Source organism: Salvelinus namaycush, chromosome 41 (assembly GCF_016432855.1).
Source record: "Salvelinus namaycush isolate Seneca chromosome 41, SaNama_1.0, whole genome shotgun sequence".
Lineage (NCBI taxonomy): Eukaryota > Metazoa > Chordata > Actinopteri > Salmoniformes > Salmonidae > Salvelinus > Salvelinus namaycush.
In genome coordinates this window covers 833144-905232 of record NC_052347.1, presented here as the reverse complement: position 1 = coordinate 905232, position 72089 = coordinate 833144, and the positions used below count along the sequence as shown (strand labels likewise).

At 42.4% G+C, this 72089-nt stretch overlaps 3 protein-coding genes across 3 annotated transcripts; 1 reads left to right on the top strand and 2 right to left on the bottom strand.

Moving 5' to 3' along the window:
- The first annotated feature begins 38905 nt into the window (after positions 1–38905).
- LOC120034350 (parvalbumin-7-like) lies at positions 38906–41455 on the top strand. The gene is made up of 4 exons (XM_038980872.1): positions 38906–38966; positions 40310–40442; positions 40737–40846; positions 40970–41455. The coding sequence occupies exons 1-4, from the start codon at positions 38906–38908 to the stop codon at positions 40993–40995; spliced, it is 330 nt and encodes a 109-aa protein (XP_038836800.1). The 3' UTR covers positions 40996–41455.
- A 1372-nt stretch (positions 41456–42827) lies between these two features.
- LOC120033940 (brain-specific angiogenesis inhibitor 1-associated protein 2-like protein 2) lies at positions 42828–46891 on the bottom strand. Its single transcript, XM_038980343.1, has 4 exons — positions 46797–46891; positions 46454–46619; positions 46049–46092; positions 42828–44035 (listed from the first exon to the last, which is right to left on the bottom strand). Exons 1-4 carry the CDS (start codon positions 46889–46891, stop codon positions 43957–43959), a joined length of 384 nt encoding a protein of 127 aa, XP_038836271.1. The 3' UTR covers positions 42828–43956.
- Positions 46892–48708: 1817 nt separating this feature from the next.
- Positions 48709–63446, bottom strand: LOC120033939 (brain-specific angiogenesis inhibitor 1-associated protein 2-like protein 2). The gene is made up of 9 exons (XM_038980342.1): positions 63256–63446; positions 62831–62906; positions 61971–62057; positions 51451–51512; positions 51082–51153; positions 50487–50567; positions 49929–50054; positions 49264–49453; positions 48709–48932 (listed from the first exon to the last, which is right to left on the bottom strand). The coding sequence occupies exons 1-9, from the start codon at positions 63307–63309 to the stop codon at positions 48709–48711; spliced, it is 972 nt and encodes a 323-aa protein (XP_038836270.1). The 5' UTR covers positions 63310–63446.
- Positions 63447–72089: the final 8643 nt, after the last annotated feature.

Below are 72089 nucleotides of genomic sequence, written 5' to 3'. Positions count from 1 at the left end.
CCCTAAGCCCTAGCCTAGCTAACGTTAGCCACCGAGCTAATGTTAGCATTAGCCACCTCGCCACCTAGCTAACGTTAGCCACAATAAATTGGAATTCATAACATATGATATGTTTAGCAAATTCGGAAACAAATTCTACGTATTGCAATTCGTAACATATTGTTTGAGTTGCAATTTAGTGAAATATAATAAGAATTGTAATACGTAACATATCATATGAAATGGGGTGTACCAGATTTACATTTACTATGTTATGTCTACCCCCGAGTCCAGGTTGGAACAGCAGGTTGATATGGGGATATTTCTCATTCTGTAATGCACATGGTAAGGATAGAAGTTATCCTCAGGCACTGATCTAGAACCAGCTCACCCTCCCACAAAGCCTAACTTAAACCATGAGGGTGAAAACACACACCTGACCCAAGATCAGTTTCTACTGTCTAGAGGCATCTTGTTTAAAATAGCCTCAAAATAGCCTTCTAAATAACCATACGACAGATGACAGAGAAAGAAGGGGAATTTCAATTTAATCTTTCTCTCTATTTATTCATGTTCTTTTTTTCCCTCTGACCTCCTTCGCGTAACCTTTCACTCCTAAGTGCACTCACCCCCAGCCTCAGGCCAAACTGACATCAGCACTTCATCTATAGGAGGTTCATCCCTCGCTGCACTTTGTACTACTCCTCCACTCTTCCCTTTTCCATCACCTTTTCTGCATCACGTTCTTATCCTCTACTCCCCTCCCTCCTCTCTCAACTCTTCTCCATCTCCCTAGCCACCCTTCCTCTCCCCATCCCTTCTTCCACTATCTCCCTCCACTCTGCTGCAATCCCTCCCTCCTCTTACACATCACAAAATCCCCTCCTATCCCAATCCAGCCCTCTCTCCCTCTCCATTTATCTTTCCCTCCCTCTCTCTCTCCCCTTCATCTCACCTCCAGCCACTCAGCGCTCCCTCTTCCTCTTCAGCAGCACCGCCCGCTCTCTTTCTCTTTCTACCTTTCTTTATTTCTCTCTCTCACTCTCTCTTTTTTCCTCTCCTCCTTTCTTTGGCTCACAGAAGGTTCCCAGGCTCCTGGTCCGTCCCTCTGCCCGTCCGCCTGAGCGTCCGACGATCCCACTGAAGCTCCAGCACCAACCGGGACACAGACTCTCACAAAGGTAAGAAATAGGGGAAGATGAGAGGAGAGGAGAGAGGGGCTCTGCTTCCCTCAATTATCACTGATGCTGGAGGCAGACGGGACGAGGGAAAGAAAGAGAGAGGGAGTGGGGAGAACCAGAAATGAGAAGAGATGAAGTGGAAAAAGAAGAGGGAGAGAGGAGTGGAGAGGAGAGGCGGTAATGCAGTGCACTGTTACTTGTGAGAAGAGAGGAATATAGAAAGAGATTTAGATTGAAATGGTGTGTCTTGAAGAAACTGTCTGAGAATAGAGAAAGCGAGAACAGTTTGATGCATACAGCGGGCAGAATTGCAGAAAGGGAGAGAGGGATGGAGATGGATAGAGAGAATATCATGAAAATGTTGGTGTATCAGCTGTGCGGCTACAGAAAGCATAAAGCAGCGGCAGCTCTGCCTCTCCGTAAAATCCCATTCACAAATAAGACCTGAACTCTGGCAACTCCGATTGGTCCCCGAATGGTGTATGTTTCATTCAGTGTGTGTGTGCACTGTATTAGAGAAAGAGATTGAGAGAGGGAAGGAGGGAAATGGGAAGGGAGGAGGGGTATAGAACGTCTATTAGATAGCTCTTCTGTGGGTCTGGTGCTAATGCTGTGCTTGAGTGGCTGCTCCAGCAGCACACACCAAGCAGGCTAACAGAGAGAGAGAGAGAGCTGGGCTGAGTTGGAGTGTACGCTTTAATCCGAGACGTAATGTAGGGAGGGGGGTCCAAATGAAAATAATTAGTGATGTTGGCTGTGCGGGTGGGTATACTTGTCATAATGCAGGCTTTAGATACAGAGACGATCAGTGTGACTTTACGACAGACTTTGGGACACCCTGCCCTCCTCCCTACCCTTCCTTTCCCCTTCTCCCTGATTGCCTCATCTCTCACTCTAGATTGCTCCCCTTTGATAACATCTGTAGAAACAGAGCTGCACTCCTGGCATGCAAACAGCAGCCTGTAAGATTGACGTTATATTTCTGGGAAACTGTCGTTGGTGCGGCAAAGTACGGCCAGCCTGAAGTATATATGGGAGGGAGAGAGGGATGGAGAGAGAGGGATAGAGGGATGGGGAGAACTTCAGCAACCACAAGGGAGTTAATGGGACAGAGAGGAGAGAGAGAGACCGGGAGAGGGAGAAAGAGAAAAAGAGCACGTGAGAGAGAGGAGAGAAAGCATAAACTGACATATGGAGGGAATGAGGGGAATAATGAGTTGGCAGGAGAAAAAGAGGAGGAGGGTTGGGCAGCCAGAATAAAGGGAGTAGAGAGAGAGAGAGAGAAGGGATGGATAGCGATGAAGTGAGGGACAGAAGTAGAGAGAGAGGAGGGCGAGAGAAAGAGAAAGAGACGGAACGAGAAGGAGAGGCGGTAATGCAGTGCACTGTTACTTGTGAGAAGAGAGGAATATAGAAAGAGATGTGTAGATTGAAATGGTCTGTATTGAGGAAACTGTCTGAGAACATTGAGAGAGAACAGTTTGATGCATGCAGCGGGCAGAATTGCAGAAATGGAAAGAGAGAGATAGGGATTGAAAGAGAGAGGGATGAGGGGATAGAGAGAACGTCATGAAAATGTTGGTCTATCAGCTGTGCTGGCTGCAGAAAGCCATAAAATCCCATTCACAAAAAATACCTGGAATAGACTTTGAATTGACATCGGTGCCCATCTCCTTTTCACTACATATAGTATCTTACACCCCATCACTCCTCTTTCATTAGAAGTGAATGTGAGGGGTGTGATGCATAACTCTAGACTATATCACATCAGGATTTTCTAGGAATTCACTGATTTAGAGGCGAGCGGCTCTTCGGAGTGTGAAATACAGCCTTGTGAAATATATCGTCGTATTTGTGGCAGCTGGGATCGACTGGGATACCCAGTACAGCACAGGAGTTATGGGGATGTGCACGGGAGCGTGGTGGAAGGGTGGGACTGTGGGGAGATTTAAGGGATGTGTCAGTGCGGGTAACTGAGTTCTTGGTGGTAGCTATGTGTTCAAGGGTTCTGCCTCCGGTTTGGTTTCCTGCTGCAGTGTGTGTTAGAGTAACTTTCGTCCTCCTTCTTGAGGTGTCTCTCCACAAACCCTGTCTATAATAGTGGAGTAGTACAAGTATGTTATTGTGTGTGTGTGCCTGCAACCAAACCAGATCAGACCAGAGCAGGCGCGATGTAGCACCGCAGTTAATGAAGCATATGTCATCCCCGATCCCTGACTCAGGCACGGGCAGATTAATGACCATGGAACATGGATGGGATTAGAGTACCAATCCAACAGAGATGATCAATCTAGCCAGCTAGTACCAGTGTAGCAGCCCCACATACATCAAACTACAGTTATACTTATTATCTATATATTTTCTACAATTCCACATATGTGTGTGGGTGCCTTTCTGTGTGTGCAGTGCAAGTATGTTTGAGTGAGTAGGTAGCTAGCTGTGTGCCAGTGGGTGGAAGAATAGAAAAATGTCATGATTACTTGGAAGAAGAGTATTTGTTTGTGTGGGATTGTGTAGGTGAGAGGTTGTTAGATGTTAGATAGGACCAGCTAATTGTGTGCGGACGGATCCAGAGTGCATGTTTGAATTTTTACGTGGGCAGACTTTTAAACTGAGCTGTAGGAAACTAAAGCACAGCTGCACTCTACAGTCCGAAAGGCATCACTCACAATTCAAAAACTACCTCACACACACAACTACACTAGTAGAAAAAAGGATTCTAAAAGGGTTCTTTGGCTGTCCCCATAGGAGAACCCTTTTTGGTTCCAGGTAGAACCCTTTTAAGATCCATGTAGAATCCTCTGTGGAATGGGTTCTACATGGAACCAAAAAGGTTTCTTCAAAGGGTTCTCCTATGGGGACAGGTGAAAAACCCTTTTAGGTTCTAGATAGAACCTTTTTTTTCTAAGAGTGTAACAGAGATGTGACGAAAATATGTATCTTCCCCCACTTAAAAGGTTACTTGCAATTAGCCATCATTAGCCAACAGAAAGTGACACATTCAATACCACCTTGCACACTCTTGCCTGCATCTAGCTGATCTAGGGTGTAATCATTAGTCCAACATTTGCAAACGTTTGCTTCCGTTTATTTTTATTTTTAACAGAATCAGCTGAATGAATACACCCCTGATCAATCGGAAACACAGTTAACTTTCATAGCAGTCACATTGTATTCCTTCTCGCCTCTATACGCTCTCTTCTTCTCACCTTTTCCCTTAGTTTGTGGACTTCTGCTGTATGTGGCCAGACGAAAAAACCTTTCCAAGCCAAACCATATCATAACCGCTACACACAGCCTACATCGTTGTCAACATATTAGCAAAAGTAACGTCATAGTCAACATAGCTAATATAACTAATGTGTTAGTAAACCTGCTACAATCATGCAGTAATGTTATAGTGTACAGTCAGTAAGCAGTTTAGAACAATGAATTAGTAAAACCCAAAGCTCACCTTGACTTGGAAGAGTTCCAGTGTTGGAAATTCATAGCCAGCTAGCCTACATAGCATCCCTCTGTTTGAGCAGTAGGCTAAACTAGCTAGCTGCATTTATTAGCTAAGTAAGTGAAACTAAATGTAAAAAAAAAAAAAAAAAAGATGAAATCTCGATCTCTCAATCTCTCTCTTGCTTGTCCTACATTTTGGAAGAAATTAATTTGTTAAAAATTGTTCAACTATTGTCTTTCTCTCTCTTTTAGTCAACTACTCACCACATGTTATGCACTGCAGTGATAGCTAGCTGTAGCTTATGCTTTCAGTACTAGATTAATTCTCTGATCCTTTGATTGGGTGGACAACGTCAGTTCATGCTGCAAGAGCTCTGATAGGCTGGAGAACGTCCTCCGGAAGTTGTCATAATTACTGTGTAAGTCTATGGAAGGGCGTGGGAACCATGAGCCTCCTAGATTTTGTATTGAAGTCAATGTACCCAGAGGAGGACTGAAGCTAGCTGTCCTCCGGCTACACCATGGTGCTACCCTGCAGAGTACTGTTGAGGCAACTGTAGACATTCATTGCAAAACAGTGTGTTTTAATAAATTATTTGGTGACATGTGAATATATTTAGTAGAGTTTTATCTGAGAAGGAAAACTTTTAAAATGTTTTACTTAAAAAAAAAAAAAATCACTGAGGAGGATGGTCCACTGCTGTAAGGAGTGGGAAACTCAGAGGCTGCTGCCTGCCTGCCAGTCAGTATCGTGGGGATTGATCCCAATGTAGTTTGACACTCATGTCAACTCATTATTGTGCTGAGACACACTCTTGTATTAACCACCACTCGTGCGCGCTAGCGAGCACACACGCACGCACACACACACGAGCACTTACAAACCCCTTCACCTAGATGCACACATAGCGAGATGTTACACACCGTTCCGGAAGAGGCCATTTAGTTTTTCCATTGCTCAGCAGAACAGCACAAGACCATCTCCACCTACATAAAGTCCCACGGTCAGGTCACCAATGCAACGCATTCATCTCTTGAACGTTGGCCAACAAAATTCACTTAGACCTCCCATCATCCTCCAACTCATAATGCTTCGGGGTTAAAGGGGGATACCTAGTCAGTTGTACAACTGAATGCCTTCAACTGAAATGTGTCTTCCACATTTAACCCAACCCCTCTGAATCAGAGAGGTGCGGGGGGCTGTCTTAATCAACATCCACAGCGCCCGGGGAACAGTGGAATAACTGCGTTGCTGAGGGGCAGAACAACAGATTTTTACCTTGTCAGCTCGGGGAGTCGATCCAGCAACCTTTCGATTACTGGCCCAACTCTTTAACCACCAGGCTACCTGTTGCCCCTGTCGTTAGGGTTATGTTCATGGTTAGGGGTTCGAGAAAGGATGTTGAATGGGACTGAATTGTGTGTCCCCACAAGGTTAGTTATACAAGACCGTGTGTGTGTGTATGTGTGTGTTACTGATCAGATGAAAGCACATGTGGGACCAAGTGGCATTACAGGGCTGGAAGTTGGAAGCCAGGGGCCATAACTTTGAGCCACCTGCTAATAGAGAATTATGGCTGTGGTGTAATGTAGCCTGGTCCCAGATCTGTTTGTGCTTTTCCCTACTCCATTGGCATTCCATAAGGAGTTGGCAAGAGAGCAGAAACAGACTGGCACCCATGCTAGTGCCAATGGTGCTGGAACATCAGCTGTTGTTCCATCTACATTTGCCTCTAGATAATATGATTTCAGACATTCTACTTTTACAAACCGCCTGTTATCGTGCAGTAAGCATATTAACGTGTGGACGGGACAATTGTTGTATTGTTTTGATGGGTGATTGCTTTTTCTGTTGAATATCCAGGTGCTGATTTAATTGCCACCACACCTGCAATACACTCACTCACTTATTTTACGCTCTCTCTCTCTCTCTCTCTTCCTCACGTTTTCTTTTTTTCTCTCTATCACCAGCGATCTCCCTATCCAAATGAAGGTGTGAAAAGGGAACACTTCCCACTGTGTGCCAGAGTTCAGTCGATCTATTTTAGAGATTTGGCCATGTATTTTTTGAAGGCCAACGTATTTTTAAACCGCCCGAGCAACAGAGGTCGCTGAGAGCGAATCTAACTTTAGTAGTGACACAGAGGTCACCGCAGCGCTGCAAGGAGTCAGGCCTAGCAATTAAAACATCCACAAACTCCTAAATGAGATCATTAGTGTGCTGGGATGGATGGAAGTCATCTGGGAAGAGGCAGGGGAGACGAAAGAGGATTGAGATTTTCCTTTTTATGGGTCACGGAGGGAGGGAGTTTTTGGTTAAATGAATGGGATGATAAGGTAACATTGTGAGCTATTTTGATGCGGTGTGACTTAAAGTCCTTACTCTTTTGGGGGAGTCAGTGGATGTGGATGATATATAGACACAGATGTACACACACACACACACAGCACAACAAACAACTCTTCTTACCCAACATAGTTTGTAAAGGTGTACTCCTACTCTGTGACCTCAAAACAGCATCCCTCTGCACCACCGTTCATCTAAGTGAGGCAGGGGGCACTGTTTCACAGACAAGTGGATGAGTAGATGGAGATACTGCTGCATTCCCTATATGGGGGCTCAAACTTCTGCTCCATCTCCTGCTGAGGTTTCTCATGAACCTGCCACTTACCGGCTACATAATTAGCCCCTTACAGAAGACTGCTGCCTGGTCCCTGGCTGAACAGTTCAATCTTAGAACTACTGTTCTCTACTCCCTGCATAGAGAATATATGCCAAGAAAGGCCAATTTACTGGGCAAAGTGCAGAAGTTACCAAACTCTATTCTACTCCGTTCCAATGTATTCTATTATGTTGCTAGCGATGACTACGACGACCAGATATCATTGCATTATCAGTGATACAAGAGATAAGCATGACTTGGAATAGCGGTCGTTGTGACCAATACACATCATATTTCACATCAGCTGTGGAATATCAGCTGTCATATACACTGCTGAAAATGAGCGAAGAGGATGATAGAAGTTTCCTCCCCTCCTCTCCCATTTCTTTGCCACCCTGCTATTATATTGTAGATTAAGGTGACCAGATTTCTGAAATTTAAAATTGAAATATATCATTAAAATGTCCAATGTTATTATCTATGAAATAAAAAAGGGGGACCATTCTGGTTTCATGTATTAGGTCTAAACAGGCACACTGTGATAGAGAAAACAACTATATTACAGAAACACTACAGACAAGACTGAACTGTCCGATCTGAACAGCCATTCAGTGGTCCTGGTAGTCTGGGTAGAATACGAGCAGAATAGAACATGAGCAAAATTGAAGAAACAGACAATAGTATATGTGAAATACTTAACAACATAATAAAGAAATAAGACGCTGATGAGATTGGTAACTACATCGTATACTTATACCAACCTAACCTGTATATTTCTCAGAAGAATGCATCTTCTTCCAGATTGCTCTGTCTTTGGCCAGCTTCTCCATGAACTCCTGGCAGAGGAGGTTGAAGTTTGTCTTCACAATAAGCATGGCCTTGATGGTAGGAACAGTGAACCTATTTCTTGCTGCCGTCCATATATCATTCATTTGGGAAAACACTCTCTCGACTGGTGCATTACTTCCAGGTAAACACATGACAACAGACGCTAATCTAGCCAGGTTAGTGTGTAGGATGTCGTTCTCTTTGAAGTGGGTAACCACCGTGCTCCATCTCTGACTAAGCGGTGTCTCAGATGTTTTCCATTCTTCAAGCGATCCCCCCTTTAGGAACTCTTGCAGGCCAGTAACCTCGTCAAACAACGCATCCTCATTGATGGTCACATTGGGGAATTTTTCCTGCAGTGTGGCTGCTGCCTTCTAGATCTCTTCACGCTGAGGTTGCCTTTTTAAAAGGAGACAATGTAAATCTTTTAGATTATCTGTGTGCTTTCCCCATGCTTGCAAGTAGTTCACCGCCGTAGTGAAGAATGATTGTGATGTTTTGAGAAAGCTTCTCTTTAGACATGGCTCCATTTTCCTCTAGCTCTCTCAGAAGTCCTCTGACCAAAACTGGAATGAAGTTGTCATCACGTCTTGCAGTCAATTTTGCCTCAACGTTTCTCAGAATTGCAGCGGACTCCACAGCACAGCGGTCCTGGCCTTCAAGCATCTTGATCGTGTCACTGAATACGGTCACAGTTTCCATGGGCAAAGGCCAGCCAAAGTTCAGTCAGTGGATCTTCGAACATTGTTCGCAGGACAACAGGGCATTTGTCTTCAGAAAGAAAAAAGGATTTCAATGGAACATGCATTTTCATCACTCTTTCTAGAGCAGGGAGCCTGGACAGCCAGCGAACATGGCTGTGTCCTAAAATGTTATGGTACTCCTGATCAACAAACTCACAAAAGCTCTTCAGTATTTCTACTCTGACGGTGAAAATATGAAAATATCCAAATATCTTTGTGGGCAGGTACTCAATATCAAGGGGAATCATATCCAAAGCTGTTCTGGCCGTGTTATGAATGATGTGGGCAGGACAATCTAAGCCAATCACCTCCCGCTGCAGAGCATTTTTTACTTTCGTATGGACATTGACTCTCCCCAGCCTATTCAGTCCACCAAAGTTGGTATTTGTGTTGTCGGCAGAGAATGTTTTCCAGGTTACATTCTGGGATGACCACCAGGACCTCAGCTGTGATTTCCTCTGCTGTTTCTCCTTTCAATTCAACAAAATCAAGCAGTTTTGTTTCCACAGATGTGTTGCCATCATATATCTTACAATATCTGACTACTATTGGCAGCAGCTTTACATGTCCATGATTGGACGCATCAATGGACAGGGACACAAATTCAACCTGGTCTAGGTCCTGTGTTACCAAAGTAGTTACCCATGGTGCTAACACGTTATTCGCTATGGCGTCACATTTTGCCCTAGCACTTGTAAACTTCGGCTCATAAAGCTTCCGTGTGAGTTGTGCAGTCCATAGATCTGTAACTATGATTGTGTCGCATAGTGTGGTATGTAAAGATACCCTCCTGCACAGCTAAATCATATTCTTCTTGGGAAGGCTCTACCTTCTTGAAGAATGTGGTGACAGAGGGCATACCAACACGGGCAATCAGAGGCTTTATGCTTTTTCGTCTGTTGTTTTACCACTGCCGTTATTCCCCCGCTGCCAATTGAAAAAGAGGAATTACAAAGGGTGCAGTTAACCCTTCTATAGTCTTGACCTGAGCGTATAAATGGAAATTCTCTCATCATGTTGTCATTAAAATGGCATTTCCGTTTCTTGGAAAGAGTCATTGTACCTCCTCTGTCTGCTCTTCTTCACTCTCCTTGTGTCACTCTTCTTACTCTCTTAACTTTTTCTTCTCCTCCTCTTTTCTTCACTCATCTTTCTGCTCTTTCTTCCTTTCCTTCTCTTCATTTTTCCTTCTCCTTCGCCTCCAATCTTTAATAATAAATAGTATACTATTAGATAAAATACTTTGGTTAACAGATTCCCATTGCTTGCCTCATTTTTGTATTTTATCTGAAAAACATAGTTTGGAATAATAAATTGGCAGGCTCTGTAATCATATCATTATCTTTCCTCCTCTCTCTCCTTCACTCTTCTTCCTATCCAGTCTTCCTCCTCTCCTTCCTCCCCACTCTCTAACAGAAAACATTATGCTAATGTTATCCATGAAAATGTCAAAATATATTATATATTATTATTATAATGCCAAACCATTAAAATTGTAATCTACAAATAAATATTCTCAGAATGAATTGTGCATTAATTTAATATAATTATATTTTTAAAGTAGCCCGTCCACTGCATGTTGTGAACGTTTTTTAACCTAACGTAAACTCACGTAAACTCGTACATCGCCTTGGTCCGTACAATTGCCCTTATTTTAGCGCCCAAAAAACGTAATACTTGTAATGGCTTCTAGGAGTAGAGGGTGGAGGAGTCAGGCGCAGAGAGCAGGGTAGTTCAAAACGTGGATCTTTATTCCAAGAACAGAGTAACGGTCACGCCAAACACAAGGGCGCATAAATAACCAAGTCCAACAAATAGGACGAAACTGTCCAGAAAAACGGAATCCACAATAATCCACACACCATGAACAGAAAAACAAGCCCGCACAAAAGCCGGCGGGCATACCGGGTTTAAATAGCCCAAAATAAAACCCAAACAAGAAACAGGTGAAACTAATCAGACAAAACTAACTGAAACAGAAAAGGGGATCGGTGGCAGCTAGTAGGCCGGCGACGACGACCGCCGAGCGCCGCCCGAACAGGAAGAGGCACCATCTTCGGCGGGATTCGTGACAATACTTCCAGATCAACTGTAATGTCAATACCATTGTAAAGCACAATTTCTCCCCTTTCCAACAGAATAAATTACATGACCTAAACACTGCCCGTTTCTGCATAATTCAAGCAGGCAATGAGCCCCGTCGGGTCTTTTTAAAAATGGCGGGTGGGGAAGCGAAACTAATGCGTGATAGTGAGAAGGAGAGATGTCGTATGGGAAAATTGCTTTTTTTCACTCGATCTGTCCAACTTATCACCTTATCGCCTCTAAAATGTAAATAAAACACTATAAAGAGTTTATATAATGTGTCATTACATACCTGTTTGAAGGTTTGTGTCGAATTTGAATCGGGTTTTTAGGGCGGTGCTAAAGTGATCTTAGAAGTAAACAGCGGCTTTGAGAATGATGATCACATGCAATGATGCGCAAAAAATTACTAGGTATCCCCCCTTACCCCCGTCACTGTCCATTTCTTGTTTTTAAAGGATGAGAGAAGTGCTACACCTGGTGGAAAGAGATTGTAAGACAGAAATAGTTGCTTTATGCGTGCTGTATGTTACGACATGACACGTCCCGATGTAACGGAGGGTCAGTTTTTTCAACTTTTCTCCAATACTATAGAGCCATTACCATGTCGATCAACGCTTGAATAGAAAACTAGTTCACACCCCCGAATTTTGAAGTCAACACAGTCGCTACAGTCCCATTAGTTTTCTTTGTAGCCTCGTTTGAATGTCGCGGTTACGCACATTTGTACGGAATGGGGTGAGTTTACGTTAGCTACCATGAAAGTAGCTAGCTAGATAAATTAGTCGACCTAGCTAATGTTAGCTAGCATAACCTATTTAAAACCTTATAAAGCAGAGCATCTATCTATATAATAAATTGTGACATTATAACATCACCAGCTAGTATCTCAAACAATTGTAACTTACCTGGCTTGAAAAGACGTTTGTGGTGACGTTGTGGATTCACTTGACACTTGCTAGCTTCTGGCCGAGTTCTCCACAGCTGTTTTCTCTAAAACTAGCGCGAGCAAGTAGTTAGTAGAATAAGAAGAGTGAATGAAGCTGATATAGCGAGGAGCCCCCTCTGCTGGACAAAACAAGCACAATGCGATTGAGACGTCAACCGGTAGGCTCTGCTGCCCAGTCTTTCTTGCCACGTAAAATATTATTTCACTTTGCAGTCTGTTTTTAACGCACAGTTCAAAACGGGGACATTTCTGGGGACAGCTCCAGCCGGGGACAGGCCACCAAAAACAGGGAGTGTCCCCAGAAAACGGGGACGTCTGGTCACCCTATTTTAGATGGGAGCTGGGAGCATTTCGGACTGGCCCCTGATCATAGAGATCATCTGAATGCAGGAAACATGCAACCTCATCTGTGTCCGAAAATCCTCTATGTCATTCTCTGTTTGGAAGTGTTAGGTTGAAGCTTTATCAGTGAATGGGTTTTGGACATTATACTGTACAGTAGTACTGTAGATTCTCTCACACACACACACACACACACACACACACACACAACTACAGTATAATGTCCGAAGCCCGAGGAAGTAGTGCACTATCTCTATCTTTTCTATCTTTATGAATAACTGCACATGTTGTTCCTTTGTAGGACCATGAATGTTTTCATCCCCCTTCTCCCTCTTTCCTCTCCTTCTCTCTCCTCCTCCCCCTTCTTTCCTCTCCATCTCTCTCCTCTTCCTCCTCCCTCCCTCTTTTTCATGTGGAGCTGTGAGCGCTGGCTGGACACAGTCAACTCAGCTTGCCCCGGGGCTTGGCCCCGGCTCCCACCAGCAGAGTGTGAAGACTGTGTCAGAGTAAGAGAAGAGAGCAGTAGAGGAGGAGTGAAAGCCCAGTGCTGGACTGGCTTTTATAATGCAAGGTCAATGGAGAGTTTATGTAGCCGAGAGCACACACACATACACTTCTGCAAGACAAGAGGAGTTGTCAGGCGGCAGAGTTTCTGCTGCCAATACTGCTGACAAGGCAAGCCACTGCTAATGGGACAGGGGCTTTAGCCTCTCTCTCTGAATACACACGCTCCGACAATCTACATTGAAATACACACACGGACACACGCACACACACCCTGACTCACTCATACACTCAGTAACAACATGAGCAGAGAAATGTGCAGCTATGCGTGGATGGGTGTCACCCACCCAGTCACCCACACTGCACCAGAAAACACAACAAGAACTAATGCAAATACATGAACACACACTCAATATCTGGTTTATATTTAGTCTGATGCAAACAACCACACACAACAAAGCATAGTTAAGTAACGTGATGTCATGTCAAAGTTCTGACGGATAGGCCACTTATGTAATGTATTACTACTTTGCCGATAATCCCGTCATTACGATTTTGAGAGTCCTACAAGCGAAAGAATGAATTACGAGTCATTAACGATAACAGCATAATTATAATTATGTGTTTGCAGCCTGCAGGACCATGGGTTAAATCCCAGACAAACAGAGAATGTGCTGACAATGTAAAGCCCAAACTGTATGTTCAAGGATTTTAAGCCGCCTATGACTGTGATTTTAAACCTTGTCTCCCCCCTCCTTCATCACTCTTCTACACCCAACATGGAAACATGTTTGATACCTTTCCATCCATTCCATTGCAGCTATTACGATGAGCCCATTTGTTGGGAGTTGTTCCCATGTGGTGAATGGATGCTGAGTTCAGAGTTGTTCAGAGTACTCCTGCCCCGCTGCTGAGACGAGGCTTGTCTCATATATTGGGTGTTAGGCTCTGAGACTATAAGGCAGCAACAGGTCAGTCAGCAGTGTGCTGCGTTGCCTACCTACTCCTTCACCCACTAATACTACTACTCTGCATTGGCAAGCCCACAAGCTGTCAGTCAGTCATCCGGGAGGAGAAGGGGAAGGAAAAAAATGCCCAAGCAGCAAAGAGAGATGGAAGGATGAAGGGAGGGATGGAGGGAGATGGAGAGAGGATGTATGAGAGATGGAGGGATGAGAGAGGAAGAAAGACAGTGGGATGAAGGGAGGATGGAGGGATGGAGAGAGGAAGAGCACTACTGACTGTCATAAATCCTTCACTGCCAGTGGATTACCATAGACTGGAAAGACCTTATCCTTTAAACTTTTTACCCATAATCCCAGATTATGTATGTTTATAGGGGAGTTCACATGTCATGATGTCATTACCAATAAAGGCAAATCAAACATCCCATCTCAAGACCCACCAAATCAAATCAAGTAGCAGTGGAATAACATAACAGGAACACCTAAATTGAAACAATACCGGCACCCAAAATTAATGCCAGAACCTATTTAAATCCAAGTCAAGCACTGCATGACAGTGATGGAATGGTCTGAGTGTTATCGGAAATACTGGCTGTTAAAAACAAAATGGAGTAATTAACATAATACAAAATATCCCCACCAACACCCGTCTGTTTAAACTAGAGATATCTGTTTTTGTGTGCGTCTCAATCCACCACATCCACCGATGTCAGCCTTCCACACCTACGGTGGAAAGTGGCAGAGCTACGGCTCTGTTTGTCAGACCAGGAGACGTCCCGAAAATCGATCCTCACAAATGTCTGTAGCGTCAGAACTGTTTGGCCTACAAACTAATACACGATGGTGTTCTACGTTTTGTTCTATGACACCCACAAGCCCCATGGGACTCGTCTGAAGTCAGTGCCGCCAATGTGCCAATTTCTGTCTGTAGCGCCCGAACAGTTTGGGCTAATAACCAACTATGATCCACACAATTGTCACGGGACTCTTCTGAGGGTAGCCCGGTACTGGTTAAAAAAATGAATAGAAGTATGGAAGTCGTTTTGTGCAAATAACCTCTTGGCGCACAGATCCCTTTAGCGGGATAATTTTCGTAAACATCCGCTGAATTGCAGAGCGCCAAATAAAAAAAAAAATACTACAAATATTTAATTTCAGGAAATCACAAGTGCAATATAGCAAAACACAGCACAACACAGAAAATATGCTTTACAGGGAAAGCAATCCAAGCGTTTGTGTGAGTTTATCGATCACTAGACAAAACATTACATACAGCTAGCAGCAATGTAGATTGGTCACGAAAGTCAGAAAGCAATAAAATTAATCGCTTACCTTTGATGATCTTCGGATGTTTGCACTCACGAGACTCCCAGTTACACAATAAATGTTCCTTTTGTTCGATAAAGATTATTTTTATAACCAAAAACCTCCATTTGGTTGGCGCGTTATGTTCAGAAATCCACAGGCTCGAGCGGTCATGAAGGGCAGACGAAAATTCCAAATAGTATCCGTCAAGTTCGTAGAAACATGTCAAACATTTTTTATAATCAATCCTCAGGTTGTTTTTAACATAAATAATCAATAATATTTCAACCGGACGGTAAACTATTCAATACAATAGATAAAGACATTGTCGAGCTACAACTTTCGCGCGCATGAACTAATCGAAGGACATCTGGCTATCCACTGACGCGTTTTGATAAATCTCACTAATTTTTCAGAATTAAAGCTTGAAACTATGTCTAAAGACTGTTCACACCCTGTGGAAGCCACAGGAAAAGGAATCTGGTTGATATCCCTTTAAATGGAGGCAAGGCAGGCAATGGAACAGGGATTTTTCAAAATAAGAGGCACTTCCTGGTTGGATTTCCTCAGGTTTTCGCCTGCAAAATCAGTTATTTTATACTCACAGACAATATTTTTGACAGTTTTGGAAACATTAGAGTGGTTTCTATCCCAATCTGTCAATTATATGCATATTCTAGCATCTGGGCCATAGGCTGTAATAGGCTGTTTACTTTGAGAACTATATTTTTCCAAACATAAAAATAGTGCCCCCTAGCTTCAAGAGGTTTTAATCAATATATGTGTCAAAAAATAATAACGAATAATTCCTGAGCTTTCTTATATCACCTAGATATAGGACAGACACTTAAAAACCTTATGATTTATTTTTCGACTGTCTGTTTTGCCATTTATAAATTGGTTATTCAATGCATTTCTATGGGCTATAGCAGTAAAGGCCAATTTATATACAGTACCAGTCAAAGGTTTGGACAAACCTACTCAGTCCAGGGTTTTTATTTATTTTTACTATTTTCTGCATTGTAGAATAATTGTGTAGATATCAAAACTATGAAATAAAACATATGGAATCATGTAGTAACCAAAAAAGTGTTAAACAAATCAAAATCTGTGATATTTGAGATTCTTCAATGTCGCTTTTGACTGGTACTGTATATACTGATAGGGGTCCTACAATTCCAAATCAAATAGCTAAGTGAGCCATGGTATGACCATCTTAAAACAGGGGTTATTAATAGAAAAGATGAATTTATCCATTTAGAGAGAGAGGGAGAGAGAGAGAGAGAGAGAATATCTTAATCTCTGCTGTTTCAAGAGAAACTCCTGAGAAGACATTTGACAAATAGATAAAGAGCAATAAATAAAAAAAGCTAAAGAGAGAGAGGAAATATGTCACAGAAACCGGAGAGAGGGAGCCAAGGACAGGAGAGTTGCATACAACAAACCAATAGCTGTTTGGAGAAGGAGGTGCCTCCTGTCTGGAATGTATTGTGGAATACTACTCAGCTCCCCAGATTTCCATTCCAGTTGTACAATTGACAGAAATACAGGGGGCAGAGAGGGGAAGAGAGGAAAGAAGAGGAGGTGGCACTCTTGCATTTGATTTGGCGCTGGTTGTATGTGGAGGAGCAGAGCAATGAGGAGAACTCAGCCATGCCAGCAGCATGGCACCTCAATCACACTGTATCTATCTCTGCTCAGAGCAGCATTAACTGGGTCGTTACTGAAGCAGATTAGCTCATCAGCTCTTCTCCTCCGAGGCCTCCCTCACTTCCATTGTAAGGGGCGCTGCCACCTTACAAGCCTCACACGCCTCTCCTAATTATGCCCCCTGTCTGTCTCCAAGCCTCCACCCCCCTTCCTCCCCTCTCTCTACCCCCTCTCATCTTGTCACCTACAATTTTAGTTCAGGTGGTTTATTGGCAGGGCCACTTCAGGTTCAAAACCAATGCTGGCATTCTGAGCAGATTCCATTATGGTCACGACAACAGTAAATAGAGGTTGGTAGCAGAATGGTAACAACAGTGGCCAACTTCAAAATATTGTCATTGTTCGGATCCCTGGTCAGTTCCTTGGGATTACCTTGTTTAATTAGGGGCGTTTCGAAATGCAAATGGCCAAGGTCGTGCACGAGCACTGAGGCTGAGAACAATTGCCATTTATCAATGGTGATCGCCTACCGGTGTGTGTATGACACTCATTGGATTGTTTTATAATCACACTTTTTCTATGCGTATGAACATTCTAAATTCCATTCGTAAATAGTATTTGAGATAAATTGATAAATGAGGCCCCAGGTGTTCCTTGTCTATGTTTTGTCCACTTACCCACTGCCTATGCTCTATAAGAGGAAAGAGACAAAGAGAAAGTACTGGTTAAAAAGTTTGGCTGCATCAAATGTCCTTACAACCCAACACAATTATGCTTATTTTGCCCTCAGTCTGATTAGTCTTTATCATGTGTGTCTTTCACTAGTAGAAGAGCTTCTAGGGAAGCCTGGCTACAGATTAACTAGTCCCCTCTTTGTGTTCACATTCAAACCCCTCTGCCCATATGTGTGAGACTAAGATATATAGAGAGAAATAGTGGAAGACATGAGAAAAAAAAGAGAGGGAGAGCGAGCCAGTGGAAGGATATGAGAGAGAGAGACAGCTCGTGTGAAAGTGTGGGCATCTAAGTGCCTCGGGAGAAACAGGCAACATTAGTATGTTAGTAACTGAACAGAGCTCTCGTGGCACTCTGCTCTAGCGTGATGTCTTTAAAAAAGTAGGCTCCTTCAAATGCATTGTTGTCCTTGCACTGGCTTGCCTTTTGGCCAGTTAGTATAACCTCCTAGACAACTCTTCTCCTTTCACCAACCCGTAAGTGTGTGTAAAGAGTCACGGTAGAGTTTACGACTCAGTTAGTTATTATGCGTCTGTATTAACCAGGGTTGGGGTGAATTCCATTTAATTTCCAGTCAATTCAGGAAGTACAATCAAATTTAAATGATCTTCAATGCTTTTCAATTAGGAAACATTTGAATTTGAATTGGAGTTTGGTTCACTTTTTGGAATTGACTAATTGATATGGAATTGACCCCAACCCTGGAATTAACCCTCCGACCCTACACTACACTTTTGCTCTCCTCTCATCTAATCTCCTCTCCCCCCTCATCTCCTCTCCTCTCATCCCTAGGCGACGTGGACCCATCCTACATCTTAACACAACAGTGATCCTCATCCTACATCGACTCAGTGACTACTGACGCGAGGGGAACCAACAGGGTCATGAACCCTCATTATATAGGCAGGCCTATAATGTGAACAGAAATGTGTCTTCTCTATGCCTCCATCTCTCTGTGTAGGCAGAGAGAGAGCAGAAGAAAACACAATGGACAGGCACAGAGAGAGAGATACACGGCAGGCATAATAAATAGCCTACAGTGGCGCGATAATCTAAGAGTGAGCACTATTGGGTCCTTACTCTCTAGCTGCTGACAGTATGGGCGTAATATCAAACCCTAGTCCTTCCTATGACCGTCAGGCTCTGAAAAGCATGAGAGGGTGTGAGCGGGTTTAAAGCTTGATCAATAGCTCGACCTTTTGGCCGATATGGCTGAGTAGTATCCGTTACTCTCCTGGGACAATGTCAATGTTCGTGACTTCCAAAAAGAGTGTGTGTGTGTGTGTGTGTGTGTGTGTTGTGCATGTTTAATCTGTTATTTCCGAGAACAAAGTAAGAGTAATAGTACGCATAGTTTAAGGACATAAGAAGATGGCAGAGAGAAAGAAAAAAGAGAGAGAGATGGAGATTGAGAGAAAGGGAGAATGTGTGAGAGAGAAAGAGAAAGTTGGAGAGGTACCAAATATTTTAACCATATACAGCACGTTCGGAAATTATTCAGACCCCTTGACTTTTCCCCTAATTTTTTTTTACTTTACAGCCTTGTTCTAAAACTGATTAAATAAAAAACTGTCCTCATCAATCTACACACAATACCACATAATGACAAAGTGAAAACAGGTTTTTTGAAATTCTTGCAAATTAATACAAAATAAAAAACTGAAATACCTTAATTACATAAGTATTCAGACCCTTCGCTATGAGACTCGACATTGAGCTCAGGTGCATCCTGTTTCCATTGATCATCCTTGAGATGTTTCTACAACTTGATTGGAGTCCACCTGTGGTAAATTCAATTGATTGGACATGATTTGGAAAGGTACACACCTATCTATATAAGTTCCAACAGTTGACAGTGCACGTCAGAGCAAAAACCAAGACATGAGGTTGAAGGAATTGTCCGTAGAGCTCAGATCTGTGTTCTTGGGCACAGATCTGGGGAAGGGTACCAAAACATGTCTTCCGCATTGAAGGTCCCCAAGAACACAGTGGCCTCCATCATTCTTAAATGGAAGAAGTTTGAAACCACCAAGACTCTTCCTAGAGCTGACCACCAGGCCAAACTGAGCAATCGGGGGGAAGGGCCTTGATCAGGGAGGTGACCAAGAACCCGATGGTCACTCTGACAGAGCTCCAGAGTTCCTCTATAGAGATGGGAGAACCTTCCAGAAGGACAACCATCTCTGCAGCACTCTTTATGGTAGAGTGGCCAGGCGGAAGCCACTCCTAAGTAAAAGGCACATGACAGCCCGCTTGGAGTTTGCCAAAAGGTACCTAAAGACTCTCAGACCATGAGAAACAAGATGATCTGGTCTGATGAAACCAAGATTGAACTATTTGGCCTGAATGCCAAGCATCACGTCTGGAGGAAACCTGGCACCATCCCTACGGTGAAGCATGTGGTGGCAGCATCATGCTGTGGGGATGTTTTTTAGTGGCAGGGACTGGGAGACTAGTCAGGATCGAGGGAAAGATGAACGGAGCAAAGTACAGAGAGATTCTTGATGAAAACCTGCTCCGGAGCGCTCAGGACCTCAGACTGGGGCAAAGGTTCACCTTCCAAAAGGACAGTGACCCTAAGCACACAGCCAAGACAACACAGGAGTGGCTTCGGGACAAGTCCTTGAATGTCCTTGAGTGGTCCAGCCAGAACCCGGACTTGAACCCAATCGAACATCTCCGGAGAAACCTGAAAATAGCTGTGCAGCGACGATCCCCAACCAGCCTGACAGAGCTTGAGAGGATCTGCAGAGAAGAATGGGAGAAACTCCTCAAATAAAGGTGTGTCAAGCTTGTATCTTCATACCCACGAAGACTAGAGGCTGTAATTGCTGCCAAAGGTGCTTCAACAAAGTACTGAGTAAAGGGTCCGAACTTACTTATGTAGATGTGATATTTCAAAAAAAGAAAATTATACATTCCTAAAATGTTCTAAAAAACATTTTCTTCTTTGTAATTATGTGTGTAGATTTATGAGGTTAAAAAAACATTTTAATAAATGTTATAATAAGGCTGTAACTTAACAAAATGTGGAAAAAGTGAAAAGAATACTTTCCGAATGCACTGTATATGGTCAAAAGCACCCCATTAAAGCCTGCAAGGAATATACAACGCCATACCATGAAATACAATGGCACAACCTAAAAAAGCTATGAAAAACAACTGAAATCGAGGTGCTAGTGTCAGAGGTTGAGTACGACCAAAAGGTTTTATTTGGGTCGCTCAGTTGTGGCTTGACCAGTAAAAAATGTAAGTACTAAGAGAGGACCATTAGGACAATTCAAGTTGCTTTAGCTATGGCAAATATACTTAAAATGAGTAGGCAACACTCACCAATAGGCTATCCATCCTCAACAGTTCCCTCCTGTAGGCGTATAGGCCAACATTGCTGTTCTGCAGAATGAACGAGTCGTGCGCTCCACCTGGCCACCTTGCCACCACATTCAGCAGCGTCTTTTGCGCATCACATCACATACTGCAACCATAGTCGAACTCATTTTGGAATAGTGCTTTTATGGCAATGTGGGTGACGTCTATTGCTCCATTCGAATTTGGGACCCCATTGAAGGCGAAGAAACCCCTCTGACATCAACCTGTTGTGCGCTGGTGTATGGAAAGTGTACGTAACTGTTTGTTTAGCTGATTATTGCGTCTAAAACATTGTCTCATCGAAGGCTGTGAGATGCCGATCAGCAAACTCCAGCTGAAAAGTGCCCATTGCCATAACCCTCCGCTTGAAAGCACTTGGATGTGCACCGGAATGGCATGTGTTTACCTTTTTTAAAGTAGGTCTAAAACCTAGCTAAAATCCTATAAGATTGGTTTTGTGAAACAACATCTGATGACCAAATCTGTATTTTCTGCAAAAAAGTCTCACCTGTCTCTAAAAAGAGACCATTATCTCAGTCTTTTATAGTATTTCAACAATGGTTTCACCTTCACACATGCCTCTAATTTAACAAACTACTGTACATTATATGGATTATTATCTTAACAAATGTACTGATGTGGTCAAATTATATGATATAGCCTGTAAAGAAATGTTGCATGAATTCACAATGGAAATACAATGAAATAGAAAAATGATTTAATTATTACTCTCACAATTTCACTAATTGTTCAACATACAGTGCACATAGAAAGTCTACACCCCCTTGAATGTTTTCTCATTTTGCTGCCTTAATATTAAATCTAAAAAGGAGTTCAATTTGATTTTGTCCTACAAATCTACACAACCTACTCCACATTTTCAAAGTGAAAGAAAGTTTTAGATAATGTTTCACAAAAAAAAAATACAGTATCATAATTGAACAAGTCTCCACCCACCTGAGTTAAAACTTGCGGAAAGCACCAGCCATTACAGCTGTGAATTATTTTCATTAAGATTCTACCAACTTTGCACAACTTTTAGGGCAACATACAGTGCCTTCAGAAAGTATTAACACCCCTTGACTTTTTCCACATTTTGTTGTGTTACAGCCTGATTTTAAAATGGATTAAATATACAGATTTTTTTTATGCACAGTACCCCATAAAGTGGAATTATGTTTTTCAAAATGTTGACTAATTAATTAAAAACGAAAAGCTGGAATGTCTTGAGTATTCAACCCCTTTGTTGTGGCTAGCCTAAATAAGTTCAGGAGTAAACATTTGATTAACAAGTCACATAATAAGTTGCATGGACTCACTCTGTGTGCAATAATAGTAAAACATTTTTTTGACTACCTCATCTCTGTACCCCACACATACAATTATCTGTAAGATCCCTCAGCCCAGCAGTGAATTTCAAACACAGATTCAACCACAAAGACTGTTTTCCAATTGGTAGTTGGGTAAACTGGAAGGAAACTGCTCTGTGATTTCACCATGAGGCCAATCGCAGTTTCCTTCCTCTCCGGCAACTGAGTTAGGATCTTTGTAGTGACTGGGTGTAATAATACACCATCCAAAGTGAAATTAATAACTTCACCATGCTCAAAGGGATATTCAACATCTGCTTTTTTAAAACAGTTACAGAGTTTAATGGCTGTGATAGAAGAAAACTGAGGATGGATCAACAACATTGTAGTTACTCCACAATTCTAACCTTATTGACAGAGTGAAAAGAAGGAAGTCTGTACAGAATACAAATATTACAAGACATGCATCCTGTTTGCAACAAGACACTAAAGTAATACTGCAAAAAATATGGCAAAGCAATTCACCTTTTTGAAGGTTGTACTGTACTAGAATAAGCTAATGCTAAGCTATTTGCAAGCTATGTGTGGCGCCATGTTTGTTGACATTATATAATGCGTTCTATCAGACCAAAGATGTTAAAATGGGGTGAAGGAATGGTTCACTCATCTTTCGAATAAACTTCCGGAAGTGAATAAAGGGAAGTGAATGATCGTAGACGACACACCCCCTTCAACATGCATACTGTAAACAGATCAAACTCATCTTCTCTCCTCTTGTTATCTTTGGTTGACGTGAGAAAACAAACATGGCGGAGCGCTCAAACTGCCCATCGTCGGGAATACTTTCAATTTCTAGAAAGTGTTTTACTCAGTCATTACGATCAATGTTGAGTTCACCTGTGATGTGATGAATTATAAATAGTAATTGCTATTAGCTAATTCATGTTGTGGTTTCTGTCAGCAGAGAATTCTCTAAATATGACCGCTTGTGTTACTTTAGTCTTTCCTCAGTTAGCGCTAGACCTAATGTAGTCTACATTTTCCGGTTTGGGTTATTGTGTGTGGTAGCTACTTCTGTGAATGTCTGAACATTGCATCCAAAAATAAACTGGTCACATTCAGGACATAACTTTGTAAGGACTGTGTTTGTGCAAAATGTTTATTTGAAAAACCAGTGTGGCTAGCTCAAATGCTGATTTGCGTCAAATCGAAACTGGACGTTCTACTCGCACAGGGTTGAGCGTATGCTGCAGGGACCACTGTAGAATGATCACACTTATTTTTTTTGTAATTATTATTACATTTAAAAAAATGTTTTTTGGTACGTGTGAAAATGTTAAGGGAAGGGTAGGGATGTTTCATGGTCTGACAAACACAGCTCTAGCCTTGTCACCTTTCACCGCAGATGCAGAAGGATTTCTCTAGTTTAAATGTACCGATTTTTAGGGGATTTTTTTATTCTGCTAATTCGTTTCCTCGGGGGCGCGGAATGTAAATTTACGCACACTCTCAAACAAACGTTTATATTGATAAATCTCACACTTTGCGTGGAAATGATCTCACGCATGGTTTACGCACAGATTTGTGCTTATGCATGACTGATAAATTAGGTCACTGGAGCGATGTCAGCTACCATTATATTTTAAAAGATTAAATTGAAGCTGGGAGTATTAACTTTTATGTGAGTTTCAAAATTATTTTATCTTTTTTAACCAGCGATCCCTCTATGGCTTTTCTCAGATGTAACAGCAGGGGTTGGTTATTCTATCTTTTTGGTAAAAGATTCATTGTTTCTGTTTGTTCACACACATCACAAAAATGATTCTGAAGAGAGTTGTTCAAAGACTATGAGACAAATCCCCTGACACCCCAATTAGAATACAATGGCTTGTGTTTGTGTGTGTGTGGAATTGTGTCGACTGGAATCCCCCAAATATGTGTGAATAAAATTAGCCAACACTTTGGTTAGTCTCTCCGAAACTGAGATGTGATATTTTGTGAATGTTGCTATCTCTTCTGAGAGAGACAGCAACAATTACTGTCATTAAGCTCATTCTCTATATTGAGCGCATCTGAAAAAGACACTCATGAACCCCCACTTCAAAATCTGCTACACACTTTTAAACCTAACACCACCTATACACTACTAAATAAATGTCCCAAAACGATTAATGCTTCTTTAGGTAATTACACTGTGGTGTGGTTGGCTATTGGATCACCTGTAATAAATCTAATGGGTGCATCCCAAATGGCACCCAATTCCGTATATAATGCCATTTTGGACACACTCTAATGACTGGGACTGCTGAGGGATATTAGAGTATAGTGGATCGATGTACACTGGCGGCGGTGCATTAGCTTGTCTTAATTGAGCTATGGTGGCCACCCCCTGACTCCCACACGCTGCCTATACGCACGCATGCACGCACGCATACACACACACACACAGAGAGAGAGACGCGCACACACAAAGACACACACACCACCCTCATAGCCCATGTAACAGCTAATTGATTGTGTGATGTAATAATACAGGCCTTCCCAACCAAGCAACTTAAGGCATCCTTCACCTGTGAACAGACTTCCATTTTAACTGCAATGCGGCTGGGTCCCGGGGCAGGACAGGGAGCGTAGAGTTAACAGTAGTGGTTTGTTAATGGGCCCTTCAAGAACCTATTGTATTTGTTAATATGTGAATACACTCCACTCCCTCCTAAATGGACGCACCCCTGACTGAATGGATGTCCGGCCAGCCGTTCGGTGTTGATGTTTCAATTTCAGGGGTGTGTGTTCCGTCTTTGTGAGCGCTGCCGTCTCTTTAATGTTTTTATAATGTAGTACATTTGGCAACACAGACAGAGATAGCACATCCCCCTAAATCAGGGGTGTGCAATTCCAGTCCTTGGGGGCCTGATTGTTGTCACAGTTTTGCCCCAGCTAACACACTTGACTCCAATAATCACCTAATCGTGATCTTCAGTTTAGAATGCAATTTGATTAATCAGCTGTGTTTGCTAGGGATGGAGAAAAAGTGTGACACCAATCAGGCCCCCGAGGACTGGTTGCCCACCCCTACCCTAAATGGACACAAGCCAGAACCAGCGCCAGTCTTTTAAATCTGTTCAACAAATAGTACTGAACAAAAATATAAACACAACATGTAAAGACATTTCCGTACGCACCTAAAACATATTTCTCACAAATGTTGTGCACAAATTTGTTTACATCCCTGTTAGTGACCATTTCTCCTTTGCCAAGATAATCCATCCACCTGTCAGGTGTGGCATATCAAGAAGCTGATTAAACAGCATGATCATTACACAGGTGCACCTTGTGCTGGGGACAATAAAAATCCATTCTAAAATGTGCAGTTTTGTCACACCACACAATACCACAGATGTCTCAAGTTTTGAAAAAGCGTGGAATTGGCATGCTGACTGCAGGAATGTCCACCAGAGCTGTTGCCAGAGAATTGAATGTTAATTTCTCTACCATAAGCCACCTCCAACGTCATTTTAGAGAATTTGGCAGTACGTCCAACCGGCCGCACAAGCGCAGACCCCGTGTAACCACGCCAGATCTCCACATCCAGCTTCTTCACCTGCGGGTTCGTCTTAGACCAGCCACCCGGACAGCTGATGAAACTGAGAAGTATTTCCGCCTGTAATAAAGCCCTTTTGTGAGGAAGAACTTATTCTGATTGAAGCCTGGCTCCCAAGTGGGTGGGTCTATGCCCTCCCATGCCCACCAATGGCTGCGCCCCTGGCCAGTCAAGTGAAATCCATAGATTAGGGCCCAATAAACTGATTTCCTTATATGAACATTAACAGTAAATTTGTTTAAATTGTTGCATGTTGCATTTATATATTTGTTCAGTATACATTTAGGGGAATAATTATCATTGTAGTAGTTATTATAATGCTGTGATGTGGCCATTTGGAGCTGCAGTTTAAGCCTGACTGCTTCTTAAGTCGAATGAACATTAGTGCTCTCTCTGCCTCAGGCCTTGAGCTGGTGTAGTGCTCGCTATATATATAAGAGCTACTATTTAGAGCCTTATCCCAGTTCATTCACACTACATACTACACCCACACACGACGTCAAGGTCAAACCGATCTTGTGTGTGTGTGTGTGTGTGTGTGTGTGTGTGTTGACATGCATGCTTGCATTTTTGTGCTTGCTTGGTGGTGTGATTCTCAAGTGACACAGTTATAAATGTCATGTTGTTGGTTGGCCTAAAGAGGAAGAGAAGGTATCACTGACCCGCTGACATGCTTCCTAAAACAAACAGGAACACACTGACATTAGAACCCAAGGAGAGCTAGAAAATGTATGACAAAAATGCCTTTGATAGTCAACACACTAATAATAACTCAAAAAGAGAAAGGATGAATCTTTTAGAAAAATTGTTTTGTTTCCATCCATTACACATACTATGATTACATATTCACGCACATCGTTCCGCAAATGCAAACTTGCCAGCATCCAACATTAGTTATGACGACATTGCCAGGGATACAGCGTCTGTCTCCCATATTACATTTGTAGCATCGCCGGGTGCAACTCAACACCTATCTCTTGAGTTGTAAGTCGACAGATGCTCCTGAGGAATCTCCTCACCCCTCTACTCCCTCTCCCCCCCACCCCCCTCTCGCTCACTCGCTCTCCTTGCTCAAACTCATATTTCTTCAGTTTCCTTTCGCTTATACCTCCCTCCTCAAATCCCCACACCCTTCTACTCCTCCCTCCCTTCCCTCTTCTCGTATCGCTTTCCCCGTGTTCTCCCTCTTTCCTCATATCTCCCCTTCACAACCTCCTATTCTCCTAAAGCCTGTCTCTCTGGTCCCAAGGCACCTGTTGAAGGGATTACACACCTTCCTGTGCCAAGTTCAGTACAGACCAGCTCTGATACTCTGCCTGCGTCCCAAGTGGCACCTTATTCCCTATATAGTTCACTACTTTTGACAAGAGCCCATAGAACCCTGGTCAAAAGGAGTACATTGCATATAGGACTAGGGTACACTGTGTGAATAACCCACCCCATCGTCTCTGTTGAGGTTCAGCTTTTCTATTGCGGCCACTGTCATCTCAAGGGGCTTTCAAGATTTATTGAAATGATTTAGTTCAGATTTGTTGGCACAATTCACATTGGTTGTCCATACTGGTGTGACCAACTGAGTCTGATAGCATGCTAAGCTAAAGCCTAGGCATTAACTTGAGGAGCTAACACAAGTCTTCAGGTCTAAGAAAAGGTTAGGCTACTAATCGCACGAGCGCAGTTCACCAAATCACCTCCATTACACTGTCCATCGTTGATGATTGGGCTAGTTAACTTTCAGCCTGGCTGTATGGTCGTCCTTTGAGGTTGACGACAAGACTGGCGTCCATCTTATGTTTTTCCCTATAGATTGAGCAACCTTCACCACATCCGACCAAAACTATATTTGACCTCTTTCTCTCCCTGCCTCTCCTTTCTCTTTCTTACTGTCTCTTTCCTATGTTTCTTATAGACACTGCTTCTATCCTAGCCTCCTGACTGTCCCATCTTTCTTACTATCGCTGTGCATCTCTTGGTATTCTCTTTTGGGTGTGTCTTCCTCAGCCCTGTCTTTTCCTGCATCAGAAGATGCTCGCGGCACGAAACAGCGTTACATCATTACAACGGAATAGCTGATCATACGGAGAGAGAGAAGAGGCCCATCCGTCTTAATGTTTCAAATGCAGACTCCCATTTGTTAAGGCTAAGGGAGGATCCCTGCAGATGGACGACCCAGTAGCTCCTTTATTAAACAACTCATTCATTTCTGTCCCATGGCCGTCCAGCTCTCATTCTCCTATCATTCCCTCTGTCAGGACCCATGGATGTCCTTGTCCATCTTGTCCATCTTGTCCATCTTGTCCGCTCGCTCGCTCTCTCTCTCTCTCTCTCTCTCTCTCTCTCTCTCTCTCTCTCTCTCTCTCTCTCTCTCTCTCTCTCTCTCTCTCTCTCTCTCTCTCTCTCTCTCTCTCTCTCTCTCTCTCTCTCTCTCTCTCTCTCTCTCTCTCTCTACCTCCCCTTGGACAGTATCTCATTCCATTGCCTCTCCATTTCCTACCCTTGGTCTTTCTCTCTTTCTTTATGGCTTTCATGTTCCCTTCATCCCTTGTTGCCTTCATCACTCTGTGTCATTTTTCGCTCTGTGTCTCTGAATGCTGAAACAGAGAAATGTAATAGTTGAAGGGAGGACCATGATTCTCAGTAATGGGTCTATCATGTGATGTCCCACAGCAGGCCAGACAGACGGCAACAGTAATGCCCCTACATACCCACACCTACTGCCAGGTGGCAAGGCTCAGCGCAGCACAGCTAAACAAGTAAACAATGCATTGCTTTCAGTGGTTTGCTGAAACAGACTTCGCCACTGTTTCACTGGATACTGATGATACAGTAAATAAACCAGGCGACAAGAAAAGGCTGGCACTCCAAAATGTACATAAAAGAAGAAGTCACCTCGTTTGAAAGGAAAATGCTGACGTGTTTATTGAAACGGCGGTTGTTTCAAGCCTTCATATCGTCCAACTTTTCATCCAGACCCACACTGTTCTGCAAAGATGACATTTGGAGATCCCACTACCTCTCATCTCACCCTGGACCAGCCGCACAGCCCTGACATCTGCCTCTTCAAAAGCTGTCAGTTTCAAAGGGACTGAGATTTTGTCTGTTTTAGCGGAGCTTTTTTAGGACTTTTTCAAAGCTTCCCTCCATCCCCCACACCCCGTCCCCCCTCACTCTCTTTCTCTCCCTGGAATTCGGCTTCCTCTAAAACGTATTCAGTTTTATCCTCTCACTTTGTCTTCCTCAGAATAACTCTGTCTTTGTTATTCCAGGCAGGGAAACATGGAAATATGTAAACATATTTGTGCCTTCTTCAGCCACAGGAAGTGGCTCTCGCTAGGAAGTGTGTTATAAAGAGGAGGCCTTCGAACGACAGTCGCCCACCTGAAACGTAAATATGTGGTTTGGCAAGTTTTATTGCCATATTTGACATTTTGTTTCATATTATAACTTTGTTTCAGAGTAGGCCTAGTGTGAAAATGTCAGTGTGTTCAACTAACAGACCGAGACGAACTGAAATCAAACACTCAAAGACCTTTACTGGAAATGACTTACAACTGAACTCATTACAGTTTCAAATCAAATCAAATGTTATTTGTCAGATGCTTCGTAAACAAGAGGTGTAGACTAACAGTGAAATGCTTCCTTCCCAACAATACAGAGATAAAAAAAAAAGAGAAATAGTAGCAATAAAAAAATAAAAACAACAACACAAGGAATAAATACATATAAAAATAATAACACAAGGAATAAGTACACAATGAGTAACGATAACCTAGCTATATACACAGGGTACCAGTACCGAGTCGATGTGTAGGGGTACAAGGTAATTGAGGTAGATATGTACATATACAGTGCATTTGGAAAGTATTCAGACCCCTTTTTCCACATTTTGTTACGTTAAAGCCTTATTCTAAAATGAATTAAACATTTAAAAAATCCTCGTCAATCTACACAAAATACCCTATAATGAGAAAGCTTTTGCACATTTACTACAAATAAAAAACAGAAATACCAGCTCCTGACCTGTTCCACAACAGCCTCGTCGATGTGCTTTGTGTGCTTTGTCGGGGATAAACAACACAAACACGCACCCTGTCAACAAACCGACAAGGAACTTTTGATTTCCCTATTAACATGCTAGTCAGAACACAATTTATTGATACATCCATTTTCAAATAGTCAACCTCAACAAAAACCTTTCAAATGAACCAACAGAAATCGAAACAAAAAGTCCCTTTGAATCAAAGGAGCAGAGAATTCCATGAACTTCCATCAATTCCCTTACAGAACTACTCAAAATAATTTTAATGGTGTCAGGTGCCGTGCGTGTTAATGACAGCTAGGGCATTGGGGTAGAGGTTGAGATTTGGAAGAGAACCGATGTCATTTCACCCTCCACCCTCCACCCTCCAGGTCCTGACACCTTGGGGTGAAAACCCCCCCCATCAACACTGATTTTGATACAACCTGTTTATGCATCTCACCACCCTTCAGCTCGCCTTTTCGCTTTCCCCCTTGCACCACCCCTCCACCCAGGGAAAGTCAGTGACCGGAAACCGGCCCGGCATTTCCTTGAAACACCACACCAGTCCATTTTTTCTTTGCAGACCCTCAATATTAGCCCCTAAAAAATGTATCACCGACCCGCTGAGCTAAAGATGGACCAGCCCATCTGGTATTTTCCCGAACTGCCCTATGGCCAGTCCGTTTCTGCCACCACTCAGGCTCCACCACTGAGCACCACTGTCATCCCTCCTTGGGAGAGCCCCAGACAACAACCAAGCACTCTGTGGGGTTAAGTCAAGCCTCTTGGTGGCTTTTGGCTGCATGGCCCTGAAAGGCAGAAAGAGGAGGATGATACATTTAGTCTAAGGAAGGCTGGAGAACACAAAAGTTTAGTGGAAGAAAGGGGCCCCTTAAAAGGAGGGTGCTTTATATACCTCTTCATGCAGTGAACCGAAGGCGGAAGGGATGATGTGTTGAAAGGAAAGAGAGGAGAGAAAGAGTTAAAAAGATAAAGTGCTTGAGCGTATTAGAATTGGACGGGGGAATAACATTCCCATGAGTGGTACCAGAGGGAATAAGGGATAGGAGAAAAAGAGGGATAAATTATAGTGGCAAATTGCAGAGAAGTACAGATGGGGAGGTGTTCCATATCAAAGTCATTGATTGGAAATATGTCACGATGACTCAACGGCGAATCAAACTGCATGATTAACCTCATTTGAGAAATGCATGTCATTCCAGAAACAAAACTTTATCGGGTTTTTTAAAAAGTACCAAATCTGCTCCATAAACAGTCCCAATGAGATATGGTAATAGGGCTAAATAGCAGCAGTCACTGAGGTCCCCTACAGAGCAGCAAATCCCTCCTCATCACACCATGTCCCAGTACATTTCTACATGGGAACTCAGTGACCCACACCACCACCACAACCACCACCATTGCCTCCCCATCCTATCCTATAGTAAACCTGTTCATTGCTCTCTTTAAGTACAATACAGTAGCACCACAGCCCACATCACAGGCCGCATCTCTGCCTTCAAACGCACCTTTACGAAGGTCAACGAGTACACACACACACGCATGCATGCGCACACACACACACACTGTACACACACACAATAACCCCCAAACACACACACTTCATTAATACCTCAGACATGGAAACAGCTGATGTGTGCAGTCCACTGGTACAGCCATATTCAGTAAGACATATCTATATATGCCAGGCTTTGGCGATTCCTGGGGGGGGGGGGGGGGGGGGGGTGCTGCCTGCACCAGAGTGACCTAACCCACCAAGCCTCTATGTTTTATGGATAATTGATGCCGAGACCCTGTTCGGATTCTTTCCCCACAAAGTAATGTAGGCTGTGTCCCAAATGACACCCCGTCCCCTATATAGTGCACTACTTTTGACCACACCTACACTGTACATCTATGGGATCTTAATTTGATCACCCTTTTGTTGCTGAGAATTCACATTAAAACACGGGTTATATTAACAGTATTGTACTTTTCACATAGCCTAATTTTTGACCAGCTAATAGCCTAACCACCGATCACGCAACGTTCAAATCCTGTTGCCGCATAATTATTTTGCTTTGACAATAGTGGTCAAATGAAGATGCTACATCTGTATGTAGGACATAGGGTGTCATTTGGGACAAACGCATATGAACACAGAGCACAAGGTAGCCCACGGATATCAGATTTCACAGTTATGATCATGGACGTTCAGGGTCTCCCTTCAGCTTTGCTTTGACTTGTGTCTGCTATATATAGATTCGTTAGGGACAGACAAAGAAAGGAATAGGATAATGAAGGTGGATATAAAGGGATGGATTAAGGAAGTTGGCTGATTGTTTTAATACCCCATGAGAAGGAAAGGTAAATGAGAGAGACTTTGAGATAGGGATGGGCATAAATAAGAAGTTACAATTAGAAAATACAACTTTAAAATACCCTAAAGACCAATGTATCAAAATAAAATATGAGATACTTTTGTAAAGTTTTGTAGTTCTTTTAAATGCATGTCTTTTGTATTATAAAGTACAAAAATACATTGGTACTAAACGGTCGAATAGAAACAACATTCTCAGTATCGGTTACAGAAACGTCTTACTTGCTATGACTGTGATATGTTGTCGTTAATCTACCTTAGTTGAATGCGTTGACTCTCTGGACAAGAGCGTCTGCTAAATGACCAAGATGTACTGTAAATGTATACGTGAAAATGAACAACTGCAAAGCACACAGGGTATTGTCATTGGCCTTGTTTCGGGGCGGCGCTCATTAGAATAATACTCAGCATGCCTTGGAATTGTTCATTTTTACATATACTGTACATCTACAGTATACGTTAATTTAGCAGATAGTCTTATCACACCATAGTGCCATCATACTTCTTTATAACAATGTAGGGTGAAATGGGGCCACAAAATGTTTAACTTCTATAAGGAAACGGTATAGAAAAGTATTTGGTATTTTGAAAATTACAGCCTTTTGAAAATATCTTGTTACAAAATACATTGGACTGTAGTTCAGCCCAGTGTAATACAACATACAAAATACTCAGAAGTAATTCAAATACATGTAACAGAACTACTACCCATCTCTGCTTTGAGAATGGTTAAGTGTGAGAGACAGGGGAAGTTGGAGAGCTTAGGAGATGAATGAGAGAGTGTGTGAAAAAGAGAAATATCAAGAGGATCTAAGGACAGAGACCCCTGAGTGGGAGGTGTGAGAAAATTATTTAAGAAAACCAGATGCGTGGAGGGAAGGCGAGAAATTGAGAGAGTAAAGAAAAAGGTGTCAGGTGGAATGGGTGCTGGAGACTGAGCAGGTGATTATTAATAGCAAGGGGTTTGATTAGTTAAGTGTGGTTAAAGGAAGCGATAGGGTTTCCATCTTTCCCTCCTAAAATAGTCGGAGAGGAGGGGTATAAAAAAGAAAGGAGTGGACCCTCGTCCCTTTATCAGACCTCCATCCTATCTCTCTGGCCCCTTTCTCCATCTCCTCCGTACTACTCCTCACCTTAACTCAGGTAAGGCTGCGTGCTTTGGTCAACAACCAGGGTTGGGGTCAATTCCATTTTAATTCAGCCAATTCAGGAAGTAAACATTGGGATTTCAGTTTACTTCCTGAATTGATTGAATTTGAAATGGAATTGACCTGGTAATAACATGGAAAAGGGCTTCGTAAATTGGTCACCACAGTAGAGAATATCTATAATTCAATTTTAGGCAATTTTGCAGTACACTTACTAACAGCTACTTTGGAGAAAAAAATGACAAAAATGATATGCAAAGTTGTGAGGGTAAGATCAGGTTTAAGTATGTAGGTAGTTCTGTGTTGGAAAATAGCATGAGCTGGTGCAATTTGGGGTGTTAGTTAGTTGTATAATGGGAATGGCTACTGTATAGAGAATATGAACCAAACGACCAAACCTTTCAACAATGATATAGAGGACATTAATAACTAAGAATGGTGCAAATTGCTGACACTGTGAAATGGTATTAAGTGATTACATTTTTTAACAAAGATGCCTCTCGGGACCATAACCTTCCCTCATTAACATTCTGTATGTGATTACGTTGAGTATGATTAGTGCATTTGCATGATACTCATGTGCCCATATCTCCATGTTAATGCATATTCATGGAGTCAGTGAACTGTTTTAGTGGCTATAGCCTCTGTTAATTAAACAGAGACAAATAATGGGTGCATCCCAAATGGCACCCTATTCCCTATAGTGCACTACTTTTGGCCCAGGCCCAATAGGGCTCTGGTCAAAAGTAGCGCACTATATAAGGGATAGGGTGCCATTTGCTATGAATACAATGTGTTGTTTGTGTGTCATGATGAAATATGACCTCAAGACTTCAGACGTTGCTTTAAATGCTAACGGATAGCTTAAGCGATTGGCGTATTTTTATTTACTTAATAATATTATACTACTCTGTTTGTGTCTCATGTAAATGTCTCGTGACGTGGTTTCCTTATTGACATGTTTGTCATTTGCATGTAGATGATTGATTGTCCCATTGTTCCAGATGAAATTATGAGACGATGTGATGAGTTGATTAGATAAGATTACATTATTATTCTGCGAGTCATAGCGGTACCTTTGTGCGCCATCCAGGAGAGTCCCTACTACAACGCAATGCCTATTGTTGTGGCTGCTCAATCATTGAATTTGGGTCATTTGGAAGCTAGACCTGGGTTCAGATACTACTGTATATCTGATATTTTTTGCATTACCCTACCTGGATAGCCAGGTGGGCACGGTTGCACTGGGACCGCTCTATTGGTTCCATTGCTACAGTCACATTTAGTCAAGTACAGATAAAGTATTTTTTTTAAGTATTTGAACCCAGGTCTGATTGTTCAGTTGTACTGTGGCGGTACAGTAGGTAGGTAGCTCAGCAGTTCTTTTCAGTACCATGCTGTCAGATAACATAATGGACTTTGGTGTTATGTCCAAAGATGATCCCCCACAATCCATCTGGGTGTTGTTTTTATGGCCGTGCCGCTCTTTGTGTTTTGGTATTGTAACCATGACAAGAGAGGCTGACTCCACTTTTTATGATGAAATCAATAGCATTTGTTCTGATGAATAGCAAACATTAGATTGGATACATAGCACAAGATAGCGGCCATAACTAAAGACATCATCACCGTTGGAGCTACAACATTGTGTTGTAGCCAGCCAGTTGAGCTGTTCTGTACACAATTTCAACTATTCAGTTACAAGTTGGCTATCATTCTGAATCAAAATCCTCCAATAAAAGGTTTCTGCTGTACAGTAGGCTAAAACAAGCACAGTCCCCAATTTGTTGTGTTTAAATCATTCTGATTCACTTACATAGTGGTTATTTAAATGTAAAATCAATTGTAAGTAAGAGCCCTACAAGGTATATGAATCCAGATACACAATGTTGCAAATCATTATCTCACCAACAGCACACAGACGTACATACATGTATATGCATGTACATAAACACACACACAAACTCATCCCCGCCCCATGAGGGTGAGCATGCAAGCACACACACACAAACTCATAACCCTGACCATGTGCACACCTAACCTATACCAAGCACACAGATCAAATCTAAGTTCACACACGTCACAGACATATCAGCAAGCCACACATTCGTACATACAAACACATACTCTCACTCACACACTGACACTACAAACGACCGCATATGAACATACACATGCTGAGATCGAGGGGGCTTAACTTAAGGGGCTCGAGTTTCTTGAGACGCTAGTACATTCTCCCTTGATCCCTCGCTCTCCTCACCCACATCCGGCCTGCCTAGACCCAGAACCCCCAGACCCCCTCTTCCAAACACACACACACACACACACACACACACACACACACACACACACACACACACACACACACACCATGCAGCTGTTGTAATGAAGGCTAGGAGTCGGTCCGTTCTCCTGAGGCACGGTTGGGTTTCCCTCACCTCTGGGTGAGAAGAAGGGCACAGGTGGCTCTCACGCAGGAGAAAAGTATAAAGGTTTCATATTTATACTTTTCATTGGAGCCAAAGGGTAAGCCAAACTTAGGAGTGTTAGAAAGAGGTTGGGTGAAAGGAAGTGCTAGATCTCACTAAGATGAGGCTGACTGTTGAGGCATTCGCATAGGACAAACTGTGGAAAGAAAAACGACTAAATAGGATCTTGTAGGCTCCTATAGAGAGCAATAGTAATGGCATATTTTTGTAGGCACTAACTCCACCATTGCTCAATGGCCAAAGCCTATGGAGAAATTCATGTTTTTTTTGACGGGGTTTTGGATAAACTGCAAAAATAAGGTCTGTGGTAAACACAGGCTTAGGAGATTTTATACGTTTTGTTCTATGAGCTAATCTTCATCAGCTAACGTCACCTTTTGTGAATTTTGAAGCATTTATGTAATCAAAACAAGCACATTAACCACATAACCCTTACAGAAAAACCACATGAATTTCACGATCACATGTGAAAACGTGTTATCGTGTGATCACATAGTCACATGTGACCATGTAAACACATGCAAAATCATGATCTCATGTGAAATAAATGACAACATGGGAATGCCAAATTTCAACATGTGATATCATGAAACTACACGTGACAACATGTGAAAACCCAGGTGTCAAATTGAGAATATTTTACTTTAAACGGCATAATTGACATGCATTCAATTTTTTATTAAAAAAATATATATATTTACTAGACAAGTCAGTTAAGAACAAATTCTTATTTTCAATGACGGCCTAGGAACAGTGGGTTAACTGCCTTGTTCAGGGGCAGAACGACAGATTTTTACCTTGTAAGCTCGGGGATTCGATCTTGCAACCTTTTGGTTACTAGTCCAACGCTCTATACACTAGGCTACCTGCCGCTAATTTAAACAGTCATGGTCCCCTGCAGGTTTTGTCTAGTTCCCAGGACATTCCCAATAACCTTTATAGAACATTGTGTCATGGTCTCCTGCATTACTTGGAACTAAACCTACTATGGGATTTGAACTCACAACTGCTTGGTTGGTAGGTACCTGAAGTGCCTCCTGCGCTAAAAACACTTGACATCGAGTATACATTAATATTTTGGGGATTTAAACTTGCAACCGCTTGGTTGAGTGCATCAATGTTTCTGCAGTGCCACCAGGTTCATACTTAATTTCTTGGAACGTGTTACGACACACCAAAAAATAAAGGTAGTGTTGTTCCCTGTGGTACAAAAAAAGTAGAAAAAGCTTAATTAAGCTACAAAAAAGTGTCAATGCGCAACCTTAACATGTGTTGACAATACAACAGAACAGATGAACCGGAACGACATTTACTTTCACAGGTGGCCAAAAAGAACTGAACGCCACGCCTCCAGTATTCTGATCTGACCTGATGGATCATAGCTCAATGACCCAACTGGCTGGGTCAAAAAGAACACAACATGTGTCTGTCCACTATGGGCTGCTTTTAACCCAGCATTTTTTAAAGTGCAGTAGTAATTGTACCCAGAAAAAATGTACGTCATACTAGATTATCTGCACATGTACCCTAAAAGATATTAACCAGTACCCAGGGCTAGATTAAGAAATCTGGCAAAATTATGCTCTCTGGTGTAATTTCAACATTGAGGACGGGCTCATGTGGATGGATAAAAAAAAATATATAAATAATAATTGTTTTTGCCTCTTGGGTCCGTTATGGGCTTGGGCCATGCCCCTGACTCACACAACTGACCAGTCACATGTATCTCCTCCCCCGTTCTAACGATTAGCAGAGTGGCACCAGGCAGCAGCAGGCTATCTACACTCATTGACAGTTGGCTCCTGAATCCTCCTGTGGTTGGCGGTTGCAGAATATTATATATATAATATATACTGTGTATTTTTGGGGTAAGCCCCTGCATTAAGCCGGCCCTGAAGGTACCTTATGTGTACCTTTGACCTTGTATTCTTGCCTATTAATCTGTGGCCACAGATTTGGTTGTGTAGCAGGAAATTCAGATTGCTGGCATCCCCATTACGGAAAAAATGATTTCGATTTCGAAACGATGATTTCACGTGAAGTGTTCCAAATGTGAAGTGTTCCAAAAACACGTTTTCACATGATTTCACATGTGAAATGGTGTGTTTTTCTGTAAGGGAAAGGCTTCATAATTCATAAAGGTCATCTTAACTAGCTGATATTATCTTACAGAACGAAACGTATAAGATCTCCTAAGCCTGTGATAAACTCAGACGTTATTTTAGGCGTTTACCCCAAAACCCCATTCTTTCTCTATTAATTTCCCTCATAGGAACGGCCGAACAAGCCAGAGGCAAAGCATTTCCATTTTTTAGGACTACAAGCTGGCAAGCTCTGTTGTACTATATTTGTCTAGCTGGGCCTTTTCGCTCACTTATCCCATGAGCCTTTGCTGCAGTAGTGTCTTAGGGAAATATCTTAGAGCACCCTACTTGGCCCTGCGGTCCTGACGCCCTGGAGCATGGCCACCCCTCGGGGGCCATTACAGACATAAACTAATCCAAAAATAGACTTAAAAATTGCCCTCGCACGATATCATAGGATGGCCACCACATGGCAACCACACCTCAACCTACTAATCCATTCCTCAATAACCCCTTAGTCAACACCACTCACTCCCCAACTCTCCTCACATTTGTAAGTGAGAAGCAATTGACTTCAATGGCACACAGGGTTGGACACACAGGGCCAAGAGGTTTGGACACACAGCTCGCCTTTCAAAGTGTGAGACATAAGGAGCCCCCTGTCCACACTATTACTCTACACAGCTCTAACTCTGTGGTGTGTCCACAATGGCCTCCTAGCTCCACAGCTCTCGTTCTTGTTCTATGGTATGTCAGACACAGCACAAGGCACAGATCCCATGGCGCTAACCCTGCTGAGTAGACGCCTGGAGACCAGCCACGTTTCTCTTATAATACCCCCAACCTCAACCTGCTCCCAAAAAACACACACAAACTAAATGGAGAACTGAGCACCCCTCACCCCCTCCTCCATTTTCTCCTCCTCCCTCCTCTCCCTCCTTTCTAATTTGTTCTCTCAATATCTCGCTCTCGCCCTGATTTCTTGCTCCAGTTCACAAGTCTCAGCAGTGTAATATGAGAATATCTCTCTCTGTTCCCTTTGCTCTCATGTACCCTCGTGTTTAACTTAGTTCCCCACTTTTCTTCTCATCCTTCCCCCCCTCTTTCCTGACATTCCAGCTGCTGAGATGGCGATGAACAGCATTCTCAACGCTGCCGACATCAAGAAAGCTCTAGACGCCTTCGCAGGTGACCAAACACCTTTTACTCCATTTCATTTTCTTACATCACATTTAGGAACAGTTTCCCAGACATACATTAAACCTAGTCCAGGACTAAGAAGCACTCTCAATGAAGATTCTCCATGGAAAAAAATTCTGTTGTTGTGCAGGACTAGGCTTAATCTGTGTATGGGAAACGGTCCCATAATGTGTACACAAGAAAACACTGAAAAGAGGCAAAATAAATGGCTAATAATACTTAGGAAAGGTATAATTAACTTTTTGTATTGCACGCGAGTGGCGAATATGTGTTCTCTCTACTAAAGTGTTAACAGGAGGAGCCCCATGGTCCAACATACACATCGGATGCGTCCCAAATGGCACCCTATTCCCTATAGTGCCCTCCTTTTGACCAGAACCTCATGTGTCCTGGTCAAAAGTAGTACACTTTTTCCGTGGGGCGACGCACGATTGGCCCAGCGTCGTCCGGGTTAGGGAGGGTTTGGCCGGTAGGGATATCCTGGTCCCATCGCGCACCAGCGACTCCTGTGGCGGGCCGGGCGCAGTGCACGCTAACCAAGGTCGCCAGGTGCACAGTGTTTCCTCCGACACATTGGTGCGGCTGGCTTCCGGGTTGGATGCGCACTGTGTTAAGAAGCAGTGCGGCTTGGTTGGGTTGTGTTTCGGAGGACGCATGGCTTTCGACCTTCGTCTCTCCCGAGCCCGAACGGGAGTTGTAGCGATGAGACAAGATAGTAATTACTAACAATTGGATACCACGAAATTGGGGAGAAAAAGGGGGTAAAATTTTAATAAAAATAAAAAATAAAATAAAAAAAGTTGTACACTATGTGGCAAATAGGTGGCCATTTGGGATCAACACTTTTTACATAATTATGGTACTGTTATAGCACATCATATCTGACATAATTATGATAGTGTAATAACTGATATTGTGTAACACATCTGCCAGAGGATGCCAGCTAGTCCTGGGGTTGGCGCAGTCCTCTAACCTATAGAATTGATATGACCACTGGCACAACACATGCTCTGAATCCACACACGCACATACACTCAGACAAACGCTGTATCATAGAGTAAAAAGAGTAATTTCTTAATGATTGTTTGGCATTAACGTTCAGCCTCTGGAGTGTTGTACACAGGCAGTCACCCATGCTGTTTTTTGTACTTTGTGTGTGTATGTGTGTGTGTGTGTGCAAGCATCCGTGCGTGCCTGCCTGTCTGTCTGCGTGCATGCGTGCCTGTCTGTGTGTGTTTGTATGTACGTGTGTGTGTGTCTGCCTCCATTTGTGTTTGTACTGTGTGTGTGTGTGTGTGTTCACTAAACTCTGTGTGCATTATGCCGTGCAGCGGCTGACTCTTTTGACCATAAGAAATTCTTTGAGATGGTGGGTCTGAAGGCCAAGTCAGCTGAGGATGTGAAGAAAGCCTTCCTGGTGCTGGACGCTGACGCCAGCGGATTCATAGAGGAGGAGGAGCTCAAGTAAGAGACACACACACACAGGGAGACACACAGAGAGAGACACACACAGAGAGACACACACAGAGAAAGACACAGACAGAGAGAGAAACACACCAACACTTTGACTGACTACACACTCCGCGATATATTAAACAATATACAGTGCGTGGTGACTGACCAGTGACCATGTGGACATGCATTCCCATCCTATATACACACACAAACACTCATGGTTAACTGTTTAGGCACCAGAGCATTCCTAGTAGTTGTACGGTCTGTACTCAAGTCTCTCTGCCCTCTTCCTGTTGTCCATAGGTTCGTACTGAAGGGATTTGCCTCAGACGGCAGGGACCTGACCGACAAAGAAACCAAAGCATTCTTAAACGAAGCTGACAAGGATGGAGACGGCATGATCGGCATCGATGGTAAATAAACTATTTCTCTGACCGACGGACACATGTACTCACCTGCATCATCATAGTGTAATCAGATTTTCCACAGAGTCTACAGAGCGCTCTAACCTCTTGTCTCTTCTTGTTCTCTTTCAGAGTTCGTTGCCCTGGTGCACGAGTAATAGACACCTTCCTAAACCGACTAGCGCTCCACCACCCAGCCCCGATACTCCCCCTCTTCCAGTCTGCAGCCGACCCCCCACACGCACCCCTTCCTCCCCCACCTCATCCCTCCACCTGCCCTCACTGACACCCAGCTCTCTCCCACTCAAGCGCACGACTACTACTGCACCGGAGGAAGGGTGTCGTGGCTCCCGCCCCCACCCCGCTAACTTACCCCTCTCCCCCACTCCCACTCCCACCCACAACCCCATCCTATTTATTTCTTCCTTTTTATACAAACGTATGTGTTTCTGTTTCTGTATAGTTATCAGACCGCCTGGAAGGCCAATAACCTCAAGTTAAAATAATAATGTAGATATTTCAAAATGAGAGAAAGTCATTTCTCCTTTGAGTTGATTTTACTTCACCCCCATTTTTCTCTCTCCCTCTCCCCCCACTCTTTCTCTTTCTCTGTCCCTTGTTTCTGTCTCTTTCTATCTCTATTTCAACTTTCTGGCACTGCTCTCCTCCTTTCCTTTCCTCCCCATCCCTCTCTCCTTTGGTAATGAGCTGTTGTAATAACACACCAAAAGATGAAACTGTGAAAGAACAAAATAAAATAAAATATAAAAATGCCTCAAGAACAACTGACTCACTCCGATGCTTCCTTTAATGTTTCCTCTGTTTGTCTCCTTCTCATCTCCGATTGGTAGTGCTGAGCGATTAGTGCTTTTTGAGGTCGGTTTCTTTTTCAGTTTGATTACAAAAAAGTAATCACAGTTTCGATTTCGGTTTCGATAATATATTTGCCTTTTTACTGCAGTGGGCTAAATCAGAGTAGTCTTAAACAAATCTACTTTGAAACAAAAGTATACCCCTCATTCACATGTTTATGAAATGTATTACATTTTGAGTTTGCATCCCAATATTACATCACAGAAGATGGAAATATATCAAAATCGTTTGACAGATTTTCAGCGGCTTTTTAAGACGTATGTTTATAAATTGTGAAATTATGTAAACTATTAATAACATTCCACCAATGAGGCCACTAGAGAGCAATTTGGTCATTTGAATGCAGGAAAGGGGTACACATTAAATGCATTACAAAATAAAACAATTTTAATGATTTTAAAGCTTTTTAATGGAAATTACAAACCAAAAATAGTGAACATTCAATTGCCAAAACATTACAAATATTCCATTGTCTCTGTCAGGTCCACATTGGGTAGACATCAATAGAAAAATGGAAAATTACTATGATAATAATAACATATTTCATTTGTGTACATTACGTAGTTTTTATCTGATGACTTTATCATTTTTAATTTCTTAAGGTCATCATCTCATCTCTGCTCAAGTTGTAGCAGCCAGCCAGCCCGACCATCTAACGTTACATTATCTCTGTGCTCCCTATACTGTACTGTCTTTTGTCATCCTGTTTAGGCTAGCCTGTCTAATAATGCTGCAGAGCAGTCTGCCAAAATAATTTTACTAGTCCTTCAAAGGAGATAAGGAACACTTTCACGAATTGTCTCTGTCCCTCTCGTCGTTGTGTTGTGTACATTCCTCTCATGCGGTCTATTTGGTCTGTGTGTATCTAACATTGTAGTAAATTACCAAATTTCTGTGCTGAATTAGGTTTAATTGTTGGCTTAATACTACAGCCAAGCGTCCCACATAGTTCTTGACTTACTTTCTCTTGTGAATTATTTGATTCCTCTCTACAGAAACGGCACGTTGGGCTCACAAATAAATAAATAAATGAACCAATGTTGGTCAATTGGTTGTTCAATAACACCCCCCCCCCCCCCCCCCCCCCAAAATATGACATTTTGGTTAATAGCTCAGCACTTCCAAGTGGCCCTCAATAACAAAAAAATAAATGTGTAAAATATCGCCAGCAACTAAAAAACTTCAGAATCAGAGGATGTATTTCTGTCTGATTTAAAGGAATTTGAAACCATGTGAAAAGCAGCTGCCATTTTTATTCTAGCAGTAAAGTAAAAATTATTCATTCAGTTACAGCTATAACAGCTCAACACTCTCACGTCAGCCATTTACATAGCTGGGTACACACGAAAGGGTAATTTAGGTTAAGTATCCCCATTGGTGGATTAGAATTGACAACCCCGGGTTCTTCACTACAGTAGTAGTCCACCCTACTGCCTGCATGAACAAACAAACACATACACATCATATCGTACATTTACTAAAGGCACTGGACAAAACAGCACTGTTAAGTTAGTAGCTCAAACTCACTTGTCATAACAATCTATCTACATGGCATTCCTAAGAGAAATATTAGCTCACTGTGGTTCACTGTAGTTTAGCATCAAAGTTACGTATTGGTTTAAACTGCCATATTGTCACTGTACAAGCAAAGCTAAATAAAAGAGCTACTTGAAGACAACAATTCAAAAGGCTTTGATTAAAAACAACTTCCTCTACCATGATATTTCCTGTACCTAACACGTATATCCCTGATTCTGAAGAAAAGTGCATAAATGAGCGCTCTCAAAGATTTGTCTCACTAACTAAAAAAAAATTATTAATGCACTTTTCAGGTCAATCAGTGCACCAAGCATCTATTAGGGTTTCTGTCATCTTACACTGCCCTCTGAAGTTCCTTTATCACTGTAGTCATCCGATAAACTCCATAATATGGATATAAATACAAGATTGGTATTAGGGGCTGCTTAGGGAAAGTTTTGGGCAGTTTTAAGACAGTTTTCAACAATTTGGGAAGATTTGGGGCAGTTTTAGGGCATCAACCCTAAAACCCCTGCTGCATGGTAGTGGACGCGTTTTAGGATGACTACATTTCAGACCCACCTGGATAAATATTTATTTAACAGATCAGTGAATCATATGATATAGCAGTCAATAAAGTGGCATGAAACCATTTTTTTGATGCAATCCAACAACTGAAATGTAGTCAACCTGGAACGCGCCCAGTACCTCTCAAGGGCGTGACCTCTTCACCGACGGAGCCGCGGAGCAGATCGGTCATCTGTGGATGTGGGCTTCAGCTTGACAGTGGCAAAAGGGTTAGTGCCCCTATACAACAGACAGATTGAGAGAACAGAGATATTTCAGTTCACACATGATATTGTAACAATATATATATATTTTTTTTATTAAACCTTTATTTATCTAGGCAAGTCAGTTAAGAACAAATTCTTATCTACAATGACAGCCTACACCAGCCAAACCCAGACAACGCTGGGCCAATTGAGCGCCGGCCTATGGTACTCCAAATCACAGCCGGTTGTGATGCAGCCTGGAATCGAACCAGTGTGTCTGTAGTGACACCACAAGCACTGAGACAGCTGCGCCACTCAGGAGCCCCCGTCTAATTTCAAAGTCGTTCCAAATATTTTTGACAGCCTGGGATGACTCCTGCTCCTCTATATCGTTCCGTTTCTCCAAACGTCACATTTTTTTAGTTAAGGGTTAAGTTTAGGCACTCATACCAATAGTTAAGGTAATGGTCAAGGTTTTGGATAGGGTTAAAACATGAAGTTCAGGCACTCATTCCAATGGTTAAAGGGGCAATCAATACATTTTTGGACTTACAAATTCATGATATGTACCCATTGATTCTTGAAGAATACAATTTAGAAATGCCTCATGAGCTTAGTTCAACTGTCATACCCCAATAGAATTTAAAATGTAAGCTTATTTTGCTTCAACATTTGTAAACATAGAAAATGTTAACAAGGTTAAAACTATAATTTTGATATCATGGATGGCCAGTCTTTGTATTCATAGCTCTGTCTATGAATTTGAGAGTGATTTCATTTCTCCAGCCCCATCACTTTGTTTTTTATCAAACCAGGGGTGGGTAGTCTGCTTTGTTATTGTTTTTACTGCTGATTGCCACTTTAAGGCAAGGGTTAAGGTATGAGATAGGTTATATATACGTACATACTACCATTCAAAAGTTTGGGATCACTTAGAAATGTCCTTGTTTTTGAAAGAAAAGCACATTTTTGGTCCATTTAAATAACATCAAATTGATCAGAAATATAGTGTAGACTTTTGTTAATGTTGTAAATGACTATTGTAGCTGGAAACGGTAGATTTTTAATGGAATATCTACAAAGGCCCATTATCAGCAACCATCACTCCTGTGTTCCAATGGCACGTTGTGTTAGCTAATCCAAGTTTATTATTTTAAAAGGCTAATTGATCATTAGAAAACCCTTTTGCAATTATGTTTGCATAGCTGAAAACTGTTGTTCTGATTAAAGAAGCAATAAAACTGGCCTTCTTTAGACTAGTTGAGTATCTGGAACATCAGCATTTGTGGGTTCGATTACAGGCTCAAAATGGCTAGAAACAAATAACTTTCTGCTGAAACTCGTCAGTCTATTCTGGTTCTGAGAAATTATGGCTATTCCATGAGAGAAATTGCCAAGAAACTGAAGATCTCGTATAACGCTGTGTACTACTCCCTTCACAGAACAGCGCAAACTGGCTCTAACCAGAATAGAAAGAGGAGGGGAAGGCCCCGGTGCACAACTGAGCAAGAGGATAAGTACATTAGAGTGACTATTTTGAGAAACAGACACCTCACAAGTCCTCAACTGGCAGCTTCATTAAATAGTACATGCAAAACAACAGTCTCAACGTCAATTGTGAAGAGGCGACTCCGGAATGCTGGCCTTCTAGGCAGAGTTGCAAAGAAAAAGCCATATCTCAGACTGGCCAATAAAAATAAAAGATTAAGATGGGCAAAAGAACACAGACACTGGACAGAGGAACTCTGAACTATTTGTTTCTGTCCATAACTGGGATCCAACACACAGTCTTCTGATCCAGAATCATGGGATTACACCCCTGTCCATTACCTGTCCATAACGCCCTAGAAAAATCCAAGCCTACTTGATGGTAATAGCGTTCACTGTTGCCCTTATTGGCTTGTTTTGATGGCATTTCCCAACGTCCTCGGAACATGGATAAACATCCAGTTTCGACGTCAATCTTGAACAATCTCTCTAGATATCACTTCTTAGTAATGAATAAACACAAATAGAACTGATGAGAACTGCAATGGTTGTTCCTTACTTTGGGAAGAGGTTTGGCACAGGTCCACCATGGCGCTCTCCTCTCTGCATGGAGAGGAAAGTACACAACTTTAAAGAGGTATCTATTCCAACCCATGCAAACATTTTTACATATAGAGCTGAAACCCAGAGTGGGGGGCAGAGCATCTGTGGGTGTGTAATCCACACCATGCAAAGATCCAACACCATGCACACACACACACACACACACACACACACACACACACACACACACACACACACACACACACACACACACACACACACACACACACACACACACACACACACACACAAGTGTGGTACAGCAGGCTCACCATAGAGTAAACACTGTAAACGCTAGAATTTAACATGACCTTCATGGCCAACATCGATCCTCAGTGATCATTCACCCAGGCAGCACTACCTTGTTGTCAGAGTGAGACTCCGTCCTTCTCTCCATGATGGGTGTGATTGGACGCATCTCTGTCTGTCTATTGGGTGGAGGCGGGGGCGGGGGTCTGCCGTGGCTGCTGCCTCCTGATTGGTCTAGTAGGTTGTCCATACTGTGGGCGCTCCTAAGGGTGGAGCTACTGAAGGGTCAAAGATCACCAAAAGTCAAAACAGCACTAGCATTAGCAACTCTTTTTAGAATATAAAACACGATCAACATAACTCACTAGCAATGTTTCATAATTCACTTATAATTTCCCTTGAGGGGAAATTTGGGTGAACTGTCCCTTTAAGAGACAGTGGAGCTAGTGGATCACCTGGAGCCAGTTGATCTAGGGGCCTCCTCCAGTGGCCCCACATAGGCAGCTGGGAACCAGCCCTGACTGTGGTGGGAAACAGAGAAGAGATACATTTCTATGAGTTTCTATGAAGGACAGAGAGCTATGGCATGCTAACATTCAGCACGTCATAAGCAAGTAAGCTAAAAATATATACACTGCTCAAAAAAATAAAGGGAACACTTAAACAACACAATGTAACTCCAAGTCAATCACACTTCTGTGAAATCAAACTGTCCACTTAGGAAGCAACACTGATTGACAATACATTTCACATGCTGTTGTGCAAATGGAATAGACAAAAGGTGGAAATTATAGGCAATTAGTAAGACACCCCCAAAAAAGGAATGGTTCTGCAGGTGGTGACCACAGACCACTTCTCAGTTCCTATGCTTCCTGGCTGATGTTTTGGTCACTTTTGAATGCTGGCGGTGCTTTCACTCTAGTGGTAGCATGAGACGGAGTCTACAACCCACACAAGTGGCTCAGGTAGTGCAGTTCATCCAGGATGGCACATCAATGCGAGCTGTGGCAAAAAGGTTTGCTGTGTCTGTCAGCGTAGTGTCCAGAGCATGGAGGCGCTACCAGGAGACAGGCCAGTACATCAGGAGACGTGGAGGAGGCCGTAGGAGGGCAACAACCCAGCAGCAGGACCGCTACCTCCGCCTTTGTGCAAGGAGGTGCACTGCCAGAGCCCTGCAAAATGACCTCCAGCAGGCCACAAATGTGCATGTGTCTGCTCAAACGGTCAGAAACAGACTCCATGAGGGTGGTATGAGGGCCCGACGTCCACAGGTGGGGGTTGTGCTTACAGCCCAACACCGTGCAGGACGTTTGGCATTTGCCAGAGAACACCAAGATTGGCAAATTCGCCACTGGCGCCCTGTGCTCTTCAAAGATGAAAGCAGGTTCACACTGAGCACATGAGCACATGTGACAGACGTGACAGAGTCTGGAGACGCCGTGGAGAACGTTCTGCTGCCTGCAACATCTTCCAGCATGACCGGTTTGGCGGTGGGTGAGTCATGGTGTGGGGTGGCATTTCTTTGTGGGGCCGCACAGCCCTCCATGTGCTCGCCAGAGGTAGCCTGACTGCCATTAGGTACCGAGATGAGATCCTCAGACCCCTTGTGAGACCATATGCTGACACCTGCACATTTGTGGCCTGCTGGAGGTCATTTTGCAGGGCTCTGGCAGTGCACCTCCTTGCACAAAGGCGGAGGTAGCGGTCCTGCTGCTGGGTTGTTGCCCTCCTACGGCCTCCTCCACGTCTCCTGATGTACTGGCCTGTCTCCTGGTAGCGCCTCCATACTCTGGACACTACGCTGACAGACACAGCAAACCTTCTTGCCACAGCTCGCATTGATGTGCCATCCTGGATGAGCTGCACTACCTGAGCCACTTGTGTGGGTTGTAGACTCCGTCTCATGCTACTACTAGAGTGAAAGCACCGCCAGCATTCAAAAGTGACCAAAACATCAGCCAGGAAGCATAGGAACTGAGAAGTGGTCTGTGGTCACCACCTGCAGAATCACTCCTTTATTGGGGGTGTCTTGCTAATTGCCTATAATTTCCACCTTTTGTCTATTCCATTTGCACAACAGCATGTGAAATGTATTGTCAATCAGTGTTGCTTCCTAAGTGGACAGTTTGATTTCACAGAAGTGTGATTGACTTGGAGTTACATTGTGTTGTTTAAGTGTTCCCTTTATTTTTTTGAGCAGTGTATATTAAAACGGTATTTTAAATTTTCTGATACATATCCCAAATACTACAGTATCTAGTGGAGTATCTCTCAAACGGATTGAAGTTTTCCTTATACAATGTTGTTCTGTGAGTTCAGCTCTGCCACGAAGGCAGGAGCATCTCTCTCTCTCTCCCTCCCTCTCCCTCACCGTGAGCTATTCTCTGCCCGGCCGTAGAGCCAGCCGTTACGGGGATCCTGCACCAGCACGCTCACCACCTCCCCTCGGGAGAAGGGCAGCAGGGTGGGGCTGTTGGAGTTAGCGGGGTGGGACACCAGAGCTCTCATAGGTCTCCCTCCTCCACCTCCACCCAGACCTAGGGACTCCCCAATTGAGCTGGAGCGGGAACGGGTGTTTTGGGGTGATGGGCCTGGAGGAGGGGGGGGGGGGGGGGGGTGATGGGGTGAAGGGTGAGGGAGGGGGAGGAGAGAGGAGAGGATGTGTGAACATCAGAGGGCCAGGAGGGCAGGTCATAGGACAGGAAAGACACCTGAACACTTTGGGTATGGTATGTACATAGTATTTATTTATGGTATGGTTATAGAGCCAGACAGAGGACTCCTGATGGACATACTGTAACTTGTTTTATCATGGACATTGCCATTGATGGCTTCCACCAAAGTAGTCAACTGGGCACAAAGATGAGTACTCTATAGGTTTGGTATACTGTAGTGTAGATATACAGTATATCATGCCCCCACCTCTGGAGGGCACTCTTCCCAGAGGCTGCTCCTCTTTGCCTGACCATTGGCTCCCCCTGTCCTCCTCCCTCATTCTGGACGTGTTGTCCTGGTCCAGGCGAGAGGGGTTCTGGGATCCAGGTCCTCTGGTGGCGTTGACCTGGTCTCTCCATCCATCAGCTATCTGCTGTAGGCCTCCCCCTGCCCCTGTCTGGCCCATCGAAAACACACACACACATTACATTACCTTCATTGACCTTGTTTATTCATTGGCTTTAATCTAGTCAGGAAACTCACTCTCTTCTCTCTTACTTTGGTGACTCTCTCTCTCAAAAAAATAAAAACAGAAAGCATCAAACTAGGTGGAGCCTACTTATTCATTCCCTTTAAATCCACAAATTGGAGAAAACAAGGAAAAGGCCAGGAGCAGGTTGTCATATTGGAAACCAGCCAAGGTTCTTTCTATGATGAATGTGGTTTATGACACTATTGGAGAGGGTGGTCTGTAGCTCAGTTGGTAGAGCACGGCACTTGAAATGCCAGGATAGTGGGTTTGCTTCATGGGACCATCCATACGTAAAATGCATGCATGCCTGACTGTAAGTCGGTTTGGATAAAAGCGTCTGCTAAATGGCATATATCATTGTGTGTGTGTGATTAAATGAGAGGGCAGTAAGCTACACTACCTTGTTCATGAGATAGATGACGGACTGAGTGAGGCCACAGTGTTTCTCAGCCAGGAAACGGTATCTCCTTTCCTCCTCCATCAGAGCCTCGCGCTGACTATCCCTCAGGAAGTGAATGTACTCATCCTGTGGGCGCACACACACATGCAATACGTAAATATAAAACTTTCTCTGACACACACGCACTGTGGAAATACTTTACAGAAATGTAAGACAATGGAGTACTCCACGGTGCACTCTTAATCTTTATTTTTTATTTATTCTACTCATACTCTTTATCTGACACACACACACACACCAGTGGAGGCTGTTAGGGGAGGACAGCTCATAATAATGGCCGGAACGGCGCAAATGGAAACCATGTGTTTGACACCATTCCACCTGTTCCGCTCCAGCCATCACCATGAGCCGTCCTCCCCGATTAAGGTGCCACCAACCTCCTCTGACACACACACACACACACACACACACACACACACACACACACACACACACACACACACACACACACACACACACACACACACACACACACACACACACACAGAGTGGACTGACCTGGTAAGCCCCTCCCCTCAGCTGCCTCTCCAAAGATGTGGCCTGGGTCCGTACCTCCATCTCATATCGTCTCCTGCTGCCCTGGAGGACACATTACACCAATGCCAGACACGGTTACATTGAGTGTACAAAAAATTAGGAACACCTGCTCTTTCCATGACATAGACTGACCAGGTGAATCCAGGTGAAAGCTATGATCCCTTGTGGATCTCACCTGTTAAATCAACCTCAATCAGTGTAGATGAAGGGGAGGAGACAGGTTAAAGATGGATTTTTAAGCCTTAAGACAGTTGAGAGATGGATTGTGTATGTGTGCCATTCAGAGGGTGAATGGGCAAGACAAAATAATTAAGTGCCCTTGCTATGCACCAGTTTGAGGGTGTCAAGAACAGCAACGCTGCTTGGTTTTTCACGCTCAACAGTTTCCCGTATCAGGAATGGTCCACCATTCTTGAGCACTGCCCACTACTTCTCTACTCCCTTCTGATTCCGTCTGTGCGCCAGTCCATGCTCTTTACTACATTACTTCTGTACTGTCAACACAAGAGGGTACAGTATGTGAAAAAGGGGTATGTACAGGAGAGTGGCTACTCACTGCTATGTAGTCCTTATCCAGTTTGACATTGTTGTCCATCTCCTGCAGCACCTCAGAGTGGAACCAGTGGAACTAGTGAAACACAGAGCATGGTTATTATGATCGCAGTAGTTGAAACACCATTGGTAAGCCAAACAATCACATCTCAAACTAACAGCAAACTGTGTTGTTACCCCATCTAGTAAAATATACAGTTCAATATCTTAATAAGTGTGTTGCTTAGTTGTGAGTTGTTTTGACAGGTGAATAACTACAACCAAGGTACAATTGCAATACACTCTTAATTCTTCATTTTGTATTCTAATACAGGAAAATGACTAGTGCAGTGCTACTGTTCTACTGTTTGATGAGGAGTGTAAAGTAACCTACTATTGCTTCCATTTCAGCGGTGAGTCGCCTCTGGTTCTCTGAAATCTGAATCAGGACATCTCCTGTGAGACACAATGAGAAATTACTATCATAGGCAGGCATTAGGACACACACACACACATGCGCGTGTGCACGCACACACACATCCCAAAAAGAGAGACACAGTGTCAAAACACACACATACTCCCACTGCGCCACCCCCCCTCCCCCCAATACACACATACTGAATGAGAGCCTGCTTTTATAATCTTCAACAACATCCCAAGGCTCCTCTCTCTCTCACAACACTGTAAGACGTTTCTGTAATTTCAACAGTAAAACACTGTAGAGTTCACAGTAAAATATTGTAAATGTGTTTTAATGCACATCTGTCATTTTAAATTTGAGTCATTTAGCAGATGCTCTTATCCAGAGCGACTTACAGGTAGTGTCTTCATCCTAAAACAGCTAAGTGGGGCAACCAGCTAGGTGGGTCAACCCTACCTGTTTGAAGAGGTAGGGTTTCAGGTGCTTTCGAAAGATGAGCAAGGACTCTATTGTACTAGATTCAGGGGGAAGCTGGTTCCCCAATTGGGGTGCCAGGACAGAGAAGAGCTTGGACTGGGCTGAGTGTGGGTGGGAAGGCCAGAATGGTGGCATGCTCGGTCCTCCTTTTCCTGTAGTCCACAATCATCTCCTTAGTCTTGATCACGTTGAGGGAGAGGTTGTTGTCCTGGCACCACACGGCCAGGTCTCTGACCTCCTCCCTATAGGCTGTCTCATCGTTGTCTGTGATCAGGCCTACCACTGTTGTGTCGTCAGCAAGCTTAATGATGGTGTTGGAGTCGTGTTTGGCCACGCAGTCATGGGTGAACCGGGAGTACAGGAGGGGACTAAGTACACACCCCTGAGGGGCCCCAGTGTTGAGGATCAGCGTGGCAGATGTGTTGCTGCCTACTCTTACCACATGGGGGTGGCCCGTCAGGAAGTCCAGGATCCAGTTGCAGAGGGAGGTGTTTAGTCCCAGAGTCCTTAGCTTAGTGATGAGCTTCGTGGGCACTATGGTGTTGAACGCTGAGCTGTAGTCAATGAACAGCATTCTCACATAGGTGTTCCTTTTGTCCAGGTGGGAAAGGGCAGTGTGGAGCACCCCAGTCTGAGGTCCTAAGCGCTCTGGAGCAAGTTTCCATCAAGGATCTCTCTGTACTTTGCTCCATTCATCTTTCCCTCGATCCTGACTAGTCTCCCAGTCCCTGCCGCTGAAAAACATCCCCAAAGCATGATGCTGCCACCACCATGCTTTTTCCTGTATGGAAGGGCGTCCAGCTCTAGAAAGAGTCTTGGTGGTTCCACACTTCTTCCATTTAAGGATAATGGAGGTCACTGTGGTCTTGGGGACCTTCAGAGCCAAGACAACGCAGGAGTGGCTTCGGAACAAGTCTCTGATTGTCCTTGAGTGGCCCAGCCAGAGCCCAGACTTGAACCCGATCTAACATATCTGGTGAGACGTCAAAATAGCTGTGCAGCAACGCACCCTACAGAGTTTGAGAGGATCTGCAGAGAAGAATGGTAGAATCTCCCCAAATACAGGTGTGCCAAGCTTGAAGCGTCATACCCAAGAAGACTCGAGGCTGTAATCGCTGCCAAAGGTGCTTCAACAAAGTACTGAGTAAAGGGTCTGAATACTTATGTAAATGTGAAATAACATTTTTTTATTTTTAAGAAATTTGCTAAAAATTCTAAAAACCTGATTTTGCTTTGTCATTATGGGGTATTGTGTGTAGATTGATGAAGGGGGAAAAAACAATTGAATACATTTTATAATAATTCCTTTATGTAACAAAATGTGGAAAAAGTCAAGGGGTCTGAACATTGACGTCACCAGATGGGTTTTTGGGGCTTTAGCCCCAAATGATTTTGTCTCAGCCCCGAGTCTTTTGCCCTGCTCTGATGATGTAAAACAAACTAGGCAACACTGCATTACACTGAATACTCCAATCAAGAGCCCTGGCCTGCCCTGCCTTTTTAGTGCTGCCTAAAATCATCATTTCTGTGTACGGTGGCACTTTAGGAGGCGGAGTCAAAGTGGTTTTCCAAAGTCAATTTTGATTTGTCCAAAGAAATTATATTTCGGCGAGGGCATGCGGGCGACAAAATGAGAAGGACGGAGGTTAACTTTGTTAGCTTGCTACTACTATAGCACTTTTTGAACTCAGTTTTGAGTAACTTAAATTTCAACATGTTGACTCGAAAGCTGAACATGTTGACAGATAACATTAAACTAGATAACTAACTAACGTTGGGGACCACCCGGTCTAGCTAACATTGCTGCTAACATTAGCTACCGTTGTACATTTTATGAGCAGGGTTTTGACCAGTGGTGGTAAAGTACCCAATTGGTATACTTGAGTAAAAGTAAAGATACCTTAACAGAAAATGACTCAAGTAAGAGTGAACATCACACAGTAAAATACTACTTGAGTGAAAGTTTTTGGTGTAAAAATATACTTCAGTATCAAAAGTAAATGTAATTGCTAAAATATACCTCAGTATCAAATTACTCAAATTTAGCAAACCAGGCGGCAACATTCTCTTAGATTTTTTTATTAACCGATTGCCAGGGGCACGCTCCAACACTCAGACATCCTTTACAAATGAAGCATGTGAGTCCGTCAGATCAGAGGCAGTAGGGATGACCAGAGATGTTCTCTTGATAAGTGTGTGAATTAAACCATTTTCTGTCCTGGTAACCATTCAAAATGTAACGAGTACTTTTGAGTGTCAGGGAAAATGTATGGAGTGAAAAATACATAATATGCTTTAGGAATGTCATGAAGTAAAAGTAAAAGTAGTCAGAAATATCAATAGTAAAGTAAAGTACAGATACCCCAAAAAACTACTGAAGTAGTATTTCCTGATTATTATTTGACCATGCTTGTCATTTATGAACATTTTGAACATCTTGGCTCTCTCTAATTCTCTCCTCTCTTTCTTTCTCTCTCTCGGAGGAACTGAGCCCTAGGACCATACGTCAGGACTACCGGGCATGATGACTCCTTGCTGTCCCCAGTCCACCTGGCCTTGCTGCTGTCCCAGTTTCAACTGTTCTGCCTGCGGTTATGGAACCCCTACCTGTCCCAGACCTGCTGTTTTCAACTCTTAATTATCGGCTATGAAAAGCCAACTGACATTTATTCCTGATTATTATTTGACCATGCTTGTCATTTATGAACATTTTGAACATCTTGGCCATGTTCTGTTATAATCTCCACCCGGCACAGCCAGAAGAGGACTGGCCACCCCTCATAGCCTGGTTCCTCTCTAGGTTTCTTCCTAGGTTTTGGCCTTTATAGGGAGTTTTTCCTAGCCACCGTGCTTCTACACCTGCATTGCTTGCTATTTGGGGTTTTAGGCTGGGTTTCTGTACAGCACTTCAAGATATTAGCTGATGTACGAAGGGCTATATAAAATAAACTTGAACTTGATTGAAGTAGTACTTTCAAGTATTTTTACTTAAGTACTTTACACCACTGGTTTTGACAGTAATTGATTAGCTATCTAGACAATGAAAACTCCTTTCACCACCCCACAAGTATCACTAACTAACCAATTACTGTCTAATCAAGTAACGTTACTGTCCAAATATGCAAAAAAAAATGCTAATAAAGCTAGCTAGCTAACGTAAGGCTAACATTAGCTACTTTGGTAACATCAGCTCAATTAGCTAGCTACTGTATCTGTTGAAAAAACAAAGCTCGATAGCTGAGTTAACTTTTTTTTTTAATTTATAGAAGATGGACATACAGAATTTATTCTTGAGAAAGAAGGCGAGAGATGCAGCTCGGCAAACACAGAGTGAGATGGTTGTTGTATTTGCAGGAGTAAGTGAAAAGATTTTGTGTGTGTGTGTTTACAATACAGTTATTTGCCATCTAACTACATAGATGGGTTGGCTGACAATGTCACAAAAATGATGTGCGCTTCCATGGAGCAGAAGTCAGCCTGTTGTGATTCTGGATTGCCAGATTGCTAGCAAGAATGACAAACTGCCATGTGAGGAATCATATTTGGCTCATTTCAGCATGTTTCATCATGTTATTCATACCATGTCTTGTTTTGAGGTGTTTTGATTAATTTCATGTCAATGCAAATATGGATAAAATTTGCTAGCTAGCTAACCAACAACTGTAACAATGTATTTGAGACAACAAGTGGTCAAATGTATTTGTTTCCAATAAACATTGGAGACAAAATATAGCTTACATATCAACTATCTAAGCCAATCTGTTTTGCCCCATGGTTGAACGCATGTCGATTTTGTCGCTAAAGCGACAGAGAAAGAGAGAACACAGGTATTGTCGTTAGTGAAGGGTAAGGCAGTTGAGTGTTAATCAGGTTTAAGATTGAATGAACTGCTAATGTCATTAACGAACAGAAATTATCCCAGATTTGACCTTCAGCTCAATTCAGGTAAACATTATTTGCCTGTTGTCACATTGCATATGTGTGTGCGCGCGCATATTGCTTCTGTGTGTGTTTGTCTGTTCAGAATACTCCATATTGTTACGGCATTGATACTATGCCATCTCTGTAATAATATAGGAGTACCAGGACAGCAGAACTTCAGACAGCAAGGAAGTGAGGGGAGCGAGAGAGAGGAAGGAGCAGACAGGACAGAGAGAGAACACAGGAGAACGTAGAGAGAGGGGAGGCCCACACAAGACAAACATGTCATATTCCTCTCAGGCCAGAAGTAGTTCTTGCTGAACATTACCGCTCAAGAAAAAAGAAAGATGCCACATCTGACATGTCCTGTGTGTACAAACTGTTAGATCCCGTTATGTTTCCATCACTGAAAGCAATCATACAGGCCGCGCTGACCATCCCAGTTAGCAGATGTGAGATCTTTCCGTGCATTAAGATGTCTACATACCTGGCTGAGGAGCCCAATGACCCAAGATAGAATGCATCATGATATACATACTACGATATACATACTAACACGATATACATACTAACACGCTTCGGAAACAGTGAAGCACTTTCTGAATGCACTGTATATACTGTATGGGTCTTTCTATAAACTAGGGTACCAGTGAGGACTTCCCACACTGGAAAATGTGTTACAGCTAGAAAGTTACAGTTAAAGTGATAATAATCAGCCATTTTCTTTTCATGTTATTAGATTAAAATACAATTACACCCAAAAACGATATTTTGGTTTCATTAGTCCATTGTTGACATAGTCCCAAAATGTTTTGCTTGTTAGCAATCCAGTTTTCAAGATATGTAACTTAATGGCACATTCATCTTCTGCACATCTACCATTCCAGTGTTTAATTGCTATAGTGTAAATACTTCGCCACCATGGCCTATTTATTGCCTTACCTGCCTTATCCTACCTCATTTGCACACACTGTATATAGACTTTTTCTACTGTATTATTGACTATGTTTGTTTATTCCATGTGTAACTCTGTGTTGTTGTATGTGTCGAACTGCTTTGCTTAATCTTGGGCCAGGTCACAGTTGTAAATGAGAACTTGTTCTCAACTAGCCTATCTGGTTAAATAAAGGTGAAATATATATTTTTATAAAAACCTTCAAAATACAGAAATCATCACGTTATGATCAGCATCAAATGATTTGTGTATTTTGAAAGTTACATATCTTGAAAACTTAGAGCCTCCCGAGTGGCGACGTGGTCTAAGGCACTGCATCGCAGTGCAATTTCTGCCACTAGAGATTCTGGGTTTGAGTCCAGGCTCTGTCGCAGTCGGCCGCGACCGGGAGATCCATGGGGCGGCACACAATTGTCCCAGTGTCGTCCTGGTTAGGGGAGGGTTTGGCCGGCAGGGATGTCCCATCACGCACTAGCGACTCCTGTGGCGGGCCGGGCGCAGTGCACGCTGACAGTTTTATGTATAGCGATCTCAGATACGCAGCATAATTTTGTGTCTCCTTATGTAGGATAGACTATTGCGCAACACCCAACGCTTTTCCTATTAATTATTCTGTATATAATGACAACAAGTTACATAGCCTAGCCGGCTTATTCACAATGACATGATAAATACATTTTGTTTTCCAGATTACACCAGCAATTTTAAATCAATACAAGGGGCTTGAATCACCCTACTTGTACTTGAATTTGGAGCTCAGAAATTAAAGTACTGGAATAGGCCTATACCTTGAAAATCTGACATTTCCTCAATTTGGTGATTGAAAAGTAATTGTAATTATTGTATTCAATGTATAAGTTATCCTGCTCTCTTATAATTATCCGTGATTTCATTTTGATCCGTTTTTGTGAGAGATTTGGCAACTTTCGTTTATTTCCCACCGCTTCAATTGAAGGGTGGCTACAACTTTGTGGTAAAACAACATGTGGTTATTATGAGGAGGACAACATCTAATGTTAGCTTCAACTTTCCATACAAATCCGTCCATTAAAAAAGGAAGCTGGTTTTTGGTCACTTTCTCATTATAAAAACAGCAATGGTGAGATGAATGTTACCACCGACGTCGGCCACAGAGACTACAGAAAAAAACAGCATGTATAAATCCAAACTGTACAAAAATACAAACGCAACATGCAACAATTTCAACGATTTTACTGAGTTACAGTTCATATAAGGAAATCAGTCAATTAAAATTAATTAATTAATTCAGGACCTAATCCATGGATTTCACATGACTGGGAATATTTTAGTCAGGCAAGGTGTTGCTTATTTTCCCCAGTGTATTTATCCCTGTTTGTGTTTCCTGTCTCTCTGTGTCAGTTCATCTGGTATGTTTCCAAGTCAACCAGCATTTTTTCCATTCTCCTGCTTTTTGCATTCTCCTTTTTCTAGTCCTAGTTTTGCTTTGATTAGCGTAACGTTAACTAGAAACCACAAGTGTTTATCCAAATAATGAAAAAGCACCTGCCGAAAAGAAAATGGTCATTTCAGGTGTGCATGATCACAAAGCCGGGCGGCCCTATACGCTCACTACGCAAGTTGTGTAGGGCCCCATAATTACGCAAGGGCCCCGCCTCCCCGTGTCAAAGCGAGTGTAAATGTTTACAACTTCGATGAAGCGGAACTATCCTTCTGGTCACGAAAAGAGAAAAAAACACAATGAGAGTGAATTGCGGGAACAGCAATCAGGTAAACTTGTGTTCTCTCCTCTTCGAGTTTGATGTCAGCAAATAACAGTAACATTAAGTTGATGTGCTAGCTTGCGGTGCATCTCTCTCTAGTCTGTCTTGTCTTGCTAACCTAGCTGGGCAGCGCATCTCTTGGTCTGTCTGTGTCTTGCTTGCTTGCCAGCCACTTCCATGGCTGTGTTCTGTGACTTTGTGCCTGACAAAAGTGAGAGTGAAATACAATGATTTATTACGTTTGCTAAACGCCAACGGACAACAGTGTTTATAAACTGCAGCTCGGAAAAGATAACCGCGTCGGGCGTGAACATGCGTTCATATGCGCGTGCACGAAATGAAACTCGTGCTTTCCAGCAGCAACCTCTGTGGAGACTTCCTTATCTATAAGTCTCTCGGTCAATAATCTAGTCTCTCAGAAGTGAAATGGGGAAGTGAAATGATCATTTTCCCTACCTTCAACATGGACAACCCAGCTCCGCACTCTAATGCAGAACTTAAAATCCAGCTCCAGAGAAAGATACTCGTTTGTTCCTGCATGTCTCCACTCTTAGTGAGTATTGGCGCATCAAGCGCATTCCAAGAGGACTGAGAATACAGAAGGAGCCTACAATAGGAAAAAACTACAAAACTTTCGTTCAGAAATGGGGTTAAATCCTAAATCCTGGTCGATTTTAGACTATGAAAAATACAAAGAAGATATTTAGAGACAACTCAGTAATGATTGTTTCTATAGAAAACTGAGTGTTGATCCCACACAGGTGTTCCAAAGGGATATAGGGAAAAGGAAACTATATATATCTCAAAATCTGAATATGCATACCTTTGCTGCAAATGTGCATACCTTTGTGCAAATATTATACTACAGGGGGACAGCTGAGCCATTAAGTTAAAAAGACGACTTCTAAGAAAACAGTTTTTCAGACTGCGCCGTATATGCCAGTCCACAGAGGGCTATCTGGAAAAAGCAGCGGATATGGACAATAGGTTTCTAAGAAGAGGCTACTCTCCACAATGTGTGGATGAAACTCTTAATTTGGCATTGGGGAAAACACGAGATGAACTGCTTCAAAAAAAGACCCACTCGAGCTAAAGAACACTCTGTAACGTTCACCACCACATAATGTATACTTTGAACTCGTGAAAAGTGTGAGATGCTGTCAAGAAATACTGGCATGTTTTATCATCGGACCCAGCTTTGCCAGCTGAATTTAAGAATCCACCACTTATTGTATATAGGAGAGGTCGCAATTTACGCGATAAATTGGTCCATGCCAACTGCCAGCCACAAAATAAAATCAACCAGGCTATTTTACGCCCTCTTCCGAATGGTAGCTGTAAATGCAGAGTTTGCGTACAGTGCAACAATATGATGAAGTGTGAATATTTCTGCCACCCACATATAGGAAAACGTTTCCAAATTAATGACATCATTACGTGCTCCACCACCCATGTTATCTACATTATTAAATGTCCATGTGGGCTGTGCTATGTAGGTAAAACCTCTCGTTCTCTCAAACAGAGAATCAGTGAACATAAAAGTTAAATTAGGAGAAACGACAGGGATTATCCAGTCGCAGTACATTTTAATGCCCTACAACATGACATTTCTACCTTTTTTAGATTTTGTGGCATAGAGAAAGTTAATATATCAGACAGTGGAGGTGATGTAAATAACTCTGAGCAAAAGAGAATGTTTATGGATTTTCACCCTCCAGACATTCTTTTCTAAAGGTCTTAATGATGAAATGCCTATGTATGTTATGTTGTAAATGTAAACTTGAATTATGCCCCTGTTTCAGATTACTCTGACGTTTTTCTTGCGGTGTGACAAATGATTCATGAAAACTTGCTTGGTAGGTCGATGTCCCCCATTGTGGTTTTACAGACGTGTTTAATATGTTTTATGTACACACTTTATTCGAATATTTATGAAATTCATATTGTTTTATTTGGTAACACTTATTTGTTTTCCTTCGACTCCAACCCCATTCGGTGCGTGGAATGGATGTGGGTGGGGCTATGCCTACATAACGGTGCTAATTTAAAACACTCACAAAAGCTCTGAAGAAGGCCGTGAGAACGATACGTAAAGCTTAGTGATACTATCAAGAGCAGTGTGCGGGTTTCTTTTTTTTTGTCTCTCTCTCTCACTTCCCCTGTGAGAACCATGAGCACGGGCTGACTTGGCTATACTGCCACATGCTGCCAGTAAGTTACTGTATATTTTACAGGAAATGTTTTACAATGTGGGAGAAGTCCAATCAGTGAATGCTCAACTAGACAATCAGTTTATGTGGGTTTCCATAGCCAACCTTACACAGATGTAGGATCTTAATTTGAGCCAGTTTGCTACAGCAGGAAAATAATCCTAGAGCAACAGGAAATGTGAATTATTATGTATAATTAATTTACTTTTTTGTAGGGGTTGATACATTTTCCGTAAGGTAAAATCATGTCTGAAATTTCTAAGTGGAAATTGCAAACTTCAGAAGCCTTTTTAAACCTCAAATACAGTACATGTTTTACATTTCCTGCATTACAGGAAAGTTATCCTGCAACAGGGTGATCAAATTAAAATCCTACAACGCCTTTTAACCTCAGTGTCTGTAAGTGGCTAGATTCAGGCTGGGTTAAATTAATTTTACAGGACCCACAGCCTGTTACACTCTATTATTCATATGCTTCTGAACACTACCTGTCTGTCCCTGGATTCCACTGCTATTGTACAGACCCCCCCCCCCCCCCCCAACAAGGGCTCCGGTTGCATTATACCTCATTATACCTCACACATAGGTTGTCTTGTTATCTCAAAATGCATAAACATTGCAGTCACATTGATGTGGGCAAAGTTCATTTTAATTCATATTCCACTATGGGGTAAAATGGGGTAAAAAAATAACATAGATATATGCACCTACACCCTCTGTAACTCTGCTCTATACAAACAGGAACAGACATACTGTGTATGGCAACAAAAAAAGAAAATAACTCACACGCATACACCACATCTGCTATTCAACCCCACCCAACCCATACACACACATGTCCACCCTCTGTCCCATACACACACATGCACACACGCAAACGTCTAAGACAGCTCCAGAGGTATTGTGACGGTAAAAGGAAGTGTACCAATGTGCTGCCTGTCAGATAAACTTTGCTCTGTGTGGTTCGGTGAAGGACACTGCAGTGATTGGGGTAATAACCACAACCATAAACAGCACAAAGGACCGATAGAGTACATGGGTCCTTTGTGTTTCTCTAGTTTTGTTCCTGCATCTCTACCTTTCTCATACTCTTTAACTGACCTGATACACACCATACGGCAGACACACGCACATATGTAATGTGCACGCGCGCACACACACACACACAGGGAATGAAGAGGTTCTTACCAATAGAGCGAGACGACATGGTGTGGAAGGCCTGCTCCCCTATCTTAGCAAGGGTGCTGAAGTAAGCCTCACTGGTTACAGCAAGGGCTAAACACACACACACACACACACACACACACACACACACACACACACACACACACACACACACACACACACACACACACACACACACACACACACACACACACACACACACACACACAGAAACAAACAGGCAATTGAATTGCATATTCAGTTGATATGATTCACTTTGCTGACAATCCCAGAGTTAGACTCATGCCAGTAAAAGCACAACGAACACATTCATCTGAAAGCAGAAAATTGCAGAAAGGTTGTTTAATATGCATCAACAGATTAATCTATAATTCATTCAAATAGCTGGGCCCATCACATATACATGTTCCATAACTCATTGCTTTGGAGTGGAAAAGGACTGCTGCAGACAGAACAATAAACGGACAGACATATTTACATTCAGCAGCTCAACCAATAGAAACATGCGTAGGTTATATTATGGCCTATAGGTCCATGGTAATAAATATTCCCAGGTGATATGGCAGCACTTTACAAGGGAAACCTTATGAACTCTGACAAAATGAAAATACATTTGCATTTATTTCCAGGACGGGCACAGCCAAGGATCTCTCATTGATGGGATTGAATAGCAACGATGTGGAAGCATTGTATAGTTCTGAGAAGGACCTCTAGTAGAAATCAGAGTCATATACTGTATGTATGACTCTGCTGAGAAGGACTCTTTTGTCACGTTTTTACTCTATTTTATTGGAACACTTCATCGTATTCAAATGCATGCCACAAAGGTCATCCGTTTCACTTCCTTTCTTTCTCATGCTCACCTTGGAAAGCCTGCATGTAGCTGTTTCCCAAAGCCACTAGCTTCTGTAGACTTGGGTTGAACTGATCCATCAGGCTCTGTTAACACACACACACACACACACACACACACACACACACACACACACACACACACACACACACACACACACACACACACACACACACACACACACGCACACACACACACAGTGAGACATTGAAAGGTGTGGTGCTTATCTTGGACAGTTAGCTGTATAGATACACCCTGTTCATAAGTCATATTGTATTTATTCATAGAATACAGTACTGCTCACATGTATAGTGCGCCAAATTGAACAGTATATACATACAAACAACACATGTGCATTGCAAATTAGGCCTTCAGTTGAATTTTATATCTAGGGCCATGCTAAAATTGTCAAGAGTTCAAACCAATCTCACTCACCGCATATATGCCCAAAGTAGAGCGATGCAACTGGTCGATGTTTTGTCCAGACATTCGGACGCTCAAAGTGTTCCCACTTGCTGCCTATGAAATGTTTAATCTATTTATTTATACGTTATGAAACATAAGGCGACAGTCCCGAAAGTCCCCTATCTGTATCAACGTGGATGTTCTAATTCACAGGAAACTGGGCGAGGAGCACAACAGAACGTGTGAGGAATTGACACTGGAGCTCAGAGAGGACTATTGTAAATGATTAATCAAGTCAAAGCTATAAACGACTCAACAACACAGAACACGCAGCGACTAGTGACCTGGCGGGGGAAATACATCTAATTAAGCTTTACAAAGATAGGTTAGTAGTGTAAGTAAGGGCCTTAAAGGGCCATTTTCATTGTCTCCAGCACAATACCAGTGTCTACATGAAAATGGTGCATTTCTACATTTTGTAGAAAAATATATAAAGTTCTACCCGATGACATCATCAAAAGTTAAACAGTTTAAAGATAGTGATTGTCAAACACTATGGGTTTCGGGTGATGTGGGGAGCAAGAAAATACCCATCCCTCTGGCTAGAAACTAGTTGCAGGTTTAAAAAATCCCAGTTTTTCCTACTTTTAATCCTACCCTGTGATGTCACAGAGAAGCATTTCTTTACCTTTTTAACCACAGATTATAGAAACACGCCATTTTCAAATATGTAGACACTGGTGTGATGCTGGAGATAATGAATATTAGGTTAAAAAGTGGCGGAATTGCCCTTTTAATGCTACATTTCAACCATCATCAACACTTTAATCAGATGCCAAAGTTAACCGGGAATGATTCAATTAGTGATTTTTATAACATTCACAATCTGATGAGCATGAGGTCATGTTCACACCCAGGAGAGTGTGTGTGCGCATTGGTGTGTGTGTGTGTGTGTGTGTGTGTGTGTGTGTGTGTGTGTGTGTGTGTGTGTGTGTGTGTGTGTGTGTGTGTGTGTGTGTGTGTGTGTGTGTGTGTGCGTGCGTGTGGGAGCTATCCTAGCATGACGGTTCAGATGTATCACTGGGGGAACTATAGGGGCCTTGACCCAATCAAAGAGATAGACCAATAGAGAACAATTTAGCAGATTTTCCTGTGACCTCAAACACATACAACTCTCAGGTATGTGAACTGAGGCAGTCAATAATAAATAACCTTCCCATCTCCCCACAGACTACCATTAATAACCTTTTTGTTCACGTACAATAGATTCATACCGAGGCGTAGGATAGTAGCTAGAACTATAGTTCCCAATTTATAACTATGAATATGAATACTATGAATACAATATGTTTGAAGAATCATTGTATTTCCTATGTATATACAGGTAACTGCCCAAATGTATTATAAACGTGATGATAGTCTCGTCTATATAGGTATTGGTTGAAGCTCACTGTCAAATTCAAATCTCCCAATCATCATATCTAAGCCAATATGACACCAATCTCAAATCAACTTGATTGGAGATACAAAACACACTCCCCGCCTCTCGTTATGATCCGTCCATCCGTTACCTAGAACCACATGCCAGATTTTTTTTTAAGTGTCATTAGCAATTGAGTTTTAAGAGTATTTCTTGTGGCTAGCTCAAAATCTAGAAGTCGGATTAAACGAGACTATAGCATCCATAGAGTGACCATTGAACTTAAACAATGTCGGATAGACAAAGTTTGTAAGTGCAACAGTTTTTATGAAATTGATAATTTTTCACTCTTGTGCACATTTCTGTCCATTAAAAAGCAATGATTTGCTACCTTTTTGTAGCATTTCTGACAATGCTAACATTTTTTCATCTGAATCTCAGAGTTCTATCGAGCCGGTCAATCAGCTCCGTCGCTCAGCAACTCGCCAACACAAACAGGTCGTCGCCTCTATCAGCCAGGCAGCCAGCCATGATAAGAAATGGTTTTGAGGACAAACCTAGGCTACTATAGATAGCTATATGTTGGTATTCAAGATGAGGTTAATCCATAAATGCATACAGATAATTGTCCAACAAGAAAAATGGGTTGGTTGTTATTAGTGAGCTGAATGTGGTTTTGTTTTGATTAGCTAACGTTAGGTAGCTATCTAGCCAGCAGCTGTAACTTTAGCTAACTAGCTAATGTAACGTTATACCACAGAATAAGTTACCAGCCAGATGAGAACTAATGTTGGCTAGCTAGCTAACCAACAAGCGAGGAAAGCTACCTAGATATATTTTGACAGGGAAGGTTTTTTACATACAGTTGAAGTCGGAGGTTTACATTTAGCCAAATACACTTAAACTCAGTTTTTAACAATATCTGACATTTAATCATAGTACAAATTCTCTGTCTTAGGTCAGTTAGGATCAGCACTTTATTTTAAGAATGTGAAATGTCAGAATAATAGTAGAGAGTGATTTATTTCAGCTTTTATTTCTTTCATCACATTCCCAGTGGGTCAGAAGTTTACATACACTCAATTAGTATTTTGTAGCATTGCCTTTAAATTGTTTAACTTGGGTCAAACTTTTTGGGTAGCCTTCCACAAGCTTCCCACAATAAGTTGGGTGAATTTTGGCCCATTCCTCCTGACAGAGCTGGTGTAACCGAGTCAGGTTTGTATGCCTCCTTGCTCGCACATGCTTTTTCAGTTCTGCCCACAAATTTTCTATAGGATTGATGGCCACTCCAATACCTTGACTTTGTTGTCCTTATGCCATTTTGCCACAACTTTGGAAGTATGTTTGGAGTCATTGTCCATTTGGAAGACCCATTTGCGACCAAACTTTAACTTCCTGACTGATGTCTTGAGATGTTACTTCAATATATCCACATAATTATCCTTCCTCATAATGCCATCTATTTTGTGAAGTGCACCAGTCCCTCCTGCAGCAAAGCACCCCCACAACATGATGCTGCCACCCCCGTGCTTCACGGTTGGGATGGTGTTCTTCGGCTTGCAAGTTCTATTTCTGTTTCATCAGACCAGAGGATATTTCTCCAAAAAGTATGATCTTTGTCCCCATGTGCAGTTGCAAACCGTAGTCTGGCTTTTTTATGGTGGTTTTGGAGCAGTGGCTTCTTGTACCTGTTTCCTCCAGCATCTTCACAAGGTTCTTTGTTGTTGTTCTGGAATTGATTTTCACTTTTCGCACCAAAGTACGTTCATCTCTAGGAGACAGAACGCATCTCCTTCCTAAGCGTTATGATGGCTGGGTGGTCCTATGGTGTTTATACGTGTGTACTGTTGTTTGTACAGATGAACGTGGTACCTTCAGGCGTTTGGAAATTGCTCAAAAGGATGAACCAAATTTGTGGATATCTACAATTTTTTTTTCTGTGGTCTTGGCTGTTTTCTTTTGATTTTCCCATGATGTCAAGCAAAGAGGCACTGAGTTTGAAGGTAGGCCTTGAAATACATCCACAGGTACACCTCCAATTGACTCAAATGATGTCAATTAGCCTATCAGAAGCTTCTAAAGCCATGACATAATTTTCTGGAAATTTCCAAGCTGTTTAAAGGCACAGTCAGTGTATGTAAACGTCTGACCAGCTGGAATTGTGATACAGTGAATTATAAGTGAAATTATCTGTCTGTAAGCAATTGTTGGAAAAATTATTTGTTGTCATGCACAAAGTAGATGTCCTAACCGACTTGCCAAAACTATAGTTTGTTAAGAAATTTGTGGAGTGGTTGAAAAATGAGTTTTAATGACTCCAACCTAAGTGTATGTAAACTTCCGACTTCAACTGTAAGGCTGAAGTTATCTGTGTAAACAAACAGATAAGCTAGCTAATGTACTTGCCTGCTATAGCCAGTTAGCTAGCCAGCCAATAAAAATCAATGTTGATAATAACTTAGCTAGCTATATCCCACAATCTTCCACAAAGTATAGCTAGCTAGCTAAGTAAAGTTCATCGTCAACACTAAACTTTGGAAAACTGCCACACAGCTAATTTATAATACATCATGCAATGGACATTGCTCATCTAACGTTAGCTACTCCATAAAGTCAAATTGGCTTGCGTGCTAATATTACATGTCCACCAGATTTCAATTTATAACATAACAGCTGCTAGCTAGCTTGCTCATTTAACGTTAGCTAACGTTACAGACCTTATGCACTGATTCAGTACGGAGCGTACTCTTCTCTCAATGCAATTGTCTTCCTGTCATTGTAATCAAAATTTACACTGACTGATCAATACAGTGTGTTCCCAAAAAGCCGATTTTGCCACACATGCACCCAGTTAAAACTTGCTAGTGTAACCGAATCTGAACGTAGTTAACAGAAAATGCCATGCTTGCTAACTGAAATTATACAGTTTTCAACACATCAACTGTTTTAAACTATTTATTTCTAAGCAAGCAAGATAAATACATGTTCAATCAGTACTGAGTGAATGAACAACAAAAACATTGTGCAAGAAAGCTTCCAGGCGCATGCCCACAATCCGCCACCCTGCCATACAGCACTGTGTTCCTGGGCAGTACTGTACTGATGGCGTGTATCTCACGGATGAGGGCAACGACCTTTTTCTTCCTTGAGAGTCTGAGAGCTAGTCTCTCCTCCGTTCTAGCAAGACGGACGCAGTAGTACATACCACCCCACTCACTGCCACTTGCCTGCCACTCCACGAACCCAAAGGCTCTTTTAAGAGAGGAGGACCCAGAACCTTCAGTTCCAAAGATGGTGACGCTAACCATTACACCAGGAACCTTGTTATAAACACATCAACTTGACACTCTATTTATATGGACAGTCTGGCCTATTTAACTAGACATGGTGATGATGACCGGAGTTATCAATATTGCTCTTGATGATCCACAGCGTTATGCAGGCTTTTCTGATCAAGCCCAGTGCTACCTACATCTGATTCTACTACTCATCTGTTCATCAAGACCTCAGCTGTTCATCGAGACCATGAATAGTAGAATCAGGTGTGGTAGAACTGGGCTTGAACAAAAAATCCTACACAATCCTGTAGCTTGTCAAGAGAAGTTGTGGCCATCCCTGAAATGTATTTACAAAGTTGACTATATCTGATGCATCTACATTTGGTGGTAAATTTGATATTTAGTTATAACTCACTTTTGTTTACAGGTAGTTTACTACTAGGCCTTTCCTCAGTAAACTATTATGTACATTTTCATGTAAATAGTTCATGGGTACTAAGGTTGTTCGATTGTCTTAAAATCTGAGTAACATGATTAAAAAAATCCCCATCAAAATCTGTTAGTTTAAGCTAGAAATGTAAAGTCCATTATCCCTCTGAAGAGCATGGTCTGCCTACCCATGTGAGAGACGCAGACTCGGTCTCAACCTTTAAGTCTTTATTGAAGACTCATCTCTTCAGTAGGTCCTATGATTGAGTGTAGTCTGGCCCAGGAGTGTGAAGGTGAACGGAAAGGCACTGGAGCAACGAACAGCCCTTGCTGTCTCTGCCTGGCCGGTTCCCCTCTCTCCACTGGGATTCTCTGCCTCTAACCCTATTACAGGGGCTGAGTCACTGGCTTACTGGTGCTCTTCCATGCCGTCCCTAGGAGGGGTGCGTCACTTGAGTGGGTTGAGTCACTGACGTGGTCTTCCTGTCTGGGTTGGCGCCCCCCCTTGGGTTGTGCCATGGCGGAGATCTTTGTGGGCTATACTTGGCCTTGTCTCAGGATGGTAAGTTGGTGGCTGAAGATATCCCTCTAGTGGTGTGGGGGCTGTGCTTTGGCAAAGTGGGTGGGGTTATATCCTGCCTGGTTGGCCCTGTCCGGGGGTATCATCGGATGGGGCCACAGTGTCTCCTGACCCCTCCTGTCTCAGCCTCCAGTATTTGTGCTGCAGAAGTTTATGTGTCGAGGGTCTGTTTATATGTAGTAGTGGAGTATTTCTCCTGTCTTATCCGGTTTCCTGTGTGAATTTAAGTATGCTCTCTCTAATTCTCTCTTTCTTTCTTTCTTTCTCTCTCTCAGAGGACCTGAGCCCTAGGACCATGCCTCAGGACTACCTGGCATGATGACTCCTTGCTGTCCCCAGTCCACCTGGTCATGCTGCTGCTCCAGTTTCAACTGTTCTGCCTGCGGCTATGGAACCCTGACCTGTTCACCGGACGTGCTACCTGTCCCAGACCTGCTGTTTTCAACTCTCTAGAGACAGCAGGAGCGGTAGAGATACTCTCAATGATCGGCTATGAAAAGCCAACTGACATTTACTCCTGAGGTGCTGACCTGTTGCACCCTCGACAACTACTGTGATTATTATTTGACCATGCTGGTCATTTATGAACATTTGAACATCTTGGCCATGTTCTGTTATAATCTCCACCCGGCACAGCCAGAAGAGGACTGGCCACCCCTCATAGCCTGGTTCCTCTCTAGGTTTCTTCCTAGGTTTTGGCCTTTCTAGGGAGTTTTTCCTAGCCACCGTGCTTCTACACCTGCATTGCTTGCTGTTTGGGGTTTTAGGCTGGGTTTCTCTACAACACTTTGAGATATCAGCTGATGTAAGAAGAGCTATATTAATACATTTGATTGATTGATGAGAGAATGAGAGATGGAGAGAGTGAAAGAAACAACAGAAGGGAAAGAGAACAAGAAAGAGAGGGAGAGAGAGCTGAGAAAGAGATCTGAGACAAAGAGAGAACGGAAAACGGGGGAGAAAGAGAAAGTGAGAGCGCCAGGCGAGATAGAGAGGGCCCTTGAGCTCTCATGAAACTAGTGGCGCAGTAATCATGGTCTGTCTGTCTAATGGCTATTTGTACACTAGGTGGCACCATAAAACCTCCGGAGACATGACTGGAATTTTAAACAGCTGCACTCTCCATAGAGATACATCATTGACTCTCACATTCAGCAGCAGCGTTGTAGCATACCCTACACTAAAACCCTTTACAGTTTGAATGGAACCCTAAAGGCTGTCTACATATTTAGGCCTATGCAGCAGCAATACATACAACTATTATGCATGTAATCCCTTATGGAAAAAACACATGTAAACACGTGATCTCGTGTGATAACATGAAACTACACAAGACAACATGTGAGCACATGATCTCATGTTAAAGAAATGTGACAACTTGGGGATGCAACACTTCAACATGTGATACCATTAAACTGAAATCATATGTTTTTGGAAAACTTCACGTGAAAATGTGTTTTTGAAACCTTTCACATGTGCCATTATACAGTTGAAATCAGGTGAAATGGGGTTTTGGAATACTTTACATTTGTGAAATTTAAAATGTAAAAATAAATAAATAAGTGTTATATTTTCACACCAGATAGGAGCAGTGAAATGTGTTGTTTTACAAGGTCAGTCATAGTTGTATAGCAACCCTGGAGCAAATTAGGATGGAGTGCCTTGCTCAAGGACACATCAACAGATTTTTCACCCTGTCCATTTGGGTATTCAAACCAGCGACCTTTCAGTTACCAGCCCAACGCTCTAACCGCTAGGAAAATCATGTGTAAGTGAAATTTCACATGTGAAATCATGTGCAAGCATGGGTTTTTGGAACACTTCACGTGAGATATTGAGGGGATTCGATTATCTGGCACGGGTTGCCCCGGTGGAAGGAGTTTGTACCAAGTGATTGCATTAGTTTTAGAACCGGGATGCCTCCCGGGTGTGAGACAGGTGCCCCATTCCCTATACATTACCTATAATAACGCTCTGTACTTTGCAAAATAGTGCCATCTGCACTCCTATTTTAGTCATCAGTTAATCTGACTATTCTCTCATCATTGATTTAATCTACCTATTTTCGCAATTTTTGGTTTTTCTGGGTTTACTGTCAAATGTTGGTAGGGCATATTCATCTATTTCAATGTTACTCCTGATTCACTAGGATAAATATAATAATTTTTCTTGAGCGTATTTTTACCAAAGCTGAGATTTACTTTGAAGTCCAAAGTATAGGAATACAGGTGAAATTAGTCATTGACAGAGACATGGTGGCATAGCAGGAAGTTCGGAATGGCGAGTTCAAAACCCTGGTGAGGACATATTGAGTAATAATTATTGCACAAATAAACATACACAATGTAGTTGTGTGTTTTATAAGCAGTGGTAGAAAAAGTCCCCGATTTGTCATATTTGAGTAAAAGTAAAGATACCTTCATAGAAAATTACTCAAGTAAAAGTGAAAGTCACCCAGTAAAACACTACTTAAGTAAAAGTCCAAAAGTATTTGGTTGTAAATATACTTAAGTATCACAAGTAAACGTAATTGCTAAAATATATTAAAGTATCAAAAGTAAAAGTTCAACTATAAATCATTTCATATTCTTTATAAACCATACGGCCACATTTTCTAGTTTTTTTATTTATTTACGGATAGCCAGGGGCACGCTCCAACTCTCAGACATAATTTACAAACTAAGCATGTGTTTAGTGAGTCCGCCAGATCAGAGGCAGTAGGGATAACCAGGGATGTTCTCTTGAAAAGTGTGTGAATTATAACATTGTCCTGTCCTGCTAAGCATTCAAAATGTAACGAGTAATTTTGGGTGTCAGGGAAAATGTACGTAATAAAAAGTTGATTATTTTCTTTAGGAATGTAGTGAAGTAAAAGTCGTCAAAAATATTAATAGTAAAGTACAGATACCCCAAAAAACGACTTAAGTAGTACTTTAAAGTATTTTTTACTTAAGTACTTTACATCACTGACTAAATGTAAGTTGAAACACACAGTGCTTTTCACACATTTTTGTTGTCACGTGAAGTGTTCCAAAAGCACGTTTTCACATTCAAAATGTGACACATGAAGTGTTCCAAAAACACATTTTCACATGACTTTACATGTGAAAACAGGTGTTTTTTCAGTAAGGGATTGCATGCAGATTTATTCAAA

Coding starts and splice junctions, on each gene's coding strand:
- LOC120033940 (XM_038980343.1), bottom strand. CDS start 46,891: ATGTATCTCTTCTCTGTTTCCCACCACAGTCAGGGCTGGTTCCCAGCT. Junction 46,620..46,796: donor CCTAGATCAACTGGCTCCAG/GTGATCCACTAG, acceptor TTGACCCTTCAG/TAGCTCCACCCTTAGGAGCG. Junction 44,036..46,048: donor GTGCCAAACCTCTTCCCAAA/GTAAGGAACAAC, acceptor TCTGTTGTATAG/GGGCACTAACCCTTTTGCCA.
- LOC120033939 (XM_038980342.1), bottom strand. CDS start 63,309: ATGTCTGGACAAAACATCGACCAGTTGCATCGCTCTACTTTGGGCATA. Junction 62,058..62,830: donor CTACATGCAGGCTTTCCAAG/GTGAGCATGAGA, acceptor GTGTGTGTTTAG/CCCTTGCTGTAACCAGTGAG. Junction 50,568..51,081: donor TGGATAAGGACTACATAGCA/GTGAGTAGCCAC, acceptor TGTGTCCTCCAG/GGCAGCAGGAGACGATATGA.
- LOC120034350 (XM_038980872.1), top strand. CDS start 38,906: ATGGCGATGAACAGCATTCTCAACGCTGCCGACATCAAGAAAGCTCTA. Junction 40,443..40,736: donor ATAGAGGAGGAGGAGCTCAA/GTAAGAGACACA, acceptor TGTTGTCCATAG/GTTCGTACTGAAGGGATTTG. Junction 40,847..40,969: donor CGGCATGATCGGCATCGATG/GTAAATAAACTA, acceptor GTTCTCTTTCAG/AGTTCGTTGCCCTGGTGCAC.